Source organism: Narcine bancroftii, chromosome 4 (assembly GCF_036971445.1).
Source record: "Narcine bancroftii isolate sNarBan1 chromosome 4, sNarBan1.hap1, whole genome shotgun sequence".
In the NCBI taxonomy this organism is placed as follows: Eukaryota; Metazoa; Chordata; class Chondrichthyes; order Torpediniformes; family Narcinidae; genus Narcine; species Narcine bancroftii.
In genome coordinates, this window is record NC_091472.1 from 198,374,246 (window position 1) to 198,446,334 (window position 72,089).

The 72,089-nt window shown below is 40.5% G+C and overlaps 1 protein-coding gene and 2 long non-coding RNA genes across 9 annotated transcripts; 2 read left to right on the forward strand and 1 right to left on the reverse strand.

Annotated features, from left to right (window-relative positions):
• Positions 1-10,551: 10,551 nt before the first annotated feature.
• Positions 10,552-27,367, reverse strand: LOC138761442 (la-related protein 7-like). Of its 7 annotated transcripts, none has more exons than XM_069933586.1 (7): positions 27,087-27,367; positions 16,539-16,644; positions 16,122-16,454; positions 15,886-16,026; positions 15,579-15,681; positions 14,261-15,326; positions 10,552-13,244 (listed from the first exon to the last, which is right to left on the reverse strand). In XM_069933586.1, the coding sequence occupies exons 6-7, from the start codon at positions 14,472-14,474 to the stop codon at positions 12,349-12,351; spliced, it is 1,110 nt and encodes a 369-aa protein (XP_069789687.1). In that variant the 5' UTR covers positions 14,475-15,326; positions 15,579-15,681; positions 15,886-16,026; positions 16,122-16,454; positions 16,539-16,644; positions 27,087-27,367; the 3' UTR covers positions 10,552-12,348. The 7 variants fall into 7 exon arrangements, 6 of the variants coding, with proteins under 6 accessions (XP_069789687.1, XP_069789686.1, XP_069789688.1 ...); XM_069933585.1 differs by having other exon boundaries at positions 15,579-15,676; positions 27,087-27,366; XR_011356323.1 differs by lacking the exon at positions 15,579-15,681 and having other exon boundaries at positions 27,087-27,344.
• Positions 14,709-15,762, forward strand: LOC138761443 (uncharacterized). Its single transcript, XR_011356324.1, has 2 exons — positions 14,709-15,141; positions 15,230-15,762. It is a non-coding gene; the product is annotated as an uncharacterized lncRNA (long non-coding RNA).
• LOC138761444 (uncharacterized) lies at positions 27,266-45,929 on the forward strand. Its single transcript, XR_011356325.1, has 2 exons — positions 27,266-27,496; positions 45,742-45,929. It is a non-coding gene; the product is annotated as an uncharacterized lncRNA (long non-coding RNA).
• Positions 45,930-72,089: the final 26,160 nt, after the last annotated feature.

The window sequence follows — 72,089 nt, forward strand, 5'->3', positions numbered from 1 at the left end:
AAAATTATTAACTATCTCAAATGTTGTTAAATAAAATCAACATTTCTTTCACTTTGAATAACTCTTTATATTTTAATTGGTATAGTTAAGGTATATAGAGGATAGATTGCTTTAGGGATATTTTAAATATTTGAGGAATTAAAAAAATAAAATAACATGGAAAAATGCATTTTTTGCATATTGTCAATTAAAATCATATTTTAAAATGAAATTAGGACTCCCAGAAAATAGTCAATTTGAAGGTTTAATAATAGATATGTTTATTATCAATAAAATTATTAACAATATGTATATAACATTGCAAGAAACAAAGAAAATAAAGTTTTATAAAGATCAAAATTATGGTGGTCAAAAGATTTAAATATACAAATTCAGAGGGCAATATGGTCAACATTGTGTCAAGTTACTGTTACAAATACATTTTATGCTAGATATTAAATGGTTCAATATAATATTATTCATCAATTATATGACACTCAACATAAATTGAATAGACCTAATCCTAATTATCCAGATAAGGATTTTCGATGTAACAAGAAAAATGGGTCCTTTTTATATTTGGCGTGTTCCTGTGTAAGTGGAACAATTTTGGAATGATTGAGTGTACTGTTAGGACAAATTATGACGACAAAGATACAAAAATATCCAAGGATATTTTTATTTTGGTATATATATACATATATATATATCTTCTTTCTTCTTTGGCTTGGCCTCGCGGACGAAGATTTATGGAGGGGGTAAAAAGTCCACGTCAGCTGCAGGCTCGTTTGTGGCTGACAAGTCCGATGCGGGACAGGCAGACATGGTTGCAGCGGTTGCAGGGGAAAATTGGTTGGTTGGGGTTGGGTGTTGGGTTTTTCCTCCTTTGCCTTTTGTCAGTGAGGTGGGCTCTGCGGTCTTCTTCAAAGGAGGTTGCTGCCCGCCAAACTGTGAGGCGCCAAGATGCACGGTTTGAGGCGTTATCAGCCCACTGGCGGTGGTCAATGTGGCAGGCACCAAGAGATTTCTTTAGGCAGTCCTTGTACCTTTTCTTTGGTGCACCTCTGTCACGGTGGCCAGTGGAGAGCTCGCCATATAACACGATCTTGGGAAGGCGATGGTCCTCCATTCTGGAGACATGACCCATCCAGCGCAGCTGGATATTCAGCAGCATGGACTCGATGCTGTCGACCTCTGCCATCTCGAGTACTTCGACGTTAGGGATGAAAGCGCTCCAATGGATGTTGAGGATGGAGCGGAGACAACGCTGGTGGAAGCGTTCTAGGAGCCGTACATACATATATATATACACACACACACACACACACACACACATATATATATATATATATATATATATATGAAAAAGATATAAAACTGAAATTGTATGAATATCAACAATTTCTTTTTACATATAGCAGTAGCGAGTGCAAATAAATGTATAGCCATAATGTGGAAGAATGAAAATGTGGTAAATATAGGCAGATGATATATTGAAATGCAAAATTGTATGCCTTTTGAAAGAAATACATATTGTTTAGTGAATAAAGTTAAAACCTTTGTAAAAGTTGAAAACCATATATGGATTTTATGAATAAATGTCCATCCACATCCTCCACTGTTCCCACCACTCTCAGATAATAATTATAAATATAGTCAATGAATATTATATATATGTTAATAATATTATATATATGTAGAAGTAAGTATTTATTTTCCTTTTCTTTTTTGTCCTTTTTTGGGGAGGAAGAGATTTTGGGATAAAAAATTAAAGTGATATATTATATCATTTGGCATGGTTTATTAAGTTACTGTATTATTTTATTGATAAAAGTAATAAATAAAATTTTCCAAAAATACCCTTTTCCCCAGAGTGACAATAATTACTACCGGAGGATACTTGATAAAGATGAATTGAGGAAAGTTTATAGAGGATACCAGAGGCAAACCTGCTGTATAGAGGGTGGTATGTACATATATTGCGTGGAACATAGTGGAGGTTGGTGCAGTAGAGAAATTGAAAATACCCTTATGTATAGACAGATACATTAGAGTATTATGGGTTTGTGGTCGGGAAAGGGTTACTTTAACAACATTAATATTTGGGGACAATTTATAGGATTTAGAGTAGGTCACATACATACACACATTTTAAAACAGATCTTATTTGAATGACTGAAGAATTGACATTGCAGGATCTCTTGGAGTATGTAAGCACCTTTCACAAGTTGGTGTTAATTGAACTGACGTCATAAAATGCCTGACCATTGTCTTGCTGGAGTCATGCTGTCTATCAGTACCCTTTCTGCAAAGTGCTCACAGAAAGGTCAATTCTGGATTGTTTACGTAAGATAACTAGCTGAGAAGAAGAAAGAACACCTGTTGTTTGCTGGGGAAGGTGGGGGTTGTGCAAGACACTACCCTGAGAGTATTTATGAAAAATAAATACACCCTGAACTATGTTCGTGAACTTTACAAAGCTAACAGAAACTTGTAATCAGACGGAAATAATTATCTGAAATAGAAGGCACTGTAAAAGCGAAGAGGCTATATCGTTTTTCGATATTTGAGGATAGAAATGTTCTCGTGGTGGATTGTACCTTTCAGTTCCTCATCACCATGTTTTGACTCTTCTGTCATCTCTACCTCTTGCATGATGGCAGAGGCGGGAACAGAACATGTCTTGAGTGGTGCTGGTCTTTGATGATCGCTGCTGATGACGGACAGCAGCGCTCCCTGCACATGTTTTCGATGGTGGGGAGAGTTTTACCTGTGATGTTCTTCCTTTGAAGAGTGTTCCGCTCAGAAGTATTGGTGATGCAATACGCGGGCATGATGCAGCCGGAGAGCACACTTTTCACGACACAACTGTAGAATTTTGCTCAGGTGTCCGATTACACACTGAACATCTGCAATGTCCATAGGAAGTAGACACCCTGACGTTCTTTTTCACGATGTTTTCAGCATGTCGCCTTTCGGAAAGGTCCTTCGCGAGATTGAATCCCAGGAATATAAATTTCTTTACCTTCTCCACCTCTGATTCCCAAATTATCACTGGATCGTACACCTCTTGATTTACTTCCTTAACATAAACATTCAGCGCATTTGGACATGGTGACCTTAATTGAGAGTTTGATGTTAGTACCTTATTCAGAGTTTCAATCTCTTTCCTGTGTGGCGACTCGTGGTCCAATATTTTACAATCCACTGCCTAGATATCATGAGCAAATTTCTAAATGGTGCTGTTGTCATACCATTTCAGGTCACAGTGTTCATCAGCAACCCTCTGGTATTCCGCTGCTGACGGAGGTTGTGGAGGGAATGTTCAAAGCAATCAGAATTGATTGTGGCAGGGAAGTGATAATATGCAGAATTAATGGCACAGTGGCTATTCAGGCCCAGATCCTGATGTTTTTTGGATTAGGTTTTCAGGAATAATGCTGTTGACTGTCGAACTGTAGTCAATAAAGAGAATCCAGAAGAACGCGGATCGTCACCCTGGTGGCGAGTCATTGTCCAAAGTCACTGCAGGCAGAGGGTTGACCATATTCACTGTAGGTGGTGTCATTTAAAAACACTTTTTATTTTTTTGTTCAAAATAAATCATTCAATTAGATTCAAAATATTAATGATACATAATATTTATCCGTTATAATTCCCCACCCGCAATCCTAACCCACCCACCCTTCCCATATCCCTCTAAACTACCCCAAAGTTTAAAAAAAACCATAGAAAGTAGAAGATAGAAGAGGAGATTAATTCCAATCATCAACTATTGCCATGGCTTGGTGCAACCCCAAATACTGAGGGGAAAAAACCTATTACAAATTCAAACCCATACATCCCAAATACAGACTCAAAACTTTAACAAAATCTGACTAATTTTTACATAAACTACACGTTATCTTTTCCAATGGAATAGAAGACCACATTTCCAAATGCCACTGTGAGAGATGGGAAAATTGACCTAAAATTATGAACATGGAAGAAACTAAAGTTCATCAGTAAAATGGCTGAAACCAGTTCAAACAGGATAAGTTTGGGGCTTAGGATGCAGGAAAGCAGAGTCAGCACGATTAACATAAGAATCTTCTATCCTTTGTGACAAGACCATAGGACTAAGATAAGGAATGGTAAGGTACAATAGAATGTAGGAAGTTGAGGTAGTCTGGATCAGATAAGGGTCTCCTAGCCCTGGACAGAAGTACCAAGTCATACATTTCTAATTAGCTAACCATACACAGATTTATACATATGAAATTAGCCAACCCTAGATAGAATGAGTCAACTCTGCATATCAAGAGACTGTAGCCCCGAGAATCAGGAAGGTGTGAATAAGGACAATGACATGAAGGGACACCGACAGGATAACCCCCCCTGGTTCTCCAAGTATACTGAAATTGCACGTAGGCAGGCAGGATTGCCTAATGCCAAACCTCTCCAGCAGGAGGCAGAAGAATGTAAGGGGGAGGGTATTCCTACACTGAAATCAACTGTATAAAAGTTGGGTGAGCCCCAGTGTGTGTGTGTATTCCCAGGGTAAGGGGAAGCACCCAACTTTGCACTGTTGTAGTAATAAATGTTCTTTGTTCTCAATTTTTGTCTCGAGCAATTTCTTTAAAGGTACTTTAATTCCTAACAAATGGGGGCTCGTCCGGGATCACACTCCCTCCACTGACAGAGTGCCCCGACGACGAGAGTAGGTGCACCCCGGCTGATTCAGCTGGACTCACGGGCGACGGGTGGCTGGTCAGTGGAAGAAGCGAGTGATATCCGAGAAGAGGCATTGAGAACAAACGGCGGAAGGACGCGCGCTAGAGCAGTACTGCCAGAACTCGGTAAGAGTATTTTACTTGTTCCTAAGTATGGGAATAGCGGGCAGTAGAGATGAGAGTCCTGACACAGGACGTGACCACCAGATAGCTACGTACAGCCCGCTTGGGATGATGTTATCTGAGTGGGGCACAGGAAAGACCCGCGGTAAAGACAAACTGACGACGGTCAGGTATTGTTGTAATGAATGGGTGGGATACCCGGTTAAAGGGAGCTCCGTGTACTGGCCAAAATTCGGATCCGAGGATGAATGGATGTGTGAAGCTTTGAACTTATGGCTCTATCAAAACCAGCCAGACAATGTTGAGAGCAGGGAATATGCAGCCTGCTGGCTCAAGGGATCCATTGAACAGCTGGTTTTGAATGAGAAAGAATCCAGGGATAAGAGAGAGGAGGAACCTCTTGTCCCTGAATCACAGGGTTGGGATGTGTTACATTCCCTCCCTCCACCCTATGTTCCTCCTATGCCGGCTCCTATCTTTCCTTCCCCTCCTATGACCTACCCTTCTGCACCTTCCCCACCTCCCCCACCACTAGAGAAGAGAGAAGAGAGCAGGAGTGGTATGATAACTTGCTCACAAAGCACTCGATTACCACCTCTGTTGGCAGGAGAGAGAGGTAACTTTAATTCAGAACAGCGTGAGACTCTTCAGGAAGAAAGGGCAGAACCCTTTGATTCATTTCCCAGGGAGCAGGAACCCAGACCTAATAAGCTAAGAAACCAATTGGATGAGACCACTGCGGGAAGTTCCCATGGGAGAGGGTCTCGGTTTCGTAAATGTGCCCCTGACCAGTACTGAAGTGCGTAACTTTAAGAAAGAACTGACCTCCCTGATAGAAGATCCCCAGGGATGTGCCGAACAGTTAAGACCAATTTTTGGGACCATATATATATACAATATGGGGGTCTCGACATAGAATCCCCAGCAGGGGAACAATTGGTACTAACAGGTTTTGTTACCAACTCAGCCCCAGACATTAAGAGAAAATTACAAAAGACAGAAAATTGGCATGAGCAGGGAATAACCCAGCTTCTACAGATCACACAAAAAGCATTTGTCCAGACATCTGAGGATAAGCAGAAAGCAAAGGCTAACATTTTGATGCAAGCAGTTAAAGGAATAGTAGATGAGTAACATGAAAAAAGGCAGGGACTGTGTGCCAGCTCCTGAATGTTGGGAGAAGTGCAGGGAGTGGGAGAGTAGAGACCAGAGATAATTTCATAAATCACGACTTCCCACTTCAGTCACTGACCAATATTGATTAAAATTCATGCTAAAATTTAAATGTCATAAAGGATCATTTTTCAATACTGTAGAATTAGCGAATTTAACTACCAGTTAATTCCAATTTATGAAATAAATTGTATTTAAATGTGATTTTGCACAGGGAGTACCTGAGAGTTGAGTGATGTTATAACATTTGCAGGGAGAAATGTTTGCGCAAATAGGGTGAGTTCTATACATCTTAACTTTAAGTGTATGTGAGATAAAGAAAGGATCTGATGTGTAAAGTGGCTGGATCAGCCAGTTGAAGGGGGAGTGTGCATGTCCCTTTAAGTGCACTGTAGCACTTGAAATTGAGGCTTCAGGCTCTTGTCTTGCAGTTAGAGGTATGGAGCCCTATCAACACATTTAATACATTTCTTCTACACATTCAGCAGTCAAGGTCCGTGAGTTTAAAGATCACCCACCTCTGGAGAATAAAGATACCTCTGGGGATTCCTATGGGGATTCCTATAAGTTTAATCATTCATTTCTCTGGTGCATTTTCCTCTGGAGTGAAATTAATGCCTCAGCACAATTTCTCTGTATTGCCGCTGTTATTTAATTCATGATAACTTTCCCCCATTCATCAGGTTTATATTTAAATCCGGTAGTGCGGAAGTTACATTGTAAATAATCACGGAGGTAAACCCAGCGCGACTGGATTCAGCTTAATGGAGAAATAAACCTGCGAACTGGTCTATGGTGCTGTGTGAGTACTGCAATAGGTGGAATATGATTTAAATTGGTGGCATAGTTCAGAACAATTGGGTGCATAAGAATAATAATATCATTAAGAACTCACAGATCTTGTACCGGATGCTATTCAGTACATCTTGACTTAAGGACTGGAGAAATTGGCATGTTAGAATGAGATTGGCATGGTACCAACATTTCTTGATTCAATAATGACTCCACAAGCTCCAGGATTCATGCAGCAGAACTTTTAAGTGGAATATAATAGAAACTAGCCTGTACTTAAATTATTGTGTGTGCAATCTTCATAAGAACATCTTTTAACTTTTTTTGGTGCCTGTTTTACAGACTGTTTTAAATAAGGCCAGCTCCTGTGAACTGTGGCACAAGGCATTTTACTTAAGGCAGAACTAAAGGTTTAATATGTTTCAAGTTCTCTTGCAGGGGCTCTTGTGCTGCAATGTCTGTTATGTACTCACTCTAACAAATTGGAGGGTTGTGCCCCATACAGACAAGCAGCTCCAACTGCATTTTAATAAGGTCTAACATATTCAAAACCCATGCAAATATGGTTTGTGTTTCATTTTACAATTTTTACACTAACACAAAGGAAAGTCAGATTGTTATTCATTTTATTAAAATCTAGTGATTGGTTATATGTAAAAGCATGGCAAGAGGATCAACTAAAACCTGCCTGGGATGGTCCCTTCTGTGTACTTTTAATTACAGACACCGCAGTAAGAACAAGAGAGAAAGGCTGGACCCACATTCAAAGAATTAATGACAAAGTGCCATAATGTTACAATTTTATTCGTTTTTTTAATGGTTTATTCAGTTTTGTGTATTTTATTGCTGTTTTCAATGAGCTTTACATTTATCGTGGTTTATTCAGTTTTGTGTATTTTATTGCTGTTTTCAATGAGCTTTACATTTATCGTGGTTTATTCAGTTTTGTGTATTTTATTGCTGTTTTCAATGAGCTTTACATTTATTGTGGTTTTATTCAGTTCTTCTTGCATTTTATTGCAGTTTTCAATGAGCTTTACATTTTTTGTGTTTTATTAAGTTCTTATTGTATTTTAATGAGCTTACATGTATTCTTCATTGTTGTTTACTAATTTCTTTGGAATATTGTTCGTTAATGTTTTAAGCCCCCCTGGAATAGGGGCAGCAGAGGTTACAATTCAGCTCCTTTAGAATGTAGACAGGGCATAGATTTAATGTATAGTCATAACGGGATATAAGGGATCCCAATACGGACCAGGGGAATTAAACAGCTTTAGTGGAGTACTCTCGATGTTTTAAGTACTTCTGGAGAAGGGGTAGCAGAGGTTACAGATTGTACTGTTTTTCAGGCTAGAGAGGGCATAGAGGCAAGGTATTTAGAATACGGATCAGGGAAACACAGTGGGGATAGGCAGTCACACAGTGAGGCACCTGTGTACACAGACTAACCGCAAAACAAACAATGTACATTTCACACAAAGGGGGAAACTAACAAGCTAACCGCAAAACAAACAGACACTTCACACAACCACGAGACACATAATCCCCCAGCTGGCTCTCTCTCTCTGATCATCCCTGAAGGGGAACACCTGTTTTCAGGGAGCTGCTGCTCATCTGGTGGTTATATAACGTGGAAAGGAGCGAAGTAGAGTGCAGGGTGTCAAAATCCTCACAAAGGACATTGGATTGTACATGTAGCAGAGAGAGAGAGAGTTGATACATATGCTAATGTACACAGACAGGCTGCAACTCACAAGTTCAATGAATGTTAGCAGACAAGCTGCAACACACAGTTAAATCACAAGAAACAATCCCCCCCCAGCTTGGTCTCTTTTCATCACCCCATGAAAGGGAGCACCAGTTTCCAACAACGTGAGCTGCTTGACACTTTAATATCAGGCTCCAAACAGCCTTCGGAGATCGGTGGCCCTAGGGTTCGGGGCTGAAGGGGACATCAGATACTAGCCACAATCAAACGGAACCGCCTGACTACTGCTACTCGTTCGCTGCTGAAGGCAGCGCTTCTCATAGACTGCGACTCGTTCGCTGCTGAAGGCAGCGCTTCTCATAGACTGCGACTCGTTCGCTGCTGAAGGCAGCGCTTCTCATAGACTGCGACTCGTTCGCTGCTGAAGGCAGCGCTTCTCATAGACTGCGACTCGTTCGCTGCTGAAGGCAGCGCTTCTCATAGACTGCGACTCGTTCGCTGCTGAAGGCAGCGCTTCTCATAGACTGCGACTCGTTCGCTGCTGAAGGCAGCGCTTCTCATAGACTGCGACTCGTTCGCTGCTGAAGGCAGCGCTTCTCATAGACTGCGACTCGTTCGCTGCTGAAGGCAGCGCTTCTCATAGACTGCGACTCGTTCGCTGCTGAAGGCAGCGCTTCTCATAGACTGCGACTCGTTCGCTGCTGAAGGCAGCGCTTCTCATAGACTGCGACTCGTTCGCTGCTGAAGGCAGCGCTTCTCATAGACTGCTACTCGTTCGCTGCTGAAGGCAGCGCTTCTCACAGACTTCGTCGGGACAACACTTACAAAGGTCGTGTGCTTCAAAGACACTGCTTCAATATTTCAACGTAGGGGATGGACTAGACTTTTTACTGAGAACTGGAGCCTGATACTCCAAACCCTAATAAGCAGCTGGACTCACTCCCCTGACCTTCATGGTGCTCCCCTACCTAAAGACTTTACACAGACATTACAATTCGGTTATTGACCAGCTGGGTAAAACTACACCTTACACTTGAAAGATCAGTGTTACTGATCTAAAAGAAAAGTGAGGAAAAGGGGGGGGGGGGGGAATCAGTCACACTGATACTAGTAACCAAAGATCAGTAACACTGATCATGGTGAAAGATCAGTATTACTGATCTAAAAGAAAAGTGAGGATTGTGAGAGATGGGAAAATTGACCTAAAATTATGAACATGGAAGAAACTAAAGTTCATCAGTAAAATGGCTGAAACCAGTTCAAACAGGATAAGTTTGGGGCTTAGGATGCAGGAAAGCAGAGTCAGCACGATTAACATAAGAATCTTCTATCCTTTGTGACAAGACCATAGGACTAAGATAAGGAATGGTAAGGTACAATAGAATGTAGGAAGTTGAGGTAGTCTGGATCAGATAAGGGTCTCCTAGCCCTGGACAGAAGTACCAAGTCATACATTTCTAATTAGCTAACCATACACAGATTTATACATATGAAATTAGCCAACCCTAGATAGAATGAGTCAACTCTGCATATCAAGAGACTGTAGCCCCGAGAATCAGGAAGGTGTGAATAAGGACAATGACATGAAGGGACACCGACAGGATAACCCCCCCTGGTTCTCCAAGTATACTGAAATTGCACGTAGGCAGGCAGGATTGCCTAATGCCAAACCTCTCCAGCAGGAGGCAGAAGAATGTAAGGGGGAGGGTATTCCTACACTGAAATCAACTGTATAAAAGTTGGGTGAGCCCCAGTGTGTGTGTGTATTCCCAGGGTAAGGGGAAGCACCCAACTTTGCACTGTTGTAGTAATAAATGTTCTTTGTTCTCAATTTTTGTCTCGAGCAATTTCTTTAAAGGTACTTTAATTCCTAACACCACTGTTGAATATTTAAAGCAGTCTAATTTTTCCAAGTAATTGCCAAACATTTTCTTGCAACAGCTAATGCCAATCTCAGAAAAACAATTTGAAACTTTTCTAATTTTAATTCCCAACTCATTTTATTAAGGACTCTTAATAAATACCATAGGGTTAAGCAAAATTTTATATTTAAATAAACCTCCTAAAAATTCCTTAATTCTCTTCCAAAAAGTTTCCACCAAGTAGAATGCAAAAGTGAACCAACTTACTTATGACACCTTAAACATAAAAGAAGAAAAAAAAACTACATTTCCTTAACTTCTCAGGCGTTAAATATAACTGATGTATAAAATTTTAATGAACCAATCTTGCATTCACTACTTTAGTCCTCACATATATTCATCCAGTCATCCTGAGAAATCGATATCGACAGGCATTTTTCCCATCGGAGCCTAGTTTTATAAAGATCCGGCTAAAGGATTTTAAGCTGTGATATAGCATACATCTCAGATATAAATCCCTTCTTACACCCTTCAGTAAGTAAACTTTCAAATGTAGACCACCTAGGCAACCGTAGCATATGCCCTAAATTATGTAAGACTAAGGTTCTAACCTGATAATAAGTAAACAGGGTATTTGAAGGTATTCCATATTTCTCCTTCATTCTTTGAAACGAAATAAAATACCCAGCTTCATAACAATCCTCTACAAACTTCATACCTCTCTGTTCCTACATTTTCAAACTCTAATTATTTAATAAAAAACAAAAAAGGTTATTCTGATTTTTAGCTGAAAATTTACCTTCAGTACCTATAATTTAATTCTTCTTACTCCATAATTCTATTAAATATTTCAGCTATAGTTAATTATAACTCTGTAAAAGCTGAGAATTCTATTTATAAATAAAATAATTGATTCTCGTCTCATTAATCTGGGACAATTCGATCGTAGCCCAAACCAAGGATTTATCCACATCAAACATTCTTTTAATACATTTCATTTGCAAGGATTCATAATAATTTTGAAAATGAGGAAGTTTCCATCGCCATAAAGCATATTTCCAAGTCAATTTCTGCAAATACACCCTTGACATTTTCCCTCTCCATACAAAATGTCCTCACCAAAGCATTCAAATTTTAAAAATAATTTTAGGGGAATTCTGCAAGGAATAAACTGAAAAAGGTATTGTACACAGGGAAAGATATTCATTTACACACAATTTACTCGTCCTATAAACGTTATTGGTAAATCTTTCTACCGATTTAAATAGTATTTAATTTTAGACAATAAAGGTAAATAATTCAATTCATATAAATTACCGTAATGATCATCTATTATATTTCCTAAATAATTCGACCAGACCACTTGAATGTCGCAATATATAAGATTAATAGTACACTCCAGCGAAGGGCAATATTTTGCTCTTATCCCAATTCATTTACATCTTCATTATTCAACATATTTTTCCAGTCTCGCATGTAGATTCCCCAACGACAGCATAGGTTGCGTTAAATATATCAAGATATCATCTACACGATCACGATGGAATGAGGCACAATGACCTCCGTCAATGTGTGAAAAGGTCATTGATCAGATTGAAACCGGCAGAGGCATGTAAATCACAGTCGATGTGGGTAGTGTTACATGGAGTTTTATTTCAGGGTCTCTGTTGGCAGTGAGCCATTGACCATTGTCACCTACGTCGATCGTCCCCTGGGCACAGTTACTCTAGACAGGGTGCCATTGACCAAGGTCACTGGGAGAATACGATCATTGACCACGATCACTTGGGGCCTCATGACCGTGTCTTTAGTCACTCTGGGGAGAAGATCTTCACGACAGGCGTATTTGGACATTTCCTAAAATTTCGCGGATATTCCAGCACTGTTTGCTGCATCGATACTGCATCATGTCCACTCGTGGATGGTGACACTAACTCCAGGAAGTGAAAACCGGGCAACAGAGAATGCGAAAATCTCTGGAGTCCACAGCCTGGGACACTTAACGGACAAAATGTAATATTGAGGTGACTAAATATTTTAATGCGCTCTTCAACTGTTCCCTGAATTTGGATTGTGTCACCACATAAATAAACGTGTTGGTGCAGCAGTTAAGATTACTCAACAAAAAGCTAACCTCATAAAATATATATTCTGAATCATTCCACTGTCCACCTGTTCCTGTGATCTGATAATAGAGGAAATGTGCAACCGCAGTCACCCACAGGATGATGAAGCAGCCGGAGAGGGTGAAGAGTAAAACCATAGACCTTCTCCTGCTCTCCATCTCGGGATCATTGTGGTTGACCCCCCTGCTCTGTCCCCTCAGCGCTTTACGGACACGACTGGTCATTATAATGTGTCGGACTGTCAGAGAGTTAAGCAACAGAATTATAGTGAATGGGATGAGTGGAGTTAATAGCGTATCGAACCAGTCAAATGCTCTCCACGCCACGTCAGTATAGTAACTTGGTTTAACAACAATGAACCAGGGAACATTGTCGGTCACGTTACCAGGTTCAACTGTGAAGTAGAAGGGAATGTTTTTCAGAATGAACACAACGCCGGATGTTGATAGAATTAAAACTGCAGTTTTCCTGGAGCAATATTTAGTTTTCAGCTTCTGGAAACAAATGGCGATAAACCTATCAACGGTGAACCAAACTGTGAACCAGACTGAGAAGTCCCTAGCAACACGCATGAAGACAACTCTTAAAATGGACACAGTGGTAATATACAGAAAGCTGACATGGAAATAACGATCATTGATTCGAAACAATATGGCCTCAAGGATGATGAAGAATAGATCTGCCGTTGCCATGGCCACCAGGTAGAATGTGGTGCATTTGCAGAGGCCGCATTTTCCCCGAGAAAGAATTGCAATCGCCATAACGTTCACTGGAAAAAATACAACATGCGGAATTATTGTTAATTGGACACGAACTCTCCGATTCATAACACAGGATACATTTTTCCAAAGAAATAAACGAGAAAGTTTGTAATGGGTGAGCGATGGAATCTGTCAATATTAAAATGTCTAAACTAGTTCAACCTGTCAACCTTTAGTAGTTCATGCTGAAAGTTCGAGGGAGAACACTCCTCTCTTCCCGCAAGACAATGTTATTTTTATTGCCCCACCATTCTTTTGGGGATTGATGGAACCTAACCACCAGGTCCGACCAATGCTCACAGTGTTATCCACGCTCCTGAAACTCACCATTGTTACAGAAGGCAAGGAAGTTTTAATGGGAAGTTAAAGTGGCCCAGTTTCCAGTTAAATACGCTTTTGATAAGTGGGAAAGTCCACTGACGAGAATTCCCCACCTTGAGTAACTTATTACACTGACACTAATTATCATCAGGTAATCGTGTACTAGGTGTATTTCTGCAGTGCTAGACGATGCCAAAAATATACAACCACTGATGGCAGCGATTGAACACCAGTTTGTGACACAAAGAAAGTGAACCTCAACAATTGAGACGGTGCCACTGACAGACGTGCACTGTTTCTGTAAAACTTTGCGCTTGTGTCTTATTCTGAGTCCCTTCTTTTATTGCGCCGCGCCTTGATTCGTTGCTCACCACCAAACAGACCAGCACCATAAACTCTCCCGGTAATACTTTGTGGAGCTGCCTGACATAAACTCCGGTAACAAATGAAAGATATCCCACTAAAGCACATGAAAATATTTTCGAGGCTTTGGCATAACCGATCTCCTGCAGTTAAACACAGAATCTAAAGCTACGGGATCCTAGATGTTTGCATGTAGTTATGTGATAGATCGAGTTTCGCCATGATGTTCTCCAATAGTGACGCTTAAGGTAAAACAGAGAAATATAAGCTCAAACAATAAAAACATACAAGGACAACGCATGTAGAGTTTTCCATATTTTGAATTACTGCATTCGCTTACCGGGGATGCCTGTGAAAGCGATGATGACATACAATATTACCTCGACACTGTAATACAATTCGCGCATAGTTTTTTTCACTGAAATGAATACCCAATTATATTGTCGATAGTCTCTCCGAATGAACGTTCTAGGCGTCACGAGGATATTATATTTATGGCTATCACAATTCCCTTGGAGGTTTGGATGTAAATGATGACAAACAGATGACGACATGGAAAGCAGGTAAAGTCCTGATACAGCGGAATATGTTCACTTCACAGCTTCAATTAGAAGCCTCAAAGGCTACATGAAAGGAATAATTCGGAGAAGAATTCTGGAAGAAAATGAATCCCGTTTATAGGGAAATCATTCCATCGTGACACGGCTGAGTTAGCGTCAGGCCTTTACAGAGCCATCAATCAGGACCTGACCAGGGTTCGAATCCCGCATTGCCAGTAAGGAGTTTGTACGTTCCCCCATGTCTGCGTGGGTTTTCTCCGTGGATCCGGTTTCCTCACACCCTTCATAATGTTACCGGCGTGCAGTGTGTTGGGTGTAAATTGGGGGACATGGACTCGTATGGTCCGAATTGACCTGTTACAACCATTACAAGATGTTTTATTGACGGTAGGCGATGTTACCACGTGCACCGCATCGATAACTGGACAAAGACAGTTGGGGATTTCCATGACCGTCATTTCGATATGGACCAATAAGATGAATGATGACGATGATAATGAATGATAAGTGACTGTCCTTGATAGCAAGGCCCACTTTATCCGGATGTGTCTCCATGACGCTTGGTGAAACTGGGCATTGAACACAAGTGTTAAACGAGAACTTTATTCTCTTCATACAGTTCACAAAAGAAGGAGTTTCTGATGGCCTGACAGCAATAATCGTGAGTCAATACTACTATTCTGAATTCATCACTGTTTCCTGCATCAATCAAACTTGCATGTTTTCTAAACGAATTTCATTTTGCACAGCATGTTGACCGACGAAGATACAAGGTTCAAATACATTCACACAACCGAAGGATATAATTCTGTCCATTCCATCATGAGACAATCACTGGAAGACTTCCTACAAAGGAATAGGATAAGTCAAGCACATTCGCGCCACAAACTTTAATAACAATGACTATTGCTGAGTATGTTATGATACGAACAGAGAACATAGAACAATACAGAACAGCAGAGGCCCTTCGGCCCTCGATGTTAAAAATTCCCCTATATTTCAGTCTCCAACACCTTCCCCGGCAAACCATTCCAAGCACCCACAACTCTCTGTGAAAGAAGTACCTATGATGGCTCCCCAAAACTTCCCTCCCTTTACCTTGTGCTATGTCTTCTGGTGTTTTCTGATCCTTCCCTTGGAATCGGTTGCTGGCTGTCCACTTTATTAATGCTTCTATCAAGTCTCTTCTCATCCCTCTACGCTTCAAAGTAAAATAAAAGATGTTCCAGCTCTACTAAACTTGTTTAAGACATTAAATATACAAAACATGGGCTGAATTTTACTGGAGCAATGTGCGAGTTTATTCTTCCAATTTAATCTTTAATACCTTTACAGGAAACCTTAACATCAATGTACATTCAATTTATTGTGAAGTGGCTAAGGCTTTAAAAAAAATCATTCATACTTAGATAGTACTCTGAGAGGAATAACCTCTTCTTCCACCTTGTGCCTATCTTTATGCCTTTTTTTTTACGTTTCCTCTTGCCTTTGGACATGGATTTGTCTTTCTTGTCACCTGAACCATGTTCATCTTCAGTAGAAAGATCTGGATAACCAATTTAAAATACCAATGTTAAGCAAGATTGTACCATGGTCTGGATTACAGAATAGAAGTAAGTATTGGAATAATTTGGGACTTGCCTTTGATGTCTTTTTCACTGTCTGTCTTCTCTTTTTCTCTGTCAATTCTTCTAACTTTTACAGAGGACACTGCCTCCAGCTTTTCGGGACTATTTCTTTTGCGTTTCCTCCGACTGGACTCTTCAGGTACTTTTTCCTGTTTACGTGTTTCATTTTTCGTCTTAGCCTTGCAAAGATCTGCCACATCAGACTCCGAACAATCAGATGTAACTCTGCTCTCCTTCACTTTGTCTGAGGAATCACCATGTTCTTTGTGGGACTGGTCGATCATTTCCGTAGTTGATTGATTACAGCTTTCTGTCTTTCTTTATTTCTTATTTTTCTTTTCTTCCTCTGCAAAAAAAGTGAAATGAAGTTTTAATTAATATTTGAAATTTGAAAAATATCAATGATGCAGAATCACCCAAGATGGTTTACCTGGGGTATTGTCACTGGAATTAAGCCCTGGAACTGGTTTATTCTTTACTGTTTTAGGGAAAAGTCCAGGCTTTCGTGTTGCATCTTCTGGAGGATTATTCAACAACTTGAAAATAAAAAAATAAAAAATTTTCAAAAAAAAAACCAAAACTTGTTTAAGACATGTTTAACAAATCAATCAACATCCTGGAAACCTCCTTTTTGCCCTCTTCATAGCTTCCTCCTTCGACCAACAATGAGGAGACCAGAGCTGAACACAATACCTCAGTGTGGTCTTACCAAATATTTGTAGAGTTGTAACATGTCCTCTCTACTCCTGAATTCAAGCGCCCAATTTATGAATCCTAGCATTTAGTCGGCATTTTAACTACCCTAACAACCTGCGGGAAGACCTTGAGGGATGTAAGGATTTGGGCGTCATATTTCTATTAGTGGGCATCTTCGCCACCGAGATCTAAATTCTGCAATCTCAACCAAAATATGCTACCTCATACGTGTCTGCGAAGGAAAATAGTCTTAAAGGTCGCAATAAAATATGGAATAAATGCTGTTGTTTACAACGAAGGCATGATGCGAAAATGATTTCAAATGGTTCATTCAACGAAATCGTTATACAGGTTTTCCCTGTCTTACGATCCACACGAATTATGTCCACTCGCAAATATGATAAAAAAAATTAAAACTACCGTAGAATTTCATATTTTGTATTCAAATAATTGCATACAGTGGTCCTCGCTGCTGGCGGCAGCTCGAAGTCCCCGATTCACTTTCCCCGCGGCAATCCGACGTCCCCCTTCTCCCACTAATCACCAAACTTGAGTAACAACCGATGCACCGGAGGGGGGGTGGGGGGGGGGGTTTGAGGTCGTAGGCTCTGTACATGACAGAGGGTAAGATGAGTGATTACGTTCTCCATGTTTTAATATTGCATTGTGGATCATGGCCCATGATAAAAGAATCAATTCAAACGATTGAACTTATCAAATTTATTACAGTATTCTAAAGATCACAGCACAGAAGTATGTCGGAGCCTCTTTTACGCAAGATGCAAACGTACATTTTGAATATGATCGTATTACCACAAAGAGTGCAATAGGTTCTAAAAACTGTTTGGAGTTTGCAAAGTGTTGAACTGCCTGTTGAACGGTTAGTATAACGCTATTGCCTGGCTTCGAATCTGGCGCTATCTCCTCCTCTCTCACTCACGCTCACGCTCGCTCGCCGTCTGTCTCTCTCCCCTCTCTCCCCTTTCCTCCCTCTCTCTACCATCTCCCCGACTCTTTCCTCACTCTCTCTCCTCACCATCTCTCATTGTCTTTCCTCGCTCCCGTACCCTCTGTCATCACTCTCTCCCCCAATCTGGTTCACTCTCTCTCTCCCTCATTAATTTGAGGAAACGTGGGAATCTGTGTGAACTGATTAATGTCGTGATTTGACAACAGTCTTCTTCCTTAATTTTTTTTTTCGTTTTCCAACATGCAGCACACGAACATGCCATTCGGCCAATTTAATCTGTTCTAAAATATTATTTCGCATTGTCCCATTAACTTGAGAATACGCCTTTACCGTCACAAACATGCATGAATACAAACTTTTATGCGAATCAAAATCGAGATCGCACCTATCACTTCATGTAGCGGCTCTCAATAAAGAAGTTTGCTCTATGATTATGAATATTTAATTCAGCCACAGAGTATGGTAACAGGCTCTTTCGGCCAACAAGCCCGTGCAGCCACCTGCACCCAATTGAGCTAGAACACATGGTACGATTTTTTGAATGATGGGAGGAAGCTGGAGCCCGCGGCGGGAACCCATGCAGACACGGAGAGAACGTGCAAACTCCTGGCAGTCAGAGCAAAATCGCTGGCGCTGTGACAGCGTGCCGTCCCAAAGTTTCTTTCATACACTTTTACTTTCACATTTAATCCCTATCCTTTCGTTGTTGTCTCTCCTCACATTTCGTGTGAATTTCACGCTTGAATATTTTTCAGTCTGTTCTGCTCATAACGTTGCACACCTCCAGCAAATTTACCTTCACTCTCCAACGCTCCTGTGGATAAAGTAGTAAACTGATAAACATTGCCCTGTAACTCAATTTCTCGAATCTCGCGAACAACTTTGTGCAGCTCTGATCCCTTTGAAACTTTTTGATATCTTTCCTGGAGTGGGTGACTAGTAGAGCGCACACGACTCCGAATTTTGCCTCTCTAAATCAGCTTCACCATAACATCCCCACTCCTGTACAAAACTCTTTTGTTTATGGGAGGTAAAGTTACCACACACTCTCTTTCCAACTTTATCTATCAGTGATGATAGTTTCAGGAAGTTATATAGTTTTTATTCCCAGATCCATATGTTCCACTTCAGTTCTCAGTGATCCACTGTTTACAATGTAGATTCTACCTTGGCTCGTCCTCCCGAAGCGAAACAACTCACATTTGTCTGCTGCAGATTCCATCTGATATTTTTCGGCCAATTTTCTCAGTTGCTCTTGATCCCGCTGTAAACTTTAAAACCCTTCGTTGCTGTACATACAGCAATATTTTTCTCATTTTCAAATTTGCTAATCCAATTTACTACGCTGTCATCGGATTTTGCTCCCGTCCTGAGGCACATAATTAGGCAAAAGCCTACAGTTATAAAGGCAATCATGAACAACTGATCTGTGGGGAAATCAAGTTCGAACGGATAAAACCAGTAACAATCATGAAGAAGTGTTCACACTAAACGAAGAACGTTATTCATGTGCAATACGAATGCACAACACACACACAATCACACACACACACGTGCGCATGGAAAGCAGTAATGTTCTGACACGAATTAGCTGAACCATACGCGTGTTATTTCGAGTTTTCAAACGAATATTGCCTTCCATTTCACCCATCTCTTCCCCGTCATTTAATAGTCAAACTATTTGGAGAGCGCTAAACGGGAAAAGGAGAGCCTTAGAACAGCAGAAAAGGAGCGAGGGAGGACATCTGCTTGTCCTTCGCAGCTCGTGAGTTCGTGCACCAGGCAGCAGTTTCCTCGATGACCGGGGTCCGCTAGCGGTGCGAGTCTGGGAACGACAGGCTCCAGTGGAGGCAGCATGAGCTCGGGGCAAATAAGCTCCGATGAGGATGCGGAGGAGGTCAACCGGGACACCGATCGCAGTAATCGCAAGGGCCGTCGAGTTCCAGACAAGGTTCGGCGGGGCGACAGCGATGGCTGTAATGGCGGAGGTCTGGTGTACAAGGGACCCAGCCACGAGGCAAGGAGAAGTTGGAAGGTTGTGCTGCTACAGGAAAGGGAGGATGAGGGCCCATAGCACCCCTTAAGAGACATTTTACAGACTCTAACCAAAATGGAAAATAAGTTGGAGAAGGTAGTGGATAAAAGGGCCAGCGTAATATCAGAAACAATTAGGATGGAAGGGGCCCTTGTGAATATTATAGGCAGGGTGACAGAGTTAGAGGAGAGATTGTGGGCAGGGGAGGATAGAATTGCTACAATGCAGCAAGGAATTAAAGTCTCCTCAAATAAAGAGATGAGGTATGGGGGAAGTTGGACTTCCTGGAGAACTTCACAAAACACTGAAACATTAAATTAGTAGAATTGAAAGAAAATACAGAGGGGGGAGGGAATCTTGCAGAGTTCTTAACTAAATGGATCCTCGAAGTACTAGAAAAGGAGGCGCATGGAAAGTGCTGATGGGGAAACGGAAAAGAAAGATGAACAAAGTATGAAATGGCCATGTTCAACTATATGACTTTAAATATTAACGGATACATAACCAAATCAAAAGGAAGAAGCTGTTAAATTTCCTGAAGAAAGAAAAAAATTGATATAGCGTTCGTGCAAGAAACACATTTAACTGAAGTGGAACATAAGAAATTAAAGAGAGATTGGATAGGAAATGTAACAGCAGCATCATATAATTCAAAAGCCAGAGGAATAGCTATATTAATCAATAAAAATGTACCAATCAAAATAGAAGAGGAAATAACAGATCCAGCAGGGAGGTATGTAATGATAAAATGTCAGATATATTCAGAATTTTGGAATTTACTCAATGTATATGCACCTAATGAAGAAGATCAAAAATTTATACAAGATATATTTTGAAGATCACAGATACGCAAGGGAATATAGTAATAGGAGGGGATTTTAACCTTAATTTGGACTCAAGTATGGATAAAATTGGAAAAAAGGACTAACAGAAAGAACAAAGTAATCAAATTTATAATTAAATCGATGCAGGAAATGCAACTTTTGGATATATGGAGGAAACAACACCCAAAGGAAAAGGAATATTCATATTATTCGAGTAGACATAAAACATATTCAAGGATAGACCTATTCCTGTTATCAGCCCACATTCAAGGAAGAGTTAAGAAAACGGAATATAAAGCTAGATTGTTATCAGATCACTCACCCCTGTTATTGGTAATAGAGGACATCACACCAAGAATGTATAGATGGAGATTAAACTCCATGCTACTTAAAAGACAGGATTTCAGAGAATTCATTGAGCGACAAATTAAAATGTACTTTGAAATGAATACGGAATCAGTGAAAAATAAATTTATACCATGGGACACAATGAAAGCATTCATCAGAGGACAGATAATAAGTTATGTAACTAAGATGAAGAAGGACTACAATCGAGAAATAGAACAGTTGGAAAGGGAAATAACAAATACAGAAAAAGAATTCTTCTTTGGCTTGGCTTCGTGGACGAAGATTTATGGAGGGGGTAAAAAGTCCACGTCAGCTGCAGGCTCGTTTGTGGCTGACAAGTCCGATGCGGGACAGGCAGACACGATTGCAGCGGTTGCAAGGGAAAATTTGTTGGTTGGGATTGGGTTTTTCCTCCTTTGCCTTTTGTCAGTGAGGTGGGCTCTGCGGTCTTCTTCAAAGGAGGTTGCTGCCCGCCAAACTGTGAGGCGCCAAGATGCACGGTTTGAGGCGTTATCAGCCCACTGGCGGTGGTCAATGTGGCAGGCACCAAGAGATTTCTTTAGGCAGTCCTTGTACCTTTTCTTTGGTGCACCTCTGTCACGGTGGCCAGTGGAGAGCTCGCCATATAACACGATCTTGGGATCAATTAGCAATAAAGGAAAATACAACTAAAAGAAATAATTGACAGACAAGAAAATAAAACATGAAACACTGCAAACATACAAGGTGAGAAGAACATAATGAAGAAAAAACAGAAATATTATGAGCTAGGAGAAAGAAATGAACAAAATACTAGCGTGGCAGCTTAAGACAGAACAAACTAAAAGAACGGTATTTGCATCAAGGAAAAAGGACAAACAAATTAAATATAACCCAATGGAGATCAATGAAAACTCCTGGAAGTAATGAACCAGATTGAAAAAAAACACAAAACATACCAGATTCAAGCAAAACAGCAATAATTACAGTAATACCAAAGACGGGGAAAGATCCACTAACACCAGCATTGTATAGACCAATATCTCTATTTAACACAGATTATAAGATAATAGGTAAACTATTAGCAAACAGATTGGCCGACTGTGTACCAAAAATAGTAAAACTAGACCAAACTGGATTTATTAAAAAAATACGAACAATGGACAATATCTATAAATTCATTAACTTAATCCATGCAGTACAAGGAAACAAAACCCCAACAGTAGTGGTTGCTTTAGACGCAGAGATAGCCTTTGACAGAGTAGAATGGAATTATTCATTCAAAATACTACAAAAATTCAACCTACCAGAGAAATATATTAATTGGATTAAAGCATTATATAAGGGATCATTGGCGAAAGTGACAGTAAATGGATATATATCAAACCAATTTAAATTAAGCAGATCAACAAGGTAGGGATGTCCACTATCTCCCTCACTGTTCGTGTTAACTATAGAACCACTAGCAGAACTGATAAGAACAGAAAACAAAATACGAGGGATAAAAATAAAAGAGAAGGAATATAAAATCAGTCTATTTGGTGATGACGTTATAATATACTTAACAGAACCAGAAATATCAATAAAAGAATTACATAAGAAATTGAAGGAATCTGGAGAAGTATTGGGGTACAAGATCAACACAAATAAAAGTGAGGCAATGCCAATGAATAATGTGGATTTCACAAAGTTTAAGGAAGAATTATCATTTAGATGGCAAATACAAGCAATTCGATACCTAGATATACAACTAAATAATAATTTCGGCCATCTATATAAAGTAAATTATCAGCCATTAATGAAAAAAATTACAAGACGACTTAGAGCACTGGAAAGACTTACCACTAACACTGATAGGAAGGATAAACTGTATTAAAATGAACATCTTCCCAAGGATACAATACATATTTCAATCATTACCAATTCACCTAACAGAGAAATTCTTCAAGGAGCTAAAGAAAATAATAAGGAAATTCTTATGGAAAGGGGGGAAACTGAAGATAGCACTAGATAAATTAACAGAATGGTACAAAAAAGGAGGCTTACAAATACCAAACTTTAAGAATTACTATAGAGCAGCACAATTAAGATACCTATCAGATTTTTATCAAACAAGGGAAAAACCAGATTGGACCAGATTAGAGCTAGATAAAATAGGAGAGAAGATATCTGAGCATATACTCTATAAGTGGGATGAAAAATTGGTGCAACGTAGGAATTCACCAGTATTACACAATCTGCTCAACATTTGGAAGAAGATTCTCGTAGAAAGGAATAAAATAAATTATCAACTGCCAAAATTAATATTGATACAAAATCAACTAATCCCTTTCACAATAGATAACCTTTCCTTCAGAGAATGGGAGAGAAAAGGGATCAAAAGAATATAAAATTGTTTTTTGGGAAATAAATTATTATCTTTTGAACAAATGAAGGATAAATATAATATAACTCACAATACGAGGTCTGCATACCACCAACTGAAAACCTACTTGAAGGACAAATTGGGAAACAGTCTGAGATTACCAGAAGGAAGCAATTTTGAATATGTGATTACAGACACAATGATAATTTAAAAATTTATAACAAACATGTACATCAAACTGCAAGAAAAGGAGAATGAGCAAACAAACTGTAAACCTAAACAAAAATGGGAACAAGATCTAAACATAAAGTTAAAGAATGAAACATGGGAAAAGGTATGCTCCGGAACCATGAGAAATACAAGAAACACGAGGTTACGCATGATACAATATAATTGGTTACACAGGCTATACATCACACCCCAAAAGTTAAATAAATGGGAACCAACAGTATCAGACATATGTTTTCACTATAAAAAGGAAACGAGAACAACAATACATGCAATTTGGACATGTGAGAAAGTGAAAAACATTTGGGAAGATCTAAGCCAGATATTAAATAAAATCACAAAAAAGCAATATACCAAGAAACCCAGAGATCTTCCTTCTAAGTAATATAAGAAATAAAGAATTTGGACTCGATTTGGATGGAGCACAGAAAAGATTTATTATGATAGTCCTAGCTGTAGCAAAAAAATGTATTATGTCAACGTGTAAATTAGAAGACAACTTGAAAATACAACAATGGTACATAGAAATAAATAAATGTATTCCATTATAAAAAATAACATATAATTTAAGGAATAACATCACAATATTCGAACAAATATGGGAACCATACATGAAATACAATAGAGAAATCCTACCATGAACCTCCACCACCTAAAATGACAGAAAGAGAAGACAACAAAATGAACTGACTCAGTATATAAAAGTAATATATAAAAATTTCTTTTTTATTTTATTAAGTGACAACATTGTTTAACGGATTTAATGTATCTTATAGATTGAACTTTGAATAAATGTGAAGGGGGAGAGGGAGGGAGGGAAGGGAGGGGGAATAGGGGAGAAAATGACACTATATATATTCAAGAGAAAAATGTCTGTATGTATTTTGATCAATATGGTTTATTGTGTAAAAAATAAAAAAATTAAAAAAAAGAAAAGGAGGTGCTGGGAACCTCATTAAAATAGAAAGACCATTTAGAGCCCCAATCCCTAAGCAAGGACAAGGACCTGGTCTATACTTAAGTTTATATTTTCAAGATCGTGAAAAAATATTAGGGACAGCAGCAAAAGGAGCAATTCAGAGGAGAGCCGCTTTTGTGTCAAGGGGGGTAGAAAGTTTTCATTTATCCAGATATTAATGCAGCTCTGCTCAAGAAGCAAAAAGACTTTGGAACGGTTAAGTGATCAGCAAAGCAAAAGGGCTATGATTGTGTTTAGTGGGGGGGGGGGGGGGGTGGGGTGGGGGTAGGGGAATGTATTTTCTTTACAGAAAAAAGAGAAAGAACATCAATTTATACATATCCTGCCGGCACTAAATGGTGGACCAAATGGAAATCAGTAAAAAGAGCAATAAGACTTAAAAATTATTAAAACTAATAGACTAGGAGGACGTGGATATCTGTGATAGATAAAGAATGGGATTTTGGCTGTTTTCTGATTTAAAACAAAATCATAAAATATGTAATATTTACAGGTCTGGCGGGTACTGGGACTGGACGGGTGCAGGCTGCTGAGCATGAGAAGGGGAGTTATGGTGACCATATGGTAAGGGGTAACGGCAGCAAGAGGAGGAGAGTGACAATCAGAGGCTTGCGTGGAGGGTGGCTGAGACATGTGTATGAAGTGTGTGGGGTATGTGCTCCCTTTTATTATTTAGAGGTGTATGTTTGTGAGTGTGTTTGTATGTATGTGATGGTGTTGTAGGAGAATTGATTTATGATGTCTTTTTTCCCCAGGGCCTGACATGGCTTGGATGGTTGTGGAGCAACAGGCAGCTAGTAAGAAATTAGGTCTGTGGGGTTGGGGGAGTGTGGCGGTGGTGATAGAGGGAAAACATTTAGGGAGGGAGCCCTGATGTAATGGCTAAAAGTGTAAAGTATGCTACTTTTAATCTTAATGGCTTAAATAGACTGATGAAATTTAAAAAAAAAATGTCTTAGCACACATTACAAAAATAGGATTAGATCTGACCTTTCTCCAAGGAATGCATTTTAACCATATAACCATTGATGGAGTTAAAACAGGTCATGTCAGCCTTTCGAGTCCGCACCTGTTCACTAGAACAATGCCACTAGCTCAAACTTCCCACTCACCACCAATAACCCTCCAATCTCCTGACCTCCATGTACACATCCAACCTTTTCTTAAATGACAGAAAGGACCCTGACACAACTATCTCATTTGGAAGTTCATTCCATTCTGCCACCATTCACTGAGTGACAAAGCCACCTCTAATATATCTCCTAAAGTGTTGCCCCCTTACCCTTAACTTATGACCTCTTGTTCCAACCTCTCCTGTCCTCAGGGAAATGTGTGTGTTTATGTCTAGTCTTTCTATTCCTTTCATAATTTTAATTACCTCTATCAAGTCTCCTCTCAGTCGTCTACATTCCAATAAAGTCCCATTCTCCTTACTTTCTCCCTGTAATCCAGATGCTGTAAGCTAGGCAACATCCTTTTAAACCTTCTGTGCACCCTCGCCACCTTATCTATACCCTTTCTATAATTTAGAGACCAGAACCGAGCATAGTACTCCAAACCTACCCTCAGCAATGCCTTAAACAGCTGCAGCATCACCTCCCAGCTCCTATACTCTACACTATGATATATGAAGGCCAGCGTAGTTGGGTTTAGTTAATCATCAGTTCATATGCCACTCTGCCGACATGGAAATCCACCTTCTGTGAACTCTGTACCATAACACCCAGGTCCCTATGCTACTCTACGTGCCTCAATGCCCTCCCCTTAACTGTATATGTCCTATTCTGGTTATTGTTACTGAAATACAACACCTCAGACTTTTCCACATTGAATTACATCTGCCATCTTTCAGCCCACTCTTCAAAACAGACCAAACCCTTCAGTAATCCAAGAAAATCTATCTCACTATCCACTACTCCCCCTATTTTCGTACCATCTGCATATTTGCTTACACAGTTAAACACACCCTCCTCTAAAACATTAATATAAATGATAAACAACAAGGGACTCAGCACCAATCCCTGAGGTACCCCACTTGTCACATGCTTCCAACCTGAGATACAGTTTTCCACCATGACTCTCTGTTATCTATCCCCCAGCCACCTCTTAACCCATGTCACAATCTCTCTACTAATTCCTCGTGATAGAACCTTCCTTATTAACCTTTCATGCCAAACCTTATCAAAAGCCTTACTAAAATCCAAATAGATCACATCCACTGCTCTACCTTCATCCACCTTTTTTGTCACTTCCTCAAAAAAACTCAACAAGGTTCGTCAAACATGACTTTCCTTTTACAAAACCATGCTGGGTGCCTCTAATCATTCCCTGCTTATACAGGGGGTGTAGCAAGATGGCTAGAAGAATGACCTGTGTTACACCTTTCCCCAGCTGGATTATTAAATACCCGACTTTAAAAATTATAAAAGTGGTTAAAATAGTATCTATAGTTTTTTGAATAACGGTGATTCATCGTAGATACTAATGTGAAGAAATCTAAAACTCAACTTCAGAAGAAATTACCATATAAAAGTATAGACGATCTGAGGCCTACCTGCATAGCAGAATACATAGAGTCGTTGTTGTGAGTCTCAAAGACCAAGAGGATTCCTGCCCGTTGAAATATGACTTCAGCACCGATCCTGCGGTCGCAAGATGGCGCCGGCACTTAGTTGAGCTCGGTCATAGCCGACGCCCATGCACGTGAAGCCGTGTGCGCGTTTATCCCGACCAACAAAGGGGCTCATGAGCCCGCGACGTTGTTGGGTGACCCGGGGGCGTGCAATGCAGCGTTGAAGTACGCCCTTGTGTTCCAGCCGTTCTGCCGGGCATGCGTGGAGCATCCAGGATCCGGGAACTTTTAGAAAATGTGTGGGCTGAGAGGGGAGCCCGAACGCCGGCGCCCCGACGAGGTCGGGTGACCAGACCCGCAGACGCACAGTTTCAGACCTATGGTGACAGAAGGTAAAGAGGAACTTACCTTATTGGAATTTTCCCAGTAGGAGAAGCCTGTCCTTATAGAAGGTAGACCTTACAAAGTGGTTATGGAATCTGGATTGTACTCACTGTTCACTGTTTTGGAATGGATTGCTTTTCAAATGGATAATACGTGAAATCAAATGTCAACTCAAATATCCCAAGGATTTATGGATATGAAAATTTAAATGAATACTTTGTTTGAAGAAATGTCAACTATGAACCAAAAAATGACTGTAGTTAAGAGTGATAATAACAGATGTATAACATCTGTTGATATTGTACAAGATAATTTAAAAAAAGAATCAGAGCTTTCTGAATGTCAAAATCAAGTGGAATGTAATACAAAAAAAATGGAATAAGTAGGTTCTTTTGTAGATTGGGGAATTCAAACCCAATATATTTTTTAAAGTTTGGATCCCAGAGGTATTGGGTAAAGAGTTTTTTCCTGAAGGTTTGGAACTGGATCGAGACCATAGAGCATTGAGGAAAAAAAACCACTTCCTAGACAAACATCAAGGGCGGTTTTGATCCGTTGTTTGAAGTATCAAGATAGCAAAATTATTTTATGAATGGCGGTACAGAAAGCATGGCAGAGTCAATCCCCACTGATGATTCAAAAGAATAGAGTGTTTTTTTAATGCCAATTTGAGTCAATGTGTTATTAGAAGATGACGGGAATTTAATTTGGCTAAAGATATCTTATGGTGAAAGGGCTATAAATTTGCTTTTCATTATCCTGCAATTTTGAATGATTTTTATGGAAACTTTCAATCTCAATGTTTTGAGAATGTTCACGACGCCTTGGTTTTGGCTAATTCATGTTCAGGGATTAAATAATCCAATTAAGAGAAAGAGGGTATTGTCTTATATTTTAAAAAAAATTGATTTTGCCTTTTTACAAGAAATGCATTTGACTGAAAAGGAAGTTTTGAAATTGAAAAGAGATTTGGTTGGACATGTGTTTTTTTCTTCTTTTAATTTAAGTCAAGAGGGGTGGCGATTTTGAATCATAAAAAAAATCAATTTAATTGTATTCTTCAAAGCGAAATGTAGGTAGAGTTTTACGGGTGAATTGTAAAATATTTGCTGAATCCTGGATTTTGCTTAATCTTTATGCACCTAATGTAGATGATGAGCGGTTTATTTCAGAAGCTTTTTTATTGTGAACTCAAGCTAATGAAAATATTTTATTTGGGGGACATTTTAATTGTGTTTTTGAACCTTTATTGGATAGAAACCTGATGGGTATAAGGAAATCAAAGACAGCAATACAGATCAAAGCGTTGATGAAGGATTTAAATATGGTAGATATTTGGAGAAAGGTTAATTCTACAGAGAAGGATTTTCTTTTTTATTCATCACGACGTGATTCGTTTTCTAAGATTGATTTTTTTGGTATCAGCACACCTACAGGGTTGTGTATTGCAAGATGAATATAAAAGTAGAGTTCTATCTGACCATTCATTATTATTTCTTTTTTGTGAAAGTTCAGAAGTGGTAGAGATGGAGGTTCAATGCACTGTTATTGAAAAAAACAGAGTTTTTTTACTTTTGTTAAAGAGCATGTCTCTTTAATTTTGACTGAGAATATTAATTTTGTGGATATTCATTTTGTAATATGGGACGCGCTAAAAGCTTATTTGAGGGGAAAGTTTATTAGCTATATTCTACGAAAGGTAAGAATACAATTTATGGCAGAAAATGTAATGTTGGAAAATCAGATTGCTGCATTAGAGAAAGACTTTCAGAAGGATGTGACTGAAGACAAAAAAACTGTATTAGCAAAATTGAAATTACATTATGATACTTTACAAACTTATTAGTTTGAGTGTTTAATTATTCAAATTAAACAACGTTATTATGAGTTGTGATAAATATCTCACAAGCTACCTGCTTGGCAATTGAAAGCTGAACAGGCATCTCAGACTATTAACACCATTAAAAAGAATTCAATAATTACCTATAAGCTACAGGAAATTAACGACCAGTTTTATTCATTTTATCAAAAATTATATACTTCTGATGGGAATCAGGATAATGGTTCTATTGAATCTTAATTATCTAAATTGAGGTTACTTGTATTAGATGAGAACGATATTCAGGAATTGGAATCTCAATTTACAGATTTTGAAATTAAGGAAGCTACACAGGAAATGCCAAATGGAAAGTTCACAGGGGACAATGGATTTCCTGTGGAATTATATAAATTTTTAATGATGATTTATCTAGTGTATTTGGAGATATGTTAAAACATGTTACTGAAGAACAGAAGTTGCCGGAATCCTGTTCAAGTGTTTTAATAACTGTTATTAAAAAAAAGGTAGAGATCCATTAACAGTGTTTTCACATAGACCTATTTCTTTATTAAATGTAGATTATAAAATTATAGCCAAGGTAATAGCTAATAGACCTGCTACGTACTTACCTAAGTTGAAACATACTGATCAAACAGGTGTTAATAAGAACAGAAGTGCATCTGATAATATTTTTCGATTAATTACTTTGGTCAATGCATTCTGAAAGCATCATGACCATCCTATGGTGGTTGCACTAGATGCAGAAAAAGCTTTTGATAGGGTTGAGTGGGATTTTTTATTTAAGGTGTTAGAAAAGTTTAAATTCGGTCCTTTTTTATTGGTTGGGTTAAAGCTTTATATAGGAGCTCGATTGCTAGGATGGTGACAAATGATCAGATTTCTTTACCATTTAAGTTGACTCATTCCACTCGGCAGGGCTGCCCATTGTCACCTGTCTTATTTGATTTGGCTATTAAACCATTAGCTCAGACTATTGGGCAAAATTATGAAATTAGTGGGTTGAAGGCTATGAATGAAGAATATAAGATTAATTTATTTGCAGATGATATATTGATATATTTTACTGAACCGGAATGGTTGTTGAAGCAGTTACAAGAGTGTTTGTCGAAATTTGGAGAATTGTCAGGATATAAAGTTAATTGGGATAAAAATGAAATTTTACTATTTGGGATAGGAGATTATTCAGAATTTAAAATGATTAAAAAATTAAAGTGGACAAATAAAATTAAATATTTAGGTGTGTTTGTAGACGTTAATTATCAGTCATTATATCAGTTAAATTATGTGCCTGTATTAAAACGGATGAAAGCAGATTTGATTAAATAGATAGATTTTCCATTAACTTTGATTGGAAGGGTCAATTGTATTAAAATGAATATTTTTATATGAATTCAATATTTATTTCAGTCAATACCTTGTTTACTTTCAAAAGGTTTTTTTCAGAATTTAAATAAGGTAGTGTGAGAGTTTTTATGGAAAGGTAAATTAGCTTGAGTTGCTTTGTATAAACTTACTTGGAAATATGTGTTAGATTGACCTCAGTTACCACATTTTCAAAATTATTATCAAGCAGCCCAATTGAAGTCTATTAGCAGGTTGATGGATTTTTATTATCCTCCTAGCTATATAATATGCCTGTATTGAAACATTTGTTAAAGATCCGTATTTAAAAAAAAAAGGTTTTGGAATCAAAAGATATATTATCAATTTTAACTCCATTGTATAATAATCAGATTATTCCCTTTTCAATGTTTAATAATTATTTAAAGAGTTGGGACTTTATGGGTATAAAGGCAATAGAGGATTGTTTGGAAGAGGGACAATTTCTCTCTTTTAATCAATTGAGATAAAGATTTGATATATCTGTAAACTATTTGTGCATTACCAGCTTAGAGCGTTGGTAAAGGATAATTATGGCAGTGAGATGAATTTACCAACTTTGTCGAGATTTGAATCTTTGATTTCCTCTGTTCCAAAGAAGGATTTTATTTTGGTTATATGTAATTTGTTACAAGGTAATATGGATAAACCGGACTGGAAAAAATCTAAACTTAAATGGGAGAGTGATATAGTGTTTACTTTTCCTGAAGATGATTGGGCGGATATGTGTCAGCACAATGTAATCAAATTGACAAATGTAAGAAATGGAATGGTTAATTATATTTTTTTACATCAATTATATTTGACTCCGGAGAAACTGGAAAAAAATGGGTTTAATAATTCAGATTTATGTTTTAGATGTGATTCATGTATTGGAACTTTTCTACATGCTGTTTGAACGTGTTAAAGTTCAACCATTTTGGCAAGAAATTAAAGTAGTTTTGGAAAAATTGTATAACTTTACATTACCATTAGATCCGACTATTGTTTTGTTGGGTAATTTGAATTTGTTGAGGGTATTAGATTTAGACAAAATTCAAATTGTTTTACAACGTTTTGTGTTATCTGTAGTGCGTAAATGTGTTGTGAGTACTTGGAAAGATAATGCAGAGATTAATATACTACTTTGGCATAATGAATTGAAAGCTTGTATTGTTATGGTAAACATTACTTATAATTTACATGATAATTATTCCTTTTTTGTTAGTAAATGGTCTCCGTATTTGAAAAACATATGCATTTATTTATTCTTTTAATTGTTATCAACATGTATAATTGTTTTATTATATATATCATTATTATTTTGGCTCCCCTTAAGAGAATTGGCTGAAGGGGTAGGAAGTTGGGTTTGGGATTTATCTTGTAAAATCAATTTTTGATTATTGGATTGTATGTTATGTTTTTTTTAATCTTTAAATAAGTTCCAAAAAATTCATGCCTATCTAGAAATGTATATATACTATCTCAAAGAATACCCTCCATAAACCTTCCCACCACCGAAGTCATACTTACTGGCTGATAATTACTTGGCCTACACCTACTGCCTTTTTTGAACAATGGAACTTTTGCAACCCTCCAATCCTGTGGTAACACCTACCCCCTCCAGTGATCTTTGAGAAATCACTGTCAGCGCCCCCGTTATTTGTTTCCTGACGTCCCTTAAAGTCCTGGGAAAAATCCCATCAGGACCAGAAGACATCCACATTATTTGATGCTAGAAGCTCCAAATCTCTCGCTTTACTAATCCCTAATCTTTCCATAACTAAGCAATGTGCCTCTCTTATCTCGTATAGCCGAATGTCCCTTTCCCTCATGAATATGGACAAGAAAATATCCTTCAATATTTCTCCCAACTCAAGTGGACCCTGACGTAGTTTACCGGTCCCATCATGAAGTGAACCTATTATATCCTTAACCCTCCTTTGACTGTTCACATATCTTTAAAATCCCTTAGGATTCACGTTCATCTTATCAGCTATGGACTCTTCATACCATCTTTTTGCCTTTCTAATTTCCCTCTTAAGGTTCTTCCTGCAATAGAAGTAACGACCATATATTTTCTCAATCCCTTGTTTTTTTAAATTATATTTGATATAGGCCTCCCTCTTATCCCGAACCAACTTCTTAATTTCATCAGAAAACCATGGCTCCCTCGAACCTTTAGTCTTTCCCTTCAGCCTCACTGGAACATAGATATCATGTACTCTCAAAATCTCACCCTAAATCTCCCCAAGTTTCCTCGACATCCTTTCCAGCAAAAGGATCAGCCCACACAACTCTGCAAATTCCTTCTCATTTCTCCAAATCTAGCCTTTAGCTCATCGAGCTTCCTTACTACACTCCTCACATTAAAATAAATACATCATAGGCATCTCCTATATCCTACCTTCTGCATATCCTCCTCTCTTAAATTCTCACAATTTTCACTACAACATCTTTTTACTACTTCCTGCTTTTCTTCCCTCAGATTATTTAAACTTGTCTTTTTCCTTCACCTACTAACCCTCACCCTGCTGTCCTGCGAAACTTGAAACCCTGTCCCCAACCATACTAGTGTAAACCATCCCCCCGACAGCCCTATCAAATGCTCCCGCCAGGAGACTGGCCCCTCTGGGATTAAGATGTAACCTATCATTACGGTATAGGTCCCATCTTCTCCAAAAATGGTCCCAGTTGTCCAAGAAATTGAAGCCCTGTCTTTTACTCCACCCCTTTAGCCATACGCTTAACCTCCACCTAATTCTATTTCTACCCTCACTGTCACATGGCACAGGGAGCAATCCAGAGATTACCCCCTTAGTTGTTCTCCTTTTAAGCTCCCTACACAACTCCCTATACTCATTCTGAAGCACCACTTCCTCCTTCCTTTCAAGATCATTGGTACCAATATGTATCACAATCTCTGGCTCCTCACCCTCCACTTTAAGGATATTCTGAATGTGCATAGTCACATGCTGGACCCTGGAACCAGGGAGGAAAACCACGATCCGGGTTTCCTTATCGTGACCACAAAAACCTCTGTCAGTCCTCCTAACCATTGAATCCCTTATAACAATCGGCCTTTTCCTTTTATCCCTACCTTTCTGGGTCATGGAGGATGACACCACACCACTGCCCACCATAGGCTGACTATCCCCTGCCTCAGTACTCAAGGTGGAGTACCTATTTCTGAAGATTACACACTCGGGTGCTTGCACGTGAACCTGACCCCTCCCTTTCCTCCACCTAATGGCAACCCAATGCCCCTCCAACCGTGACCCCTGTGAGACCACCAGCCTGTAGCTCTTATTAACGGTAGCCTCATTCTCCCTACCCAGAGTGATCTTATCGAGCTGCAGCTCAAGTTCCTTGAACTGGTCCTTTATACCACACTCCTTGTCCATGATAGCTTTATTCTCCCTATCCAGAGAGAGATAATCGAGCTGCAGCTAAAGTTCCCTGACTCGGTCCCTTAGATGCTGCAGCTCAGCCCACTTTGTGCACACGTGGACGTCCGGGAGACGTGAAGACTCCATAAATTCCCACATGTGACACTGAGAGCAGACAACTACCCTCACACACATCCTTCCACCTTCTCCTCACACCTCACAACAAAAACATAAACTGATATATATTAAATTAACTTTGAATGTCTTACCTTTAATCCAGCATGCTTGTCCTCAGCCTCTCCTCGCCGAGGCCTCTAGAGCCAAAGCCTTAATGACCCGCTCCTTCACTGTACTACTGCCTCACTGGGCCGATTCTCACTGGCTGCTCCCTTATACTTACCCTCCTTTTATTGGCCCCTTGACCAATTAACCCACTCATGCTCTCTCCATCTCCTCCTCCTCTGGATAGTCGCCCGAACCCCAGTCCCCTCCTCCTCCGAATCACAGCCCGAACCATGTCGGGCCAAGCCCCAGTGAGCCCTGGAATTTAAAGGCTTACCTTTCCATTTTACCATGCCAGAGCATCAGAGGCTAAAAAGGGGATGGGTGGGTCAGGGCATATCCTTCTCGTTTGGCTCAAAGACAAGGGAGTATCAATTCTAGTGGGAAGGAATGTTCCAGTGCAGCTGAAGAGGGTGATTAGAGAAATAAAAACAGGAAGTTTCGTTAGGGTACAATCTCATATATATTCAGAATCCTGGACCCTAGTGAATATATACGACCCCAATTATGATGATGAAAAATTTAAACAGGACATTTCCTTACAATTGGCAGAGACAAATGTAAATATTCTAATGGTGGGGGGGGGGGGGGGGGTGTGACATTAATCTATATGTGGATCCGGTGCTGAATAGATCCACTAAATGTATAACTAGGACTAGAGGCACAAAAGCCAGTATTGACTACATGAGCGATCTGATTTTGATAGATGCATGGCGGAAAAAGCATCCAAGAGAGAGGGATTACTTGTTTTTCTCAAAGCAACATGACACTTACTTTAGATAAGACTTTCTTCTGGCTTCAGCCCATATTAAGGAAGCTGAGAATGGGATAAGGCTTCTCTCACACCATTCCCCTCGGTGTTGACTATAGAAATGCCAGATGAGCAGGCCACAGCATAAAGGTGGCATCTTAACACTCTCATGTGGAAAGCCAGAGTTTTGTGGTTTCTTAAGAGTCGAAATAACCATGTTCTTTGAGGTCAACCTCTCGTCTATGCAAAATAAATTTCTTTCATGGGACACCCTTAAGGTATATTTGAGGGGCCAGATAATTGGGTAAACAAATAAACTCAAAACAAATTATATAAGGGAGTTGGATGAATTGGAACAGGGCATTACCCAATTACAGAAGGATTTTCAAATATCAGACTCAAGAGGACAACTATAGAGATATTACAAACAGGATATTGTAATATAATCCTCTTCAAACATATAGTATGGGGAAGGCCCATATGAGGTTGAGGCAAAAGTATTATGAGTTGGGGGAAAGAGTTCACAAGGTCGTCTATTGGCAGTTAAGGGCAGAACATGCCTCTGAAACAATCAATGCAATACAAACAAGGAATGACTATATCTCGTATAAACCAAAGGAAAGTAATGAAACCTTCAGAGAATTTTATGAAGGCTGTATAAATGTGATTATTTGGGGATTCTGATCGCATGGTTGTGTTTCCAGTCAGATTAGATTGCCCAAATTTAAGCCCAGAGGAGGAGGAGGGACTAGACATTCTTCTTACAGAGGAGGAACTGGGGAAAACATTGAGTGTGCTACGAGCTGGCAAGTCTCCGGGGGTGGATGGATTATCACCAGAGTTCTATCGAGAATTTAAGGGTTTATTAATGTCTCTGTATATGGAGATTATAGAGCAGGCAAGGGAGACACAGTCGCTCCCAGAATATTTCACAATGGCGATTGATATGGTGATCTTAAAGAAGGGTAAAGATTCACTTTTGAATTCTTCTTGTAGATCGAACTCCTTGCTGAACACTGATTTTAAGTTCCTTTGTCAAGGCACTGGCAAACAGTTTGGCATTGCATGTACTGAAAATAATAAATATGGAACAGACAGGCTTTGTGCAGGAGAGGCAAGCAGCGGATTACATTGGCAGACTGTTGAGTGTAAGGCATCTGTCATAAATCAGAAATGTGAAGGGATTGGCTGTTTCCCTGGATGCAGAGAAATCTTTTGATAAACAGGAGTGGATTGCGGAGTCCAGGCGGAATAAGGATGCCAGAATATAAAGAAAATATATTATTGTGCAGTCCAGGTGAGATACATCGCTAACTCTCTCTTCCAGGGTCGAGGTGTATCACCCTGGACACAAATTGACCTGCACATGGTGGGCGAGAGGATAGCAGAGATCTTATTTATAAGTTGAACTATAAGTTTCTGTCAGCAAAGAAGGCCATCCTCTTATTAAAACAAGTAATTAATATCTGGAACAATATTAACGAATATTTGAACATCAAGTGGGGCTGTCCCTAAAACGGCTGACCCCTAACAAACTAATATCATAAACAGTAGGTGACAAGATCCTGGCCACCTGTTGCCATAATGGAATCAGATGTATAGAAGACTGTTACCAGCAGGAGCAATTAATATCGTTTGAGCAACTAAAAAATAAATACGATTTTCCAAATCAGACATTCCACAGCTGCATTCAAATAAGATCTTTTTTACGGGATGTATTGCATCGAAGTATGGCCCTACCTCGGTGCAGTGCCATAGAGACCAGGAATCGAAGGGGGAGTTGAAAGAAATTCATTTCTGCAATGTATTTCCTGCTCCAGTCGGATGGACTCAAACAGGGCCTCCATAGATCAAGATAAGGATGGAAGTCAGACTTGGGTATTGTAATTGATGAGGGATGCTGGTCTGACTTATGCCAGGATAGCATGGCCACGATCATCAGTGCAAGGTACAGATTGGTGCAATATAATTTCTTCCACCAGCTGTATCTAATAGAGAAGGAAATAAACATGTCAACACCAGAACTCTCAGTCCAATGCTTCAGATGCAACATGTGACTGGGACGTTCATGCATGGAACCTGGTCATGTGCCAAGGTGAGGCCTTTTTGGGAAGAACTAGGTCAAGGCCAAGAGAAAATGATAGGTAAATGTTTCCCAGAGGACCTAGGGTTGTTCCTGTTGAATAAGGTAATTGACATAAGGCTTACAATAAGGCTGTCCTAATTTCAAATCCAATTTGTGTTAATTTAATTGCAGTGGCCAGGATGTGCATTGCAGCTACCTGTATGTCCGACTCTAGTCTTCTATCAAATGATGGAATATAGAGCTGTGTTCCACTGGAGAAATTAACATATAATTTGAGAAACAAATATGACACTTTTTGAAGTATTTAGCTGACGGACATGCAACACATAGGCGTATGGTGGTAATTGATATCCCTATTCCTTGCAGTGCTGTCCTCCCCTTGCACTAATCCCAATCAAGGAAACTCAGGAATATATATCGGCCCCTCGATCGCCCACCGAGCAACGAAAATCCCTGTTCCCTAATTATTATTCATTATCCTGGTGAAAAGTTATCTGCTGTTGTTCGAAGTCTAAATGAGCTGTCTTGTGTTAAATGTGGGTGGAGGACTGGAAAAAACGCGAACTTGTGTATGCAGTCAATAATGAAAATGGCGTGTATGTAACTTTGAATAAGAACTGCCAGGACGGCACTAACAATGTATAATTGTCTATAAAAGTTTATGTGGAAATACGAATATAATATTTTTAAAAAAGCAACGAGAGAACGAACTCAGCTAAAGAAAATCGAGCATCTGCGGTACGGCAACGTACGGTCACCCAACATTGGAAATACGATATGCAGGTGGTTGGGTTTTATGCAATTCAGGAGGTTCTGAGCTGATGTTCAGCAAAATGTTTGTCATCACAATGGAAATGGATAACGTGGAGGACGGTGGAGACGTTTCTCTGTAATTGCACGGGAGATATAAAATTACTGACAGCTTGGAGTTCGTGCAGTTCGCACAATATGTTTCTGATGTCACCTAAGTATAGGAACCCATGTGGAATGCTTGAATTCAAGAGACTAAATATCTCGATACGTAAATCACACTCAGCTTCACATGGAATGTATGAGTACGGCCGAAAATGAAGGCGAGTGATAAGATTACACACACATATTACATCTTCCGCGGTTTCATTGAGACCTGCCCAAGTGAGTAAAGGTTTGTATTGGTAGCTGTGGGATGGAGAAGAGTCCGAGAGATGTTATAAAATATCTGCAATATCCTCGGCGAACTGCAAAGATCACGAGAAATGAAAAGTTCCCGACTTGAAAGGTTGCCGTCAAATTTCTATTCATGAAGAATGATTGATCCGCTGAATGTCCCCAGCATCGAATTGTTTGAAAACAATCAGAATGTGCTTATAAGTCAGTATAGTGATAGAGGATCTATCGAATGATGATCGTTTGCTTTGACAAGTGCTTTGCTCATGAAAATTTCTTCTCCATACGTTGCAAACGTCCGAAGCCGATCAGGCTGCAGGATGAAGGGGCAGAAATTCTTCTGGTTGGTATATCCAAAACAACTGGTCATCAATTTATAAGATTAGATCATTGTTAAAGAATGAAATGTTAGGTAATTTTATTTTTTACCCCAGATATATAGATATAAAACATCTGTAAACTTTTCTCCACAAAATGCTATATACCAGGTGTATGTGCAGATTAAATCTGCGATTTCTTAAAACAACCCAATGTTATTGAGTTTAACAAAAATCCTTCACTCAGGGTATATTAATGATAACTTAAATTAAATCATACCGTATGCATATCATTGATGAACACGACATTTTCAGAGGGGGTGGAAAATGTGCATGAAAATTATACTGAGTTTGACGAGGAGCATTGATGGGGGCCAAAGAAGGTCGTAATTGTTAGAAACAGAAGTACCTTCACAGAAATTGCTCGAGATAAAAATTGGGAACAAAGAACATTTATTAAACAACAATGCAAAGATGGGTGCTTCCCCTTCCCCTGGGAATACACACATACACTGGGGCTCACCCAACTTTCATACAGTTCATTTCAGTATAGGAATACCCTCCCCCTTACATTCTTCTGCCTCCTGGAGAGGTTTGGTATTAGGCAATCCTGCCTGCCTACTTGCTGTTTCTGTGCACTTGGAGGACCAGGGGGTATCCTGTCGGTGTCTCATCATGTCATTATCCTCATTGTCCTTATGCACAAACCAGTCTTTGTTCTAATTTACACCTTCCCGACCCTCAGGGCTGTGTCCCCTTCTTATGTAGAACTGGCTGATACTGTCTAAGGCTTACTAATTACATATGCAAACCTGCTAATTCTATCTGGGGCTAGAAGACCCTTATCTTATTCAGACTAACTCTACTTCCTACATTCTATTATCTATTGTCTATCCTTATCTCATTCATACAGTGAACTTGCTGATTCTGTCTAAAGGCTAGGAGATTCTTATCTTACTCAGACTGACTCTGCTTCGTGCATTCTAATATCCATGTCTTATCCTGTTCATACTGGCTTTATTCATCTACCCATGTATCAATTTTAGTTTCTTCATTTTCATATTTTTATATCAGTTGTAATCCTCACTTTTCTTTTAGATCAGTGATACTGATCTCTCACAATGATCAGTGTTACTGATCTCTTACAATCCTCACTTTTCTTTTAGATCAATATTACTGATCTCTTAACTGAAAATGTATTACTTGAAAACTTCGTCTTTTCCCCAGCTGGTCAGTAAACGAACTTTGTGGAATCACAGATTCCATTACTATCCTGATAACGGTGCTGGCACGATCATTAGGGGTCGGGAAAGCCTCAACCCATCGTGTGAAATGATCTACCATCACCAGGAGGTATTTATAAATTCCTATCTTAGGAAGTTCTGTAAAGTCAATTTGTATCTGTTGAAATGGGCGTATGGCTATATCGCGACCGCCAGGCATTACCTGGTGCATAGATTTATTATTTACTCTCTGACAGATTGAAAAACCCTGAGTACTTTGTGTGGCTATTGTATAAATGCCTAAGCAATAAAAGGATCGTACAAATGTATCGACCAGTGCCTGAGTTCCCCAGTGTGTCTGTTGGTGTATCTGATGTACAATTTGTCGAGCCAAGGCTTTGTTCAGTTCTTGACGTCAGTCCGCCGTCCACCACAACCCATCGGCAGTTTGGCGCATACCCTGGTCCTTCATAGAAACCTCATCTTCCCGTGAAAAGATGGGAGTCTTCTTAACCTCAAGTGGGGTGGGCAGTAAGAGGTGCATATCAATTTTCTCTGCTAATGCAGCCTGTTTGGCAGCTGCATCTGCCTGTCTGTTCCCCTGGGCTTCGAGACTGTCACCACTTTGATGGCTTCGTACATGTACTACAGCTATTTCCTCAGGTAGTGTAAGAGTATCCAGGGATTGGACAATTAAGTTTGCAAGGATCAACTTTTGTCCGTTTCCAACTATCATTCCCAGCTCTTTCCAGATCTTCCCAAAGGTGTGCACTACACCAAAAGCGGACTTAGAGTCCGTGTAGATAGTGTCCACCTTGCTCTCTAGACCTTGGACTGCTCTACAGAGGGCATACAATTCACAAGATTGCGCTGACCAATGAACAGGGAGGCGACTGGCTTCAATCACCAATCCTTCTTTCCCATCCACTACACTAGAGCCGCTATAGCAAGTACCATCAATGCAACGTGAAGATCCATCAATAAACCACCTTTCACCCTCCTGTAAAGCGTCATCACTTAAATCCTCTCTAATTTTGGTCGGTAAATCTATAATCTCTAAACACACATGCTCTAATTCATTTATGGTATTGTCTGACTTTTGAGAGACCAAGAAGGCTGCTGGATTGTGTTCTTTATTTGTAATCAGGGTCAAATCATCCCTATCCATTAGGATCGCTTCATATTTTTAAATTCTAGAGTCTGTGCGCCACCTTCCAGCACGTTGTAAGAGAATATTACGGACTGTGTGAGGGGTGTGAACCATCATAGGGGCACCAAATGTAATCTTTCGTCCTTCCTCAACTAAAATAGCAGTGGCTGCGATGGCTTGCACACATTCTGGCCAACCACGACAAACGGGGTGTAAAACTTTTGATAGAAAAGCAACTGGCTGTCTATAGCCTGCCCTCTCTTGTGTTAGTACTCCGGTGGCTACACCTCCCTTCGCATTGGTATATAGGTCAAAAGGCTTATTTAAGTCGGGTAATGCCAGAACTGGGGCACTAATAAGGCTCTGTTTCACCAAGTTAAAATCTTTAATCTCTTCCTCTGTCCAGACAACAGCTTCGCCCCCTACAATCGCGAGTTTATCATAGAGAAATCTGACCAGGCTAGAATAATTTTCAATCCAGATTCTACAGTATCCCACTAAACCAAGGAATTTCCTAAGTTCTTGGGCATTTTTGGGAGGTGGGATCTGTAGAATACCACGTATCCTCTCTGGACTTATTTTCCTAGTTCCCTGACTTTACAGATGACCTAATTATTTAACTTCTGATTGAACAAATTGTAATTTGGATTCGCTCACTCTAAGACCCTTATTCTGCAGAAAATTTAAAAGTTCAACAGTATACTGTTTAGCTGATTCATACGTTTGTCCAGTAATTAACAAATCATCAACATATTGTATCAACAAATAATTCTCTCTCCAGGGAGCCTCATCTAGTATTTGTTGTAAGACCTGACCGAATAAATTTGGTGATTCTGTAAAGCTCTGGGAAAGGATAGTCCACCGGTATTGATTCTTACGTCCAGTAAAAGGATTTTCCCATTCAAAGGCAAACATGTCTCTGCTCTCTATTGCTAATGGACAGGTCCCGAAAGCATCTTTGAGATCAATGACACTAAACCATTTACTATGGGGATCGATTTTACCCATTATTGTATAGGGATTAGGTACAACGGGGTGACGGGTGAGAATAATTTTGTTCAGCTCCCTCAAGTCCTGCACTAATCTATAGGTGCCGTCTGGTTTTTGGACAGGTAAAATTGGGGTATTAAAAGGTGACATACAAGATTCGAGTATACCATCTTTCACCAGCTGGTCATTTACTGGCTGCAGCCCCTTTCGGCCAGCCATAGGAATCGGGTACTGTTTTCGTGTAATTACTTGTTCAGAATCTTTTAAAGTAACTTGCAGGGGAAGAATATCTAACACTCCTCTATTGCCTCTTTCTGCCCATACTCTCGGATTTATTAGTTCTCGATTTTCCTCGCTTAAGACATATAATTGAACCCCGATACCTGATTCCTATAGTCTGGTGCCGATAGCCAATTGGTCCTGTAAATCTCGTCTTAACAAACAAACTCCAGCTTGGAGAACTAGTAAAATATCCTCTGTTATTACCTTTTCTCCCATTTGAATTCTTACATCTCTTAATACAGGGACTGTAAAGTCTCTTCCTCCTACACCCGAAACTATCACTGTCCCTTATATCCTAACACCTCGGGTTGTTGTAAAATACTAGACCGTGCTACCCCAGAATCAACTAAAAATACCATCTTGTCACTGTGGGGTCCTATGCTTAAATTTACTAATGGTTCTCCGTGCAGCCCCACGGTGTGTATTGATTGAGAACCGTGACCCCCCTATTCATAATCTGCTTCCATCAGGGCGTAAGATCGCATCTCTCTGGCTCACAGTGGGCAATCATTCCTAAAGTGTCCCTCCTTTTTAAAATGATAACAAACAAATGCTACTGTTTCCCAATTTCTACCTGCGTCTCTAAAGGGTCCCGGGAATGGTCGTCGTCCCCGTAATCCTCCTCATCTCCTCCATCTACTCGGGTCCCAACTTACCCACCCCTGGCTCCCCTCCCAACGTCCAGGAGCTGACACACAGTCCCTACCCTTTCCATGTTGTTCCTCCACTACTCCCTTGACTGCCTGCATCAAAATCTTAGCCTTTCCTTTCTGCTTATCCTCAGACCTCTGGACAAATGCTTTTTGTGCATTCTGTAGAAGCTGGGTTATTCCTTGCTCATGCCAATTCTCATTCTTCTGTAATTTCCTTCTAATGTCTGGGGCTGAGTTCGTAACGAAACCTGTTAAAACTAGTTGTTCACCTGCTGGGGATACTATGTCCAGACCCCCATATTGCTGTATGGCCATACGCAATCTATTCAGAAATGCAGAGAGGGTCTCCTCGGGACCTTGGGGAATCTCAAATGCTTTCTTAAAATTTTGTCCCTTTGGGACAGATTCCTGGATTCCTTTTATCAAATTAACCCTATATTCTTCCATTAATATGCGACCATCATTAGTATTCTTATCCTAATTTGGTTTTTCCAGGGGAAATTTAGCTTCTCCGGGTATCGCCTCTGGTCCCCCTTGGTGTTCCTTATCCCAGACTCAAATCCCTGCCTGGTGAATCATTCCACGCTCATCCAAAGTAAACAGTGTTTTAAAGATAGATGTTAACTCATCCCAGGTATATGTATTTGGTCCCAAAAATTGATCTAATTGTTCAGCACACCCTTGAGGATCTTCTATCAGGGAGATCAGCTCTTTCTTAAAGTTACGCACCTCTGTACTGGTCAGGGGTACATTTACAAAATCGAGACCCTCTCCCACGGGAACTTCCCGCAGAGGTCTCATCCAGTTAGTTTCTGGCTTATTAGGTCTAGGTTCCTGCTCCCTGGGAAATGAATCAAAGGGTTCTGCCCTTTCTTCCTGGAGGGTCTCACACTGTTCTGAATTAAAGTCGCCTCTCTCTCTCTTGTCAATAGAGGTGGTAATCGAGTGCTTTGTGAACGGGACATCATACCACTCCTATTTTCTTCTCTTTTCTCTAGCTGTGCGGGAGGAGGGGAAGGTGCAGAAGGGTAGAGCATAGGAGAGGGGGGAAAGATAGGAGCCGGCATAGGAGGAACATAAGGTGGAGGAAGGAAATGTAACACATCCCATCCTTGTGGTTCAGGGACAAAAGGTTCCTCATCTCTCTTGTCTTTGCATTCTTTTTCATTCAAAACCAGTTGATCAAATGATCCCCTGAGCCAGCAGGCTGCATATTCCCTGCTCTCAAGATTATCTCTTTGGTTTTGATAGAGCCAGATGTTCAATGCTTAAAACATCCAGTCATCCTCGGATCGGAGCTTTGGCCAGTATACAGAGCTCCCTTTAATCGGGCTTTTAACCCATTCCAGACAACAATACCTGACCATGGTCAGTTTGTCCTTTCCACGGGTTCTCACCGCGCCCAAATCAGATAACATTAATCCCAACGGGCTTTGCTTGGTTATCTGATTCTCACATCCTTCACCAGGATTCTCTTCCCTACTACTCACACTTCCCATATTAACAGGTAAGTAAAATTTCTCTTACCGAGGTCCAGTAGCTAGTTCTAGCGTGCTTCCTTAACGTGCTTCCTTTGTTCTCAATGCCTCTTCTCGGATATCACTCGCTTCATCCACTGACCAGTCACCCTTCGTCCGTGAGTACAGCTGAATCAGCTGGGGTGCACCTACCCCCGTCGTCGGGCCCTCTGTCAGTGGAGGGAGTGGGATCACGGACGAGTCCCCATTTGTTAGAAACAGAAGTACCTTCACAGAAATTGCTCGAGACAAAAATTGAGAACAAAGAACATTTATTATACAACAATGCAAAGTTTGGTGCTTCCCCTTACCCTGGGAATACACACATACACTGGGGATCACCCAACTTTTATACAGTTCATTTCAGTATAGGAATACCCTCCCCCTTACATTCTTCTGCCTCCTGGAGAGGTTTGGCATTAGGCAATCCTGCCTGCCTACGTGCTGTTTCTGTGCACTTGGAAGACCAGGGGGTATCCTGTCAGTGTCTCATCATGTCATTATCCTCTGTCCTTATTCACAAACCTGTCTTTGTTCTAATTTACACCTTCCTGACCCTCAGGGCTGTGTCCCTTCATATGTAAAACTGGCTGATACTGTCTAAGGCTTACTAATTACATATGCAAACCTGCTAATTCTATCTGGGGCTAGAAGACCCTTATCTTATTCAGACTAACTCTACTTCCTACATTCTATTATCTATTGTCTATCCTTATCTCATTCATACAGTGAACTTGCTGATTCTGTCTAAAGGCTAGGAGATTCTTATCTTACTCAGACTGACTCTGCTTCGTGCATTCTAATATCCATGTCTTATCCTGTTCATACTGGCTTTATTCATCTACCCATGTATCAATTTTAGTTTCTTCATTTTCATATTTTTATATCAGTTGTACTCATCTCTCACATAATGACAAAATAAATACTTGAGAAAATAGCTGGGAAAGCTATCATGTGTGATATGAAGCAAAGACAAAAATATATTCCAGACATTTTGGGCTTGAAGCTACGAAGTAGTGGAGGATTCGTCTGCAAATTAGAGGCTATGACCAGTTATGGCAGCAAGGATCCATTCCTTGTACACTGATGTTTGGTCATACACCGAAAGCAGACGAATTGCTATGTAGTTAACACGGTTTCTAAGGTGGTGGATGACTCCAAATTTGGTGGTAGAGTTATTCGTAAAAAAGTGTACATGAGTTTACATCGAGATCGAGGCTATCTGTGAACGTTTGAAAAATAATTTCAGATATTATTTATCTCTGCAGGCCGGAGACACAGATGAAGGATTGTACGGCCATGGCAAATTTTGTGGAAGCTATTCCAAGAAAGTGGCGATGCTGATTGGTCCATTGGCGAATAAGGATTTAATTGCACCTGTTTTCATTGCTTAAACGTGTAAATCATGAACGTATGCAAATACCATCATTGAAATAAAAGCACAATTCTAATGAAACTCAATGTCTTGTCTTTGGCTTGGCTTCGCGGACGAAGATTTATGGAGGGGGTAAAAAGTCCACGTCATGACGTGGAGGGGGAGGATGTGGACCTGTCCTCGGGCCTACGCAAAGGAGCTTTTAGGTGGAGTGCAGTGCGCGCAGTACTGGCCCCACCCTTTACACCCATGGTTCGTGTGCCGTGGCCGAGCAAGCTGGGACGTGGCAGCGAGGTCCTTGGGTCGTAGGTTTTATATCGGAGTGGCCTTCTCCTATGCAGGTTTCTTACCCGGGCTGGAGGGTACTTTAAAGATAAAGATAAAAATACAGTACATGACCAAAGTTTCGGAGGAGAAACACATTATTTAATGTCTGTCACTCTCCATCCGGATGGCATTAACATCTACTTCTCTGGTTTCGTCTAGTTTACTCCTTGTTCTCTCTCACTCTCCTCCCATCCCGCTGTCTTCTTTCCTCCAGCTCTCCGCACTTTCGACTCCATTCACAAAGCTTTCCCTCACCAATTGTTTGCTGATGTGCACTCCCTCGCTTATTCACCTATTACCTCCTGCCTTTGCGACCGGACTCCCCAGCCCCTACACCCACCATTTATTTCAAACGACTGCCAATATTCTGTTCATACTTTGATGTAAAGTTCAAGCACGAAACTTGGTGATGAATCATTATCATTGATTGGGCTGCAGACTCTATTTAGCTTACAAGGGTAGCAATGCCATGCCCAAGATTTTAATGAAACCAAATGTGTGAAAAAAGTACAGCAATGTACCATAAATTGGAAAGTGTGCCCCAACGATTCACAAGGATGGTGTCAGCACCAAAAGCGTGAGCTAGAGGACACACTAGTTCTATTGGGGGTAATTCCAACCACCTATGTGTATAAACAGAAGAATGGCTCAAGTGATTGTGGGGATGCTGATAGCTAAGTAGGAAACGTGGTTCGGATTTTAGGAGATAGAGGATATTTGGCAGGAAATAGGAAGGACATTGGTGATTGTGAGTTAAATTTAAAACAGTCTAATATGGTGGTGCATGCTCAGTCTGTGATAGAAGTCGTGGAGATTACTCTTGACAATATACGAAATGGTGTGGCCCGGGGACCCTATGGAATATAGCCAAGAATATTAGGGGAATGAAGAGATGACATTTAAGGGCCGCTTGTCATTATCCTTGTGGTCTTCCTGTCCCCCGACGAAGTTTTGCCTGATATTTATTTTATAAACGACATCGACAAATCACAGGACATGTGAGTTAATAAATTGGTAACTCTAATACTAACCCTATATAACACGATGGTTGGAGCTGCCTTGAAGCAGAAATCTGAACGTGGATTTAACATGAAATTGACAGAATGTGATTTTGAATATACTGTGCAGTTTTGGCGCTAATTTCCAAGAAAGATATAAACAGTATAGAGAGAGTACAGAGGAGGTTTACAAGAATGCTTCTGGTGTTTCAGGGATTGAACTATAGAGAAAGGTTGAGCAGAATGGGACTTTATTTCCTGGAGCGTAGGAGATAGAAGGGTGATTTGATAGAGGTATTCAAAGTTATAATGGGGTAAGATAGAGCTAACGTTGATATAATATTCCTCTGAGAGTGGGGAAGATTCAAAAAAGAGTGCATAGATTGAAAGTAAAAAGGGAAAAGTTTAGTGGAAACATGAGGGGGGATTTCTTCACGCAGAGAGTGGTAGTGGTGTGGAGTGAACTTCCAGCAGAGGTGGTAGAAGCGAGATCGATTTTTAGAATATTAAAGGGAAATTTCAATAGGTATATCGACGGGAGAGATGTAGAGAGTTATAGGCCAAATGTGGGTATTTGGCACTAGGTGGGAGAAGATGTTCCACACGGACTCGTGATGCCAAATTGGCCTGTTTCTGTGCTGTAAATGCTTATATGGTTTTATGATGTCCCTTGAAGGTTAAGGGTGATGACTGAATACGTAATGAAAGGCATGCTTCTCAGCATTGTGGAGGGACAAAGGTATCTTGCAGTTCGTTCAGGAATTTATCAAGGATGCCGCACAATCGTGCAGTTCTGGTTGCTTAATTAGAAGAAGGATGGAGAATATTGAGAGAGGGTGCAAAAGGAATTCACCATTATGTTGCTTCAAATGGGAACATGTCTTAAGTAAAAGGTGGACAGGACATAGGCATTTATCCTTGGAGTCATGAAGCACGCGAGAAGATTTAAGATCGTGGGAGGCATAGATCGGGAGGATAACTCGTACCTTTTCCCCTGAGCGACAATAATTAGTAGAGGAGGACACTGGATATATAAGAATTAAGGAAAGTTTATGGAGGATACTAGAGCTAAATCTGATGCATAGAGGATGGTATGTTGTGTGGTGAGACAGGTGAAGTAGGAAATTTTAAAATACCTTTCCACAGACATTGATAAAATAAAGAGATATGGTAAAGGGTTACATTGTTCTGGAGTAGGTTAATTCATGTCCGCCAAAAGTCGTGGATCCTATGTCCTGTTGTGCGTTGATCTCCTTTATCTGTCCTCTGCACAGTGGAAGGCAGATGGATGAACCACCTTGGAGATGTTATATGCTGAAGGAGCAAATGAAAAATGCAAATTTAAGAGAGTATCCGTGGACAGAAAGTATTCTGCCTGGAGGTCACTGGCCAGTTGATTTCTGCAGGGATCTGTTCTGGAACCCCTGCTCTTTGTGGTTTATATCAATGACCCGAACAAAAAAGTAGATGGATGGGTCAGTTGGTGTACAAACCATATGATATGTTGCAGATATTGTTGAAGGTTCTCGTTGGTTACGACAGAATATAAGGTTGGGCTGATAACTGGCAGATGGAATTCAATGTGGATAAGTGTGAGGAGCTGCATTTTGATAGGTGAAATTTGAAGGCAAAGCACAAGGTGAATGAGAGATTACTTAAGAGTGTGGAAGAACAGAGAGAACCAGGGCCCAAATCAATATATATCTTAAGTTAGCTGTACAGGTGAATAGGAGATAGAAGGTAGGCACTATGGCAGCTGGGCTTAATTACTCTGGTACTGCTGGCAGATCGCGAGTGAATGTTGCACGTGTATTAATCTCCAGTGAGACCACTCTTCGCTTGGGATGGTTTAGTTTATTTGTTGGAGTTTACAGGTTGGAATGACAATTTTGGACGAAAGACCTGCACTGTGTTGCAATGCTCTATGTTCTGAGTTCTGTGATCAATGAACACGGGTTCTAGTTTTGTATAATTAGTCGGCTGGTACCTCAACATGGTTATCCAACTGCATAACTGCACGAAAACCAACAAGGTCGGGTCAGATACATCAATGAGCTCTCTGAACTCTTTTCCATTAACAATGGCATGAAGCAAGGCTCCGTTCTCGCACCAACCCTCTTTTCAATCTTCTTCAGCATGATGCTGAAACAAGCCATGAAAGACCTCAACAATGAAGACGCTGTTTACATCCGGTATTGCACGGATGTCAGTCTCTTCAATCTAAGGTGCCTGCAAGCTCACACCAAGACACAAGAGCAACTTGTCCGTGAATTACTCTTTGCAGTCGAATCCACTTTAGTTGCCCATTCAGAGCCAGCTCTTCAGCGCTTGACGTCCTGTTTTGTGGAAACTCCCGAAATGTTTGGCCTGGAAGTCAGCCTGAAGAAAACAGAGGTCCTCCATCAGCCAGCTCCCCACCATGACTACCAGCACCCCCCACATCTCCATCGGGCACACAAAACTCAAAACAATCAACCAGTTTACCTATCTCGGCTGCACCATTTCATCGGATGCAAGGATCGACAACGAGATAGTCAACAGATTCACCAAGGCAAATAGCGCCTTTGGAAGACAACACAAAAGAGTCTGGGAAAAAAAAACAACTGAAAAACCTCACAAAGATTAGCGTATACAGAGCTGTTGTCATACCCACACTCCTGTTCGGCTCTGAATTATGGGTCCTCTACCGGCATCACCTACGGCTCCTAGAACGCTTCCACCAGCGTTGTCTCCACTCCATCCTCAACATTTATTGGAGCAACTTCATCTCCAACATCGAAGTACTCGAGATGGCAGAGGCCGACAGCATCGAATCCATGCTGCTGAAGATCCAACTGCGCTGGGTAGGTCACATCTCCAGAATGGAGGACCATCACCTTCCCAAGATCGTGTTATATGGCCAGCTCTCCACTTGCCATTGAGACGGAGGTGCACCAAAGAAGAGGTACAAGGACTGCCTAAAGAATTCTCTTGGTGCCTGCCACATTGACCACCGCCAGTGGGCTGATATCACCTCAAACCGTGCATCTTGGCGCCTCACAGTTCGGCGGGCAGCAACCTCCTTTGAAGAAGACTGCAGAGTCAACCTCACTGACAAAAGACAAAGGAGGAAAAGCCCAACACCCAACCCCAACCAACCAATTTTCCATTGCAACCGCTACAACTGTGTCTGCCTGTACTGCATCCGACTTGTCAGCCACAAACGAGCCTGCAGCTGACGTGGACATTACCCCTCCATAAATCTTCGTCCGCGAAGCCAAGCCAAAGAGAAAAGAGAGCATGAACGTTCTTCGCTGAGGAAATGGCAGTGCACGAAGCAGCTAACGTTTTCCATGGGAGGAAGACTGGAACATTGTCTTGATTATTTCCTCAATTCCCACAAGTTAATTATTACCGCAGATATTTCAAAAATTCCAGTGTGTGTTTGATGTGAATGTTTATGAGTATATATACATGTGTTTGTGTCTGTGCGTGTGCGTGTGTGTGTGTGTGTGTGAGAGAGAGAGAGAGAGAGAGAGAGAGAGAGAGAGAGAGAGAGAACGAGAGAGAGAGAGAGCGAGAACGAGAGAGAGCGAGAACGAGAGAGAGAGAGAACGAGAGAGAGAGAACGAGAGAGAGAGAGAACGAGAGAGAGAGAACGAGAGAGAGAGAACGAGAGAGAGAGAACGAGAGAGAGAGAACGAGAGAGAGAGAACGAGAGAGAGAGAGAACGAGAGAGAGAGAACGAGAGAGAGAGAACGAGAGAGAGAGAGAACGAGAGAGAGAGAGAACGAGAGAGAGAGAGAACGAGAGAGAGAGAGAACGAGAGAGAGAGAGAAATACGCTCATGGCTGTCAGTTGTCTTTCGTATATATGTGCGTTGTTTCAACCATGTAGTCGGAGCTTCTGAATTTTTCCTGTTTAGGAAGATTTTCTGATCTTTCTTCTGCGTCCCCACATCATCTCAGATAATCATTGTTCGTACCGATTAAGTGAAACATCACTGAATCCAAAACACCATCATCAGGGAACACATGAAAAAAGCAATGTACCCTGTAATATGTTCTGGAACTTTCCAAAGCTCACTGAAGATTTTGATCAAACTGAAATAACCATTTGAAATACAATGCACTGAACAAACGAAGCAGCTATGTAGTTTTCCGATATTTCAGGAAACCAATATATTTCAGTTCCTTGTCACCCTGTTTTGTTCCTTTTGTCATCTGAAACTCTTGTATAAGGACAAAGACTAGAAAGTAGCATGTCCTGAGTTGTTCTTGTCTTTTATGATCGCTGCTGCTGACCAACAGCAGCGTTCCCTGTACATGGTTTCGATCGTGGGGTGAGTTTTGCCTATGATGTCTTACCTTTGAAGAGCGTACCGTTCAGAAGTATTGGTGATGCAATATGCGGGCATGATGCCGCCGGATAGCACAATTTGCATGACACAACTGTAGAATATTGCTCAGGTGTCTGATTACACACCGAACTTCTGCGAATTCCAGAGGAAGTAGAAACGCTGGCGTTCTTGTTTTTCACGACGTTTTTAGTATGTCCCGTCACGGAAAGGTCCTCCTCGAGAATGAATCCCAGAATTTAAATTTGCTCACTCCCTCCACCTCTGATCTCAAAATTATGATCGGATCATACACCTCTTGTTTTACTTCCCTAACATCTACACAGCGCATTTCTATATCGTGACTTTGATTGAGAGGTTGTCGTTTGTACATTGCTCTGACATGTTTTAAATCTCTTTCCTGTGGCTGACTTAGGTTTCCTTCTTTTACAGTCAACTAACGAGACATCGCAAGCAAATTTGCAAATGGCGCTGTCGACGTACCAATCCAGGCCAAAGGGTCTGTCCGCAGGCCGCTGGTGTTCTGATGCAGACTGTGATTGTGGAGGAGATATTCAAGTGGATCAGCATTGATTGTGGCTGGCAAGTGATTATATGCAGGATCAATTGCACAGTTGGGTATTGACGCCCAAGTCTTCCATTTTGTTGATTGGTTTTGCCGAAATAATGGCGTTGAATATCGACTGTTATCAACAAAGCTCATCAGGATGTACGGGGTTTATTGACCAGCGCCACTCTGGCAGCGGGTCATTGGCCAGAATCACTGCAGGCTGAGGATTGATCAGGTTCACACGGTCAGGGTCGGAAGAAGGACAAGTGCCAGGACACAGTGAACTGATGCACATTGACTACAGCAAATGTGTGATAGGGTCATAATCTACGGTACTTCCAGGTGACGGTCAGAATAGAGAGCATTTTCTGAAATTTCGCGGATATTTCGGTACTGGTTGCTGCTTCGATACTTCACCATGTCTAATCCTGGATGGACACATTAGCTGGAGGAAGTGGAGACCGGGCAACAGAGAGTGCGAAAATCTCCGGAGTCCCCAGTCTGTGACACTTAACGAACAAAATGTAGTACTGAGGTGACTGAATATTTTAACGCGCTCTTCAACTGTTCCCTGAATTTGGATTGAGTCAACACATAAATAAACGTGTTGGTGCAGCTGTTAATATTACTTAACAAAAAACTAACCTCATAAAATATATATTCTGAATCATTCCACCGTTCACCTGTTCCTGTGAATTGATAATAGATAAATTGTGCGACCGCCATAACCCACAGGATGATGAAGCTGCCGGAAAAGGTGAAGAGTAAAACCACAGAACTTCTTCTGCTTTCCATCTCCAGATCATTGTGCGTTTCCCTAATGATCTGACCCCTCAGCGCTTTACGGACGCGATTGGTCAGTATAAAGTGTCGGACTGTCAGACCGCTCAGTACCAGAATGATAATGAATGGAATGAGAGGGGTTAATAGTGTATCGAACCAGTCAAATGCTCTCCACGCAACGTAGTTTAACAACAATGAACCAGGGTACATTGTTAGTCACGTTTCCAGGTTCAACTGTGAAGTAGAAGGGAATATTTTTTAGAGTGAACATAACACCGGTTGTTGATAGAATCAAAACTCCGGATTTCTCGGTGCAATATTTGGTTTTCAGCTTCTGGCAACAAATCTATCAATGGTGAAAGCAACTGTGAACCAGACTTAGAAGTCCCCAGCAATACGCGTCAAGATATCTCTTTAAATGGATACAGTAGTAATGTGCAGATAGCTGACGGGAAAATAACGATCATTGATTCGAAACAATATGACCTCAAGGATGATGAAGAATAGATCCGCCGTTGCCATAGCCACCAGGTAGAAATTGGTGCATTTGGCGAGGCCGCATTTTCCCCGGGACAGAATTCCAATCGCCATAGCATACACTGGAGAAAATAAAATATAGAGGAATTATTTTTGATAGGAGACAGACTCTCCGGTTCAGAACACAGGATGCATTTTATCAAACAAATAAACCAGATATTTTGTGCTCCGAGAGCAAATGCAATTTGTTAATTTCAGAATGTCTAAACTGCTTTCAGCTGTCAACCTTTGCTGGTCCAAGCTGAAAGTTAGATGGGGAAGATCCCTCTCTTCCCGTAAGACTTTGTGATTTTTATTGTTCCCTCCGTTCGTTTTGGCACATCCGACCCATGTCCGCACTGTTACCCACGTTCTTGAAACTCAGTATCATAACAGAAGGTAGAGAACCTTTAGTTGGAAGTCAAAGTTACCTCGTGTCAAGTATAATACGCCTTCTATTAGTGGGCAGTCGCACCGACAAAAATTCTCCTCTTTGTGAAACTTATTACAGGTCACACACTGACACTAGTTAACGTCAGATAATCGTTTTGTAAATGTATTTCTGGAGTGCTAGACTATGCAAAAAATATACGTCCACTGGTGGCAGTGATTTAATACCAGTTTGGAACACACAGTAAGTGACCTTCAACAACGTGCACTGTTTCGTATAAACCTTTCTGCTTGTCACTTCTTCTGAGACCCTTCCTTGACGGCACCGCGCGGATCACCCGTGGCTCACCACCAAACAGAACATGACCAGAAACACTGCAGGTAACTCTTTGTAGAGCTGCCTGCGATAAATTCCCGTAAACAATGCAAGACATCTCACTGAAGCCCATGCATGTTTCCGGAGCTTCCGTGCATGACACGCACAACTGATTTCCTGCCGTTAAAATTAAAAATAAGGGCTACGGGATCCTGAATGTTTGAATTTAGTAATGTAACAGATCGAGTTTCGCTATGATGGTCACCGATAGTGACGCCCCTGGTAAAACAGAGAAATTCAAGTTCAAACAATAAAGACATACAAGGACAAATCGCATAGAGCTTTCCATATTTTGAATTATTGCATTCGCTGTGAAAGCGATGATGACGTACAATATTGCCACGACATTGTAATATTATTCGCGCATTTATATTCACTGAAATGAGTGCCCAATTCTATTGTCGGCGTTCTCCCCGAATGAACGTTCCAGGTGACACACGGATAATATGTTTATGGCTATTACAATTCCCTTGGATGCGAAGATGCAAAATTATTAATGTAAGAGTCCGCAAATGGTGGAAAACAGATGACGACATGGAAAGCAGGTGAATTCCGGATTTAGCGGATTACGTTCACTTCACCGCTTCAATTAGAAACCTCAAAGGGTAATGATCGCATCACACGAATGGAATAATTGGGAGCCGAATTTTGAGAGAAAGCGTCAGTTCATTTACGTGAATAATTCCATTGGCAGCAGGACTGAGTTAGCGCAACGCCTTTACAGAGCCAGTGAACAGGACTCGACCAGTGTTCACATTCCATACTGCCTTTCAGGGGGTTGTATGTTCACCATGTCTGCATGTTTTTTCTCCGGTTTCCTCTCACCCTCCAGAAATCTAGAGCCGTGCTGTTAATGCGGTGTAAATTGGGCGGCAAGGACTCATATGATTAGAACTGACCTGTTACTGTTCTGTATGATAATTTTAAAAAACACTTCTATATTCATGTTCTCTGGCTGTGCTTCCCTCTTCAACCATTACAAAAATATGTTTAGTGACGGTGGTCGGTGTTACCATGTGCAGCTCATCAATAACCAAACACGAACGTTTGGGGACTTCCATGACATTCATTTCAACATGAATCAATATGATGAATTATGACTTTGAAGACTATAAGAGTCTGTCCTTGAGAGCAAGTCAGAACTTATCCATTGCGTCCTCCCGGACCCGCGGTGAAACTGGTGAACATTCACGAGCGTTAAACGAACTCTACACTCTTTATACAGTTCACAAGAGGAGTTTCTTCCTTCCTGAGAGCAATAATCTTGAATCCATACCATTATTCTGAATTCATCACTGTTTCATAAATCAAACAAACCGTGCAACATTTTTTTTTAGCTCAGCATGTTGACTGATGTAGAGACATGGTTGAAATCCATTCACACAACCTAAGAATTTAATTCTGTACATTATATCATGAGGCAATCACTGGATTACTTCCTGCAAAGGAATAGGATAGGTCAACCAAGTTCATGCCAGAAAAGTTACCAGCAAACAGTATTTCTGAGAGTCCTGTGATACAATCGTAGGATACTGCAGAACAGTACAGGCCCGTTGGCCCACGATATTGTGACAATCTATAGATACCTTCCAGAAAGTTGTAAACCCTCCCTTCTCCATACCCCTCGATTTTACTTTAATGTTGTGTAAGAGTCTCTTAAATGGTTCACCATCCACCATCAACCCCGGCAAAGCATTCCAGGCACCAACAACTTTTTTTTAAAAGATACCGCTGATATCTCCCCTAACCCTCCCTCCCTTCATGTTGTGCACATGCCCTCTAGTGTTTGCTGATCCTGCCCTGGGAATAGGTTGCTGGCTGTTCACCTTATTTATGCTTCTCACAATCTTGTAGACTTCTATCCAAAGGAAAGAAAAGTCCCAATTCTAATAACCTTGTTTAAGACTTGTTTCACAATCCAACCAATATCCTGAATATCCCCCTCCATCTTCTCAATAGCTTCCACATTCTTCCCATAACTAGGTGATACAATACCCTCAGCGTGGTCTCACAAAATATTTGTAGAGTTGTACCATGACCTCTCTAATCCTGAATTCAATTGATCCAAGCAATCTATCGGCCCTTTTAACTATCTTATGTCAACCTGTGCGGATACCTTGAGGGATGTATGGATTTGGGGACCAGGGTCCCTCTGTTCATCCACACTTTTAAGTAACTGACCATATACTCAGCCTTCAGGTTGGTCCCTCCAAAATAACCTAACAGTTATTCGGGAATGAAATCTATCTGCAACTTTTATGCCCAACTTTGCATTCTGCCTATATCATTTGGTAACCTTTGACAACGCTCAGCTCCATCCACAACTTCTCCAACCTTAATATCATCCGCAAATCTACTGACCAATCCTTCAGTCTCTTATTCCAGATCATTTATAAAAATCACAAAGAGCAGGGATCCATAACAGATCCCCGCCGAACTCCACGAGTCACCGGCGTCCAGGCAGAATACTTTCCTTACACAAACATGCTCTGCTTCCTTCCAACAAAGCATTTTTTTTTATCCGTGCGCCCAAGGATTCATTGAATGGTCAACTTGTAAGATTCAATATTCAGCTGGTCTGGAGTATTAAACCTAGTAACAAGTTCAGTCATAATCTTGGATAATCCCTGCATTGTATAAGATCATTTAGATTCAAGATTCACAAAAATCTTTTCAATTGGAAGAGATTTTGGCTCAACAGATTCCTGCTTCTTCTGCATAACCAAAGGATCTCCTGTTCCTTCCTTCATTCTGGTTGCCTTCCTTGTAGTATGACTGCGTGTGGAAACCCCAGCCACAGCCTCTCCAGCAATGACTGGAGGACGCTGGCCGGGGTTTTCCCCAGTCCATAATGTATTAAATTCTCCCAGTACATCAAGTTGTATAGGTTCTTGTATCTCAAGAGATGCAGTTTGCAGCGCCACCTCTACAGTTGACAAATGCCTTTGAGTAACTCTTTGTTCAAAAGGCTGTTTGGCGCCCTCTTTAGGGGGCTCTACTGATGTAACATAGAGCTCTACATCCTAACACTGTACCTCTCTCCTGGGATCCATTTCACGCTGAGTCCCGGTGTCTTTCCTGTAGGTAGGCTCCAAAACTTGAACTTTTGGAAAATGTAGTTTTTTGATGATCTGTTGTCGTTTTTTTTTGCTCTTTTCCACCAATTGTACCATCATAAGTTAAATTAACAGCACTGAAATTATCTAAACTTTTAAAGAATTTTAACGGGCATTTCTAGACAAAACAATAAGATAGAGTCAGGAGAGGACTGGAATGCACGTCTGATCCTTACGCCATCTTGCCACGCTCCCATTGGACTGGAAAAATCAGTGGTCAGGATTGCCGATCTCCCAGAACGAGGATATACCTTTGAAATATGGGTGTGCTGACGATTGCAATGTCGTCAAATGCGGGATATGCGACTGCAACATTTGTGGTGGAGAGTTTCGGCTCTCCGCTGATTAATACACATTTTTTTTTTAAATTAGCACTCTGCTGCATACCACCGTGCAAAAGAAACAGCAAGAATTTTGTAGTTCATTGATGGACTCTAATAATATCTGTCCAGTTGCCACCCAATGGCCACATCACATTCAAAATCTCTTCTATTTACAATCAGCTTTCAGGAGTGTGGTGCATGATACTCCGTTTGTCTGGGAAGCTGCAGCTCGATAAAGCCTCAAGGAAGTGCGCACTGTTCACAAAAGATATAGTCTCCCTGATGATCTCAAAGGATAAAAGAAGCAAGAAAATGGGATACCACCAACTCATCCATCCCCAAAAATGTCGCAGTCTATCATAATATAAAATAAATATCGGTGGCCGTTATCGCTGCAGCTTCTACATTCTATTATCTCAACAAAACAATGAAACCTTGTACCTGTCTGTGAAGGGAAAGAAAAAGGTCGGAATAAAATATGGGAATAAATGCTGTTGTTTCTAGGATGATGCGAAAACGAACTCAACAGATGTTGATTCAAGCTGATACATTCAACAATTATTTATACAGGTTGTCTTCGACTTCCGACCTACACTAGTTATGTCCACCCGCAAATACGACTAAAACAAAATAAAGACTGTATTAAATCTACCATAGAATTTCGTATTTCATATTAAAAGTACCGCATACAGCGGCAGCCCAAAACCCCGCTCCCTGTTTCCCGCAGAAATCCGAGGTCCTTGTTCCCCGTCTTATGACCTAACCCGTGTTACAACCAACCAACGTTCGCTCAAGGTTTGCTTGTTAATATGCGTGCTTTTAATCAAATCCTCTATTCCACAATTCAGAGGAAACACACATTCTCCATCCTACTGTTTCTCCAACACACTCTGACCATATCGGGTAATAATCCCCAAACCCCTTATGAACTGAGGCCAAACCAGCGAACCTTTTATTATAAATGAGCCAGCCTGCTGTGTGACATTACTCCAGTTATCGTCTCAGGAATATTCTTTGCGGTAGCTGCATGATTTGCCCATGCAATAAATAATAACATTGTCACATTCATTGGCAGAGATGCAATATATCTTGTAGCTCTATAAAACATTGGTTGGGTCACATGTGGTATATGATATTAAGTTAATGTGGCTGCAAGACGAGAAAGGTATGAACGATGAGGAAAACAAATGGAACAGGTCTGCTGGATGTTGTCTGGATTAGCGATTATCAGGTACAACTAAAATTTGGACAAATTTTTGTTTACTGTAGCGTCAGTGGCTGTGGGCTACCCTATTGGAGTTCGACTAAAATAAAGGGAGTCTTTGAGTATAGGCAGGGAGTATTAATTAACAACGTGGATAACATTCAGAAAAGCAAGTGAAACTTTAAATTAATTTAGTATGGAACGTAAAAATGTACTGGGAGGAGGACAGAGAGAGACAGACAGATCTTATAGATTTGAAGAAGGAGGGAATTGAATGATCACGTGCACGTTGAGGGTATTAATAACTTGGCATAATGATTGGCGCAAGTATAATGCGCTGAAGTGATTCTCATTGTTCTGTAATGATCCATACTGGGACTTTTTCAATTGATAATTTTCAACTGTATCACATCCCATTTTCCCACTCTTCCTACATCACTTCGATAGGGAACACTAACATTTATTTTGTTTATATGAAACATGCAGCACAGTAACAGGGCAATTCTCCTCCTCTCCACTTTCTCCTCCTCCTCCCCTTTCCCACTTTAACCCTCCCGATCCCCTCTCCTTCCTCGTTATACTCTCCTTGCCCTCTCTCCCCGTCTCTTTCCGCACAATCTCCCATTGCCTCCCCTCAGTTCCGCACCCTCACCCATCAGTCCTTCCCTAATCTGACCCATTGTCTCGCCCCTCTCTCTCTCACTCTATCAAAACATGATATAAATAAGTTACTTAATATCCACACTGCCGTCGGAATTTGGACCGTGCTCAGTTGAGAAGAGAGTTCTCGAACTTGAAGGTGAGGTAGCATCATTAATCCATGACCCCCACTGTACACCACTGTAACCTACACCTACGTTTTTGAAGAGTGGGAGGAAACCGGGGGCCCGGTGAAAACCCACGCAGACACTGAGAGAATGTGCAAACGCCTTACAGACAGCGAAGGATCTGAACCCTCGTCTGGCGATAACTTTGGTGCTTTGGTGAGTACTATTGTTAAAATATGTAGATTGGATGAATATCTGGAAGGTAACAAAATCAAGACTGAAAGGGTAAGGCAATCTGTATATGAGAAAAAAAAAATATAAATACAGTATTTTGGTAGCAGGTTTAACTGAGCGGCTAATGAAACGCTTTGGCAGCTCCAGTGTCCTGATTCGAATCCGGCGTGGTCTCCACCTCTCCCACTCTCGTTCACGCTCTCTAGACTTCTCCCTTCCCTCTCTCACATCTCTCTCTTGCCCTCGTTCTCCCCTCTCTCTCCCTCCTTTATCTCGTCCTTTCTCTCCCCTACCTCCCAATTCTTTCTCCCTCTCTTACCCCTACTTCTCTCCTAATTTGTCTTCATCTCTCTCTCCTCCTCTCACCCCTTTCTCCCACTCAGCGGTCCCCTCTCTCCCCTCTCCCCTCCTGTTCTCCTTCTTTGCCTCCTATCTATCCCTCTTTCTCCCTCCCTCTCCCCTCTCTCTAGCCATTCTTCTTCTCTCCACTCTCCCCATTCTCATAACGCAACTTCTCCCCTATTTTTCCCCAATTGTTCCCCACCCTATATGCCACACTGCCTAAATCTCATTACCTGTCTATCTCCTCTCTCTTTTACCCATCTCTCTCTCATTTATCCCTTCTCTCTCCACTTCTGTCCCCCTCTCCTTCTTCTCTATACCCTCTTTGCTCTCTCTCCCATCACTCCTTCCATAATCTGACACACTCTCTTGCCCCCCTCCCTCTCTCTCTCTCACGCTCTCTCTCTCTCTCTCTCTCTCTCTCTCTCTCTCTCTCTCTCTCTCTCTCTCTCTCTCTCTCCCTCCCCCTTTCGCACATGATTTAAAGCATGATCAAAACTTGCAGGTGAGGTAGCATCAATAATTTGGGGAAACGAGGGAATCTGTGTCAACTCATTGATATAGTGATATGACAACAGTGATATCCTAATAGGTCATATCAATATTCGAACTATGAATACGCGCAGCACACGAACAGGCCCTCCTGCCCAACTCATCCATTCTAAAATGTTTTTCCGCATTGTCCCATTGACTTGAAAATAGACAAGAGCCTTCTATTCACGACACATACATTTATCAATCCAAACATTTCTCGAGAGTGAAGATCGAGATCGCATCTATCATATCGTGTAGCTGCTCTTCTCTTCAAACAGCGTGAAGAAGGTTGCTTTATTATTATTATTGCTTAATTCAGCCACACAACATGATAACAGGCCCTTTTCACCCAGACGCCCCTGCAGCCAACTGCACCCAGTTGACCGACAACATCCAGTGTAGGTGACACTTCCCACCTTCTAATATTTCTCAATCTCAAAACACGTCACCTTCCAAAAGAAGCAAACCTCAATATTCTGAATTGTACCTTATTCATCCAAATACATCATACTTTGTAATTGCAGCTGTAAATAGCTTTAATTTTTTGTTGATAAAAGCAAATAAACATTTCATAGCTTCACACATCACAACGATGAGTAAAACAAGGCATATTGTAAATGATAATGATACTCCACTGAAAACAAATATAAATGAATAAAAATGATAAAAAATGATTAATGATGATTAATAATGATAAATTCAAAGAAAAGTTTCTCGAGAGCTTACTCTCCTCCAATGGTCATTCCAAGAATGAAAAGAGAACTCCCAGTCCACTCAGATATTATGACATATGACTTAATATTATCTATGGTAACTCTATAAAAAAAGTTATAAAACAAACTTAAATCATAAACACAAGGTTTTAATCTGTACATTCTAGACCATAATTATTATAATATTCATTAATGACTAATACATAATAATTACCATTGCAGATACAAAAGTAAATATGATAAATATTAAATTAAAAATCAAAACTTTGTGTTTCTTATAAAAGACAGATTTTAGAAATTCGTCGATTTAATTAACCAGTCTTGGTTTTAATCTGAACATGTCGAGCGAAACCTTTTCTGTCCAGAACTGTTCCCACGATTCTTGTTGCAGAATCATCCATGATAATTATAATGACTCCGCATACAAAATTGCATTTAGTTTTAGAACATTTTTGTCTTTCTTCTAATAATAAAAGATACTCTTCAACTCCTCTTTTCCTGAATAAATCCACAATAAACTGCACTTGTCTCTATCTCCGTGTTGCATAGATATCTACTTTCTGAAATTCACCTGGAGCTATTAAATGTTTCGATTTAAGAAGTAAGAGATGATTCGGTGTAAGTGCCTCAATGACATTCAAATCGATAGAAACTGGATTTCTTGGATGGCTATTTAAATTAGCTTCAATCTCCCACAATACTGTCTGAAAATAGTCTTCATTCAGAATATGATATTTCAAAATAGAATTAAGAATTTTCTTGATTAATCTAATAATTATTTCCCACACTCCAACATGATGTGATCCTCTTTGCGGGTTAAATATCCAATTAATTTCCTTCTGAAGTAATGCATCATGAATTTGATGTTGATTCCAATTTTGAATTGGTTTACGTAACTCTAGTTGAGCTCCTGTGAAATTAGATCCAGTAGTATTTTGGATTTCTGGATCCTCTACTGACAATTCCTTTAACTCGTCTGGATTTTGAGGCCAATTGTCTTGACATTGCAAAGAAAATTGAGGACCGAACACCCAGTTGTTGGCTCTTTTCAGAAACGATTGAACCTTTGATCCTCGTGAAGCCATATTAACTGAATTTAAAATATCTCCATTGATTAACTCGTGACTCCTGCTCGATCACATTAATTCTGTTAGTCACAAAAGTGCATAACCTCATAATGTTGTTATTAATGTAGTTAAGCACTGATGTACTAGCCGACCGAACAACAGAACCTGCTAACTCCAACTTTAATTTCCTTCTTAACATAGTGTCCATTTTTCTCGACATAGTAGCAGCAACCAATTCCATACAAGGTATGGTGACTGCATTTAATGGAGCCACTCTCGCTTGAGGGATGCATTAATTTGGACACCAAGTCCCTCTATTTATCAATTCATTCTATAATCAGCCTTCTGGTTGGTCCTTCCAATATGCATAACCAAAAAGTTATTCTGGATTGAAATCTATCTGCCACTTTTATACCCAATTCTACATTCTGTCTATATCATCTTTTAACTTTTGACAACGCTCAGCTCCATCCACAACTCCTGTAACTTTAATATCATCCACAAACTTACTGACAAATCCTTCAGTCTCTTATCAAGTCATTTATAAAAATCACAAAGAGCAGTGATCCCATAACAGATCCTTGCGGAACTTCACCAGGCAGAATATTTTACTTCCATAAATAATCTCTCCTTTCTTCCTACATGCTAGTCTTTTATCCATACATCCAAGGATCCACTGAACGGCCAACATTTAAGATTAATTTTCATACTTACCTGGTTGAGTAGTCTGGATGGTGTTCTGGATGACTGATCTCCCAGATCGAGGCTATTCCATTTGCACTGCTATGAACTCTAAGGCAGGACACTCGACTGCAAATTTGGTGGTCGTGGGAACGGTCTGAGCACTCTCTCCTGAGTAATAGACAATATTTTAAAAAGCATTATTTTTTCAGCTCTCTGCTGGGTCCCACCTTGCCACAGAAACAGCAATAATTCTGTGCTTTATCCATGGACTCAGATAATATCTGTCCAGTTGCCACCGACTGCCCACATCACATTCTACATTTCTTCTACAAACAATCGACTTCCGGAACCTGGCGCATGACACTCCATTTGCCTGGGAGATGCAGCTCAATGAAGCCTCAAGGAAGTCTGCACTGTTCAGAAAAGTTGTGGTCACAGTGATGAGGAGGCTGAGCACATAAATCCAATATTCACTTTAAAATTAGTCCTCCAGCGACGTCCACGGCTCGCAAACTACAGAAGGAGCTTTGGACTCCAGCACCCATCGCAAAAGTCGGATGACATACCTCAGCAAGGGCCATTAGAATTATTTTATAGCATGATATGTGTTTCAAGCTCAAAAGATGTCAAAACACAGGTGGGACTTTGGTGCTGATGTTCCGGATTAGCTGGTGAACCTGACACCAGGAGGTTAGAGATCTTCTGGTAAAACCTCCAGCCACATCTCCTTCACCACGGCATTTTTGTACAGCTGCTTCTGGCAAGCGTCTAGCAAGTTGTCGCTAACTTTCTATAGTTTAGTGATTCAATGAGTCGTGTATTGATTTTATACAATTTTTTAGCAGATGGCTACTCTCCTGCTAAGGCAGGAATTTCCATATCGCAAATAATTAATGACCCACATCGAACTCCCATTGAAGATATGTGCCGAAGTGTCAAGTGCCTTAATTATCCTGTTTGTGTGTCCACTAGTTTATTATCGTTCTGTTAAATCGCTGACGACCGTTCGAAATCTGTCCAATATCCTTTGTTTCATCTCCAATGATATCATATCTCCTGTTGTTAAGAGAGCAAGTGTTTATACTGCCAACGATTGAATTATTCCAATTTAGATTATCAATCTTCTCTGATGACTGTCGAAAAGTCATAATCTATTACCACCTCACCAATATGAAAATGTTAACGGATAATCCCCGATGGGCCCTCATAAAATTCTGCAACATTTTTAAACGTCTCAGTGAAAGTAAAACTACAAGCGCACTGTGGTAATGCACAGCACTGAATTGATGGCAAATTTACATGTCACGCACTATCAAGAGAAAGTTATACACCCATTCGTCTCGTAGTCCATTTTCACACGCACCGATAATTGGTTGATGCCTGAAATGAAAGATGAGGGGTGGTGAGAGATGTGTACGGGGTGAGTCTGCAGTTTAACAGGTAAGACCTAATAGTGCGATGGCAGAAGATAATGCTGAATAAGTGATCAGGTAAGGAAATATGGTTAATAGATCCGTGATAGGAGTTGGAAGAGAAGAGTTGGGGGGCTAGAAGAAGGGAAGCAGATGAGTGAAGGAAAGACAGATGGAGACAGACAGAGTCGATCAACGGAAAATGGAGAAGTGGACATTGATACACTGTCATTAGAGGTTGCCGACACAACATGCGGTGCTGTTCTTCCCGTAGGAATGCGGCATCGAATTGGCGTGTAAAATTGATGTGCTTGGCCACTGATTTTCTTTTGAAACGGGATTATGTAATCTGCTCAATAAAGCAACATTCAAATCTGTATCGACTTTCCTCAATGTAAGGAGGTTGCACAAGGAACCTATAGGCACAAATTGACCAGAATGGAGTTTCATATCACCTGGAAGCTACAGAGGGGAAGAAATGGCGAAGAGTGTATGTACAACAGTTTCTGTCTGAAGGACAGGTACTAAGAGGGTGATTGATGTGATAGGATGAGTGTATCAGGGAGTCACAGATTGAGCGATTCCTGGAAAAGATGGAGAGTGGAGGCTAGAGAAACATCTGTCTGATCACACAAGTCATAGGTACCTGGTAGAAATGATAAATAATTGCATGTTGGATACTAAAGCTAGTGAGGGGGAGGGGGTTGGGATGAATGAGCAGAATCTTGTAAGTGTTATGTCTGCTTGCGGGGTGAGTAGGATGTGTGTGTGTGTGTGTGTGTGTGTGTGTGGAGGTGGGGGGGGGGGGGTTGGGGTGGTCACGCCATATGTTTGCGAGTTTGCAGAAATACCGAAAAGGTCTCAGTGAATGGGATGTGAAGGGAAGATCCATTTTATGAGGAAGGAGCGCATGACGGACGTCCTGCATTGGAAAGATACATCCAGGGATCAGATGCGGCGATCACAGAGGAATGTAGATAAATTAATAGATTCCTTCCAGGATACAAGTGGGGGAGATAGTGATGAGATGCCTATGGGATTGAAAGATTGAAATAAAAGTTGAGTACACACAGTACATCTAATGAATTTGCGATAAATTAAGAAAGGGGGTAATTTTCAGTGTTTGATCAAGCGAATTTGAAGTTAGGTTGGAAGTTGGCTGGGATGTGGATAAAGTCATCGAGCTTCGAACCCCACAATATGCACATCGCCTTTTTGCACTTTGCATGTGGCCTTATCTATATTCATGCCAGAAAATTTGTCGTTCTTCAGTTCATACACAGTTGATACACATCCTTCTTGCGCACAGAGGTCCTGATTTGGAAGAGTGCCAAATGATCCATATTCATGAAGTTCTCAATCAACCTGAGCACCTGTGTTGTCACATTCTTAAAATCATACACTGGTCCACTAGGATGCTTCAAATGTTCTATTCAATGTTTGCATGAGAGCAACCGTTATTTTTCATGATTGTTGTGTGGTGAATGTCTGCCAAGCTGCCTGTCTCCCCTCTGGCGAGCTTTGCTGTACTAACATTGGCTGTGAATTATCTCTACTGTTAAGGACACTCCCCTTGGATATAACTGTGTATGCACCTATTATTTTTCATTATTTCACATGAGTTTCTGCTAATAAAAGTCATGATTATCATTTGACCACATCGTCTTTGTCTACTTCATCAATTGGCACTTCATGTAGAATTGAGCCATTTTGCATTTCCAGTTAAGCTCATTGCTTTATTTTCTAGAGCTAGAGATTCCATGTCAGTTTATAAAATTGCAACCAATTTTCCAGAAGTCTTAAAATATATTGAAATTACTCCTTATTCTTTCATTCAAGCACACAAATGAACGGGGGAGAAAGCACTGAGCACGCGAGACTTCATCGCACGAAGTTCTGAGTGCAGGCGAATTGGCATTAGTTCACAATGCACAGGACATCGGATGGACCAAATTTCTAAACTTGTACGAGCTTCGAATCAAAGAAAAATTATAACGCTAGAAATGGTAAGGAAAATATTTAGAAGCGTCCAACTGAGGTTTGAGCAACTAAAGTATGAGGAAAAAGATTACATTTTAAATTTAAACATACACACAAACCGCATGGTAACAGGTCCTTTCTTCACAAGCGGCCGGACCGTCCAATTACACCCAATGTTCTTACAATCTGCGGTAAGAACGGTGGGAGGAAACCGGAGCGTCTCGTGAAATCCCACTGAAATACTGGGAAAACGCACAAATTCCTTGCAGAGAGTGCAGGTTCCAAACCATGGTACCGTTCGCTGGGGCTGGAGCAGTGTGGCACTAATCTCTACACTAACTGTTCCAGGGTTGTTTTTGTTGTTTAGGGAGAAGAAGAGTGACATGAGAAACTTGCATAAAATCAGCAGTGAATAAATAAAATTATTATTGTCTATTTTGACAACCATCACGTGGTTGAAAAAATATGAGGGTGGTAGTTAAATTGAAACAGGAATATATAAAAGAGACGTCGCAATCAGCGATCACAAACAGAACGTGGCGGGTATCTCCAGGAAGGTAGCAGAGGATGTGGTTGAGGAACTTATAATATTACGTTGGAAGCCAATGATAGATTGTACTGCGGATTGGTGCTGCAGATCGAGCACCAATCCTCGTTTAGCACCTGTCCAGTTGATGCGCTGGTTAGAAGAAGTTTCATTCTTTCGACATTCGGCTTCTGTATGCCAGAAATACAACATTCACCCCAATTATTTTACCTCCACTTTATGTGGAGAACCTAGACCATGGCAGTACAATACAGACCCTACGGCCTACGATGTTGTGCCAATGCATAATTACCTATCACAAAATTAACGAATATTATTTTATACATGTCCCTGTCCATGTGTCTCATAAATGCTCCAAACTCTAACAACACTCCTGGCAATGCATGCAGGCATCCACCACTGTCAGGAACTACCCCTTATCTCTCCACTAAACATTACTCCCTCCATTTTGTACATCCGTCCTCTGGATTTGCGTCTCCTGACCGAGGAAAGAGCTGCTGCCTATGTACCTTACCTATGGCTCTCATAACCCTTTAGACCTATATTGTCACCACTCTTCTTTCATGGATCAAAGATTTTAAAGAACATAGCTCCGCCTACTTAGATTCATAAGACTTATTTTCCAATCTCAGAAACTCCTGGTAAATCTTTTCTACACTATAGAAATACCTTCCGAATTACACCTGTAATTAGATAATCAGGAGTGAACACAAGATTTATAGACCTGGAACAATGGATGCAAAACTACTTTCTTGACACAGGAGTTGCGAGGAGACTCCCAGTGTCGGGCGGGAGAGTGCATGAATGATGTCATCTGACAGTCATCGGTCGCACTTAACATCAATGCCATATGGAACAATTGAATGAAAAGGCAAACATTCCGGCAGGAACACAATGGGTCTAGATAGTTCCTGGAGAGCTATAGCCGTCAAAGACCTTGATGAAGTCCCATCCATCCACTTCCGACATGAACCGTAGCATGGTTCAGCTCATGAGTCTACTTTACAAGGTAAGTGCTCATGGCATAACTGTAAACATACCAGATAGGAAGTGCGTTGGCTGTTTGACAGGAATCAGAAAGATAGAATATTATGGATCATATTCTGGTTGACTGCCAGTTGCTAATGGTGTTTTGCAGAATCCGTGTTTTTATTTACCTTGGATTATGAAATGAATGGATTTTTTTGCCAAACTTTACAGATGATACAAAATAACGTCGAGAATCAGGTATCTTTTGGTTTAACCCGGAGGTTGTAGGAAGACTTAGTCGGATTAGAATAACTGGTAGATCAGTAGGAAAGGAAATACAATATCGGACGTTGTAGAGTTATGCAGCTTGATAGAAGAAAAAAACAACAGATATTATCTCTTTAAATGGGAAGATGCAAAGGGGCCTGGGAGTCCTCATGCAGTGTAGCCCAAAGATAAATTGGAGGTTAAGTACGTTGTGAAGAAGACAGGTCTAATGCTGATATTCATTTCAAGAGGAATACCGCAAGGATGCGATGTTATGGCATTTCATCTCGACTATTGCGAGAGGTTTTGGGCTCTTCGATTAAGGAACGATGTACCAACGGTAGAGAGAGTTTAGGTAATGTTCAAAATGGCATCAATCATCCCGCTGCCCAAGAAGAGCGGAGAGAGGTGTCTCAACGATAATCGCCCAGTAGCACTAACATCTACTGTGACGAAATGCCTTGAGAGGTCAGTCATCGACAGAATTAGCACCTACTTATGCAAATGTATAGACCCATTGTAATTCGCTCCAAGCAAATTGAATATCACTTGCTCCGCCATCAGCTCTAGAACGAATGCCCTTCATAGACAACGGCACACCTTTCAACACCATTATTCCCTCAGTGCTCGTCTAGAATCTCCAGATCTTAGGTCTCAGTACAATCATCTTTAACAAGATCATTGACTTCCTCGTTGGAAGACCACAATCAATACGAATTAGAAATAATGTCTTCTTCTCTCTAACTTTTAACGCAGGCAACCCTCAATGCCCACTACCCTAATCAATATACACCCATGACCGTGTGGCCAGGAGAAACCTAATGCGATAACATAGTTATCTGCAGAATCACAAACGGCAAAAAAGAAGCGTAAAGGAAGGAGATCGAACTTTTCATTGAATGTTATCACGCCAAAAATTTTGCACTCAATGTTAGCAAAACCAAAGCGATTATTGTGAACTTCAGAAGGATTTCAGTAGAATGCAAGGCAGTAATCGTTGATGGCTTATTGGTGGAGAGGGTCATAAAATTTAAATTCGTTCATGAAAACATTTTAGTGGATCCATTCAGGATCCTCCATGTCGAAGTAATCGTGAGGAAGGCTCGCCAGCGGTTTTACTTGTGTGTTATTTTAGGTAATTTTGTCTGTCACCGAAGGCACTCGAAATCTTCTACAGGTGTCCCGTGGAAAGCATTCTTCCTGGTTTCGTTACTGTCTAGCATGGGGGTGCCAATGCTCAGGACAAGAAAATAAACTCTAGACGATTGTTAACTCGGACTGAGAGATTAAGATAAGCAAGCTTCACTCCATTGAGGACATCTACAAGAGGAAGCGTCTTAAGAAAGCAGCCTCCATACAGACTGCATGTTATATGAATATTCAAAAAGGATTATATAGCTTGTTTGAATTTTACAACTTTTCGAAATTTAAAATATTAAAAGAATGCAGCTTCTACCTTCAAGGCCCTCACCACCCAGGTTATGCCCGCTTCAATCTGCAATATCGGGGAAAATGTATTGGAGCTTAAGGACAATCACTTAGTGACACAGATAAGCTCCTTTCCCACTGAATGATTAAAGAAATACAGACTCTCCCTCCGTTTGTCTTTTCGTGCACTAGTTTTATTTGTTGAAGTAAAGTGGGTTATATGATTGTTTGCACCGTGAAAAGCTGCTCAAAAACAACGAAATACGTGTCTTGGTCATGGTAATCAAATCTAAAACTGATTTTATTCATGCCTGCAGTGAACGTTTTATCATATGAGGGACGTTTGATGCCACCTTGCCTGTACTCGTTGGCATGGATAGATTAGATGTAGAAACGTGGTTTCGCGTCGTGAAAAGAATAGAACTATAAGGGATAGTTTCAGCTCTTAGATTAGAGATGCCGACGAAGTTATTCATCCAATCTATGGAATTTGTTGCCACAGGCGGTTGTGGAAGCCAAGCCATTGGTGGTTAAATATAGTGATTAATAGCTTCCCGATTATCCAAGGCATCCATAGTTATGCAGTAGAAGGCGAGCAGTGAATATCGGAAATTGGATCAGTTCATCACTGAGTGGCAGAGCAGACTTAATTGCCTGAACTGTGATCCTTTGACTTCTGGCATTATTATCTTAAATGGTCACGGAATCCGTAATGGACTTTCTTTTCTTTTTTTTTTTGAAATTTAGACATACAGCAATGCAATAGAGGCCTTTTGCCCCACGAACCTCTGCCACCCAATTGACCGAAAACCCCCGCAGTTCTAATAGCAGGAGGAAACGGACCCCCCCCCCCCCCCGGGAATAACCAACGCAGACACGGGAAAAGGTACAAATTCCTTAGACAGCGTGATATTCAAGCCCCAGTGCCGATCGTTGGTGCTGTTACAGCGTTGCTCTAACGGTTGTGCTACCCATGCAAAATATAGGTTGATATCGATAGGCATGCTTTGACAAAAAATATATTATCTACTTTGGTGCATTAATTTCCAAATCCGTTTGTAAACTTGTCTGTTATCGTTACATCAAATATTGAGGGATAAATTATTGCTGATATTGGAATCTCACGAGAAGGTTAATTGCTGGAGAACAACATGTCAACCAACATCCATTGAGGGAAATTTATTATTTCGACCTGAAACCTCGATTGTCTTTTAACACTCCATGGATAATGCCAAAATCAGTCAATTCCACAGAAGTTAATTCCCCCTGGAATTCAGTTTCTGTAGTTTAAGTCGACTTGTCGACTTGTCGTCTTTTATATCCCGGAGCACCACACAATAGGAAGTTATAATTTACAATCCTACCCTGGATGAAATTACTATTTATCAAATTCCCTCTAAATTCCCGACACCTGGACTGAAGTTTATGCCCCCTGCAAATCTGAAGGAAATAATCAGCCTTCTTCTAACTGTACGTGCCCGGCATCATTTTATGCACTTAATATGCTCTTGCTCGGGATCTTGTACTTTGAGGTAAACAGATCAATCTTCAATTGTTGCTGAAACAGTCCATCCTGTCCACAAAAAATGTGATTCTCATTTGACAACATTACCAAAACCCTCTTGCCTGACAATAATAATTCCACCTGATAAATCATCACTGTCCAAAGGTCCATTTTGTGCAGTGGTACAATACTCGAATCATCCTTGTAGGTACTAATAAATGCGTAGCCATGTTTGGAATATTTTGTAAAGGTCTGGTATCAGTGCAGTAGGAAATATTTGGAGAGGGTTCAGAGAAGATTAAAATGTTGACAGTTATCCAAAGCGTCCTGGAACAATCGACCAGGGCAGGGCTTAATTCCTTGGAGCATAGACGATTGAGGAGTTAACTAATTGAAGTGTGCAAAATTATGAGAGCAAAATATCTGGTCTTTTGCTCAGAATAATAGAACCTCTGAAAGGGTACGACTGTGTGCGAATGGATATATTTAATAGGAAAGTATGGGGTAAGATTTTTAACAAAGAACAGCGAAAGTATGGCAAAAGATGCCAGAGGAGGCTGTGGACATTATTACCTATGGGAAACATTCAGACGGATATATGGAAAGGATATGTTTGGACAACATGAGCCAAGCGCTCTTAGTGAGAGGAGTGTGAATGGGGGGAGCGATCTGGTCAGCGAGTAAATGTTTGGATTGACGTTCCCTTTTCATGTTGTTGGACTCTTTCACACTTTAAATATCCTTCCAAACCCTCTGCACCCCAACCACCACTGAAGGAAATTGAAAAGCCATTGATGGAAATATATTGAACTTACTGTTCATTGATCTTCAGTATACAACGTGCGCCAGGACACGGTGAAAAACCTGATGTTCA

Coding starts and splice junctions, on each gene's coding strand:
- LOC138761442 (XM_069933582.1), bottom strand. CDS start 16,392: ATGATCGACCAGTCCCACAAAGAACATGGTGATTCCTCAGACAAAGTG. Junction 16,027..16,121: donor CAGTGAAAAAGACATCAAAG/GCAAGTCCCAAA, acceptor TTGGTTATCCAG/ATCTTTCTACTGAAGATGAA. Junction 13,245..15,885: donor CCTCTCAGAGTACTATCTAA/GTATGAATGATT, acceptor TATTTTTTCCAG/TGAACGTTATGGCGATTGCA.